This window comes from Nicotiana sylvestris, chromosome 10 (genome assembly GCF_000393655.2).
Source record: "Nicotiana sylvestris chromosome 10, ASM39365v2, whole genome shotgun sequence".
In the NCBI taxonomy this organism is placed as follows: domain Eukaryota; kingdom Viridiplantae; phylum Streptophyta; class Magnoliopsida; order Solanales; family Solanaceae; genus Nicotiana; species Nicotiana sylvestris.
Window position 1 is genome coordinate 114,347,409 of NC_091066.1, and position 72,089 is coordinate 114,419,497.

At 37.6% G+C, this 72,089-nt stretch overlaps 4 protein-coding genes and 1 pseudogene across 5 annotated transcripts in view; 1 reads left to right on the forward strand and 4 right to left on the reverse strand.

Moving 5' to 3' along the window:
- The first annotated feature begins 23,170 nt into the window (after positions 1 to 23,170).
- On the forward strand, positions 23,171 to 25,155 carry LOC104228867 (GDSL esterase/lipase At3g26430-like). Its single transcript, XM_009781415.2, is given in 6 exon segments — positions 23,171 to 23,431; positions 23,704 to 23,913; positions 24,013 to 24,182; positions 24,303 to 24,371; positions 24,373 to 24,574; positions 24,763 to 25,155. Coding segments are annotated over 6 exon segments (1,143 nt in total). The 5' UTR covers positions 23,171 to 23,205; the 3' UTR covers positions 25,029 to 25,155.
- Positions 25,156 to 29,025: 3,870 nt separating this feature from the next.
- On the reverse strand, positions 29,026 to 30,147 carry LOC104228868 (transcription factor MYBC1-like; annotated as a pseudogene).
- A 1,081-nt stretch (positions 30,148 to 31,228) lies between these two features.
- On the reverse strand, positions 31,229 to 37,614 carry LOC104228869 (bifunctional protein FolD 2-like). 2 transcript variants are annotated; one of them, XM_009781417.2, is made up of 6 exons: positions 37,396 to 37,614; positions 33,692 to 33,849; positions 33,277 to 33,460; positions 32,241 to 32,398; positions 31,848 to 32,060; positions 31,229 to 31,635 (listed from the first exon to the last, which is right to left on the reverse strand). In XM_009781417.2, exons 2-6 carry the CDS (start codon positions 33,803 to 33,805, stop codon positions 31,405 to 31,407), a joined length of 900 nt encoding a protein of 299 aa, XP_009779719.1. In that variant the 5' UTR covers positions 33,806 to 33,849; positions 37,396 to 37,614; the 3' UTR covers positions 31,229 to 31,404. The 2 variants fall into 2 exon arrangements, with proteins under 2 accessions (XP_009779719.1, XP_009779718.1); XM_009781416.2 differs by having other exon boundaries at positions 33,692 to 33,846; positions 37,396 to 37,612.
- A 21,995-nt stretch (positions 37,615 to 59,609) lies between these two features.
- On the reverse strand, positions 59,610 to 62,632 carry LOC138879832 (uncharacterized). The gene is made up of 6 exons (XM_070159470.1): positions 62,524 to 62,632; positions 61,668 to 61,944; positions 61,032 to 61,105; positions 60,555 to 60,939; positions 60,222 to 60,401; positions 59,610 to 59,841 (listed from the first exon to the last, which is right to left on the reverse strand). Exons 1-6 carry the CDS (start codon positions 62,630 to 62,632, stop codon positions 59,610 to 59,612), a joined length of 1,257 nt encoding a protein of 418 aa, XP_070015571.1.
- Positions 62,633 to 71,647: 9,015 nt separating this feature from the next.
- The window catches only part of LOC138879833 (uncharacterized), a 2,992-nt gene continuing 2,550 nt past the window's right edge, over positions 71,648 to 72,089 (reverse strand). Inside the window, exon 3 of the mRNA XM_070159471.1 lies at positions 71,648 to 71,701. Within this exon, the coding sequence (XP_070015572.1) occupies positions 71,648 to 71,701 (54 nt within the window). The remainder of the gene's footprint in view (positions 71,702 to 72,089) is intronic.

Below are 72,089 nucleotides of genomic sequence, written 5' to 3' on the forward strand. Positions count from 1 at the left end.
CTGGTGCCGGTCACCTAGCCTATCTCTATTCCTCCGTATCGTATGGCACCAGCGGAGTTAAAGGAGCAGCTTCAGGAACTCATTGATAAGGGGTTCATTCGGCCTAGTGTGTCGCCTTTGGGTGTGCCCGTTCTATTTGTGAAGAAGAATGATGGCACTATAAGGATGTGCATTGATTATAGGCAATTGAACAAAGTAACATTTAAGAACAAGTATCATTTGCCTCGCATTGATGATTTATTTGACCAGCTTCAGGGAGCGAGAGTATTCTCCAAGATTGATCTTCGTTCAGGTTATCACCAGTTGAAGATCAGGGACTTGAATATTCTTAAGACAGCTTTCAGGACCCGATATGGTCATTATGAGTTCTTGGTGATGTCTTTTGGGCTAACCAATGCCCCAGCAGCATTCATGCATTTGATGAACAACGTGTTCCAACCTTATCTCGACTCGTTTGTCATAGTCTTCATTGATGATATTCTGGTGTATTCGCATAGTCACGAAGAGCACGCGGAGCATTTGAGAGTTGTGTTGCAGAGATTGAGGGAGGAGAAGCTTTATGCAAAATTCTCCAAGTGTGAGTTTTGGCTCAGTTCAGTGGCTTTCTTGGGGCACATGGTGTCCAGCGAGGGTATTCAGGTTGATCCGAAGAAGATAGAGGCGGTTCAGAGTTGGCCCAGACCATCCTCAGACATAGAAATTCGTAGCTTTTTTGGCTTGGTAGGTTATTATCGCCGGTTTGTTCAGGGTTTCTCATCTATCGCATCGCCCTTGACCAAGTTGACTCAGAAGGGTGCTTCATTTGTGTGGTCGGATGAATGTGAAGAGAGCTTTCAGAAGCTCAAGACAACCTTGACCACAGCTCTAGTGTTAGTTTTTCCATCAGCTTCAGATTCATATACCATGTATTGTGATGCTTCGAGAGTTGGTATTGGTTGTGTATTGATGCAGGAGGGTAGAGTTATTGCTTATGCTTCTCATCAGTTGAAACCCCATGAGAAGAACTACCCCGTTCATGATTTGGAGTTGGCTTCCATAGTTCATGCGTTGAAGATTTGGAGGAATTACTTGTATGGTGTGTCTTGTGAGGTGTTTACTGATCATTGTAGCCTCCAGCACTTGTTCAAGCAGAAGGATCTTAATTTGAGGCAGCGGAGATGGTTGGAGTTGCTAAAAGGATTATGATATTACTATATTGTACCATCCGGGAAAAGCCAATGTGGTGGCCGATGCTTTGAGCCGAAAGGCGGTGAGTATGGGGAGTTTGGCATATATTCCAGTTGGGGAGATACCTCTTGTAGTTGATGTTCAGGCCTTGGCCAATCAGTTCATGAGGTTAGATATTTCGGAGCACAGTCGGGTATTGGCTTGTGTGGTTTCTCGGTCTTCCTTAAATGATCGCATCAGAGAGCGCCAGTATGATGATCCGCATTTGCATGTCCTTAAGGACAGAGTTCAGCATGATGATACCAAAGATGTGACTATTAGTGATGATGGGGTGTTGAGGATGCAGGGCCGAATATGTGTTCCCAATGTAGATGGGCTTCGGGAGTTGATTCTGGAGGAGGCCCATAGCTCGCGGTATTCCATTCATTCGGGTGCCGTGAAGATGTATCAGGATTTGAGGCACCATTATTGATGGAGAAAAATGAAGAGGGATATTGTGGGATTTGTAGCTCGGTGCCTCAATTGTCAGCAGGTGAAATACGAGCATCAGAGACCGGGTGGCTTGCTTCAGCGGATAGATATTCCAGAGTGAAAGTGGGAGAGGATCACTATGGACTTTGTAGTTGGACTTCCATGGACTTTAAAGAAGTTTGATTCTATTTGCGTGATTGTGGATTGGCTGACCAAGTCCGTGCACTTCATTCCTGTGTGCACTACCTATTCTTCAGAGCGGTTGGCAGAGATCTATATCCAGGAGATTGTTCGTTTGCATGGTGTCCTAGTTTCCATCATTTCAGATAGGGGCACTCAGTTTACTTCGCAGTTTTGGAGGTTTGTGCAGCGAGAGTTGGGTACTCAGGTGGAGTTGAGCACAACTTTTCACCCTCAGACGGACGGGCAGTTCGAGTGCACTATTCAGATATTGGAGGACATGTTGCGCGCTTGTGTCATTGATTTTGGAGGGTCATGGGATCAGTTTCTACAGCTTGTAGAGTTTACTTACAACAACAGCTACCAATCGAGTATTCAGATGGCTCCATATGAGGCTTTGTATGGGAGGCGGTGTAGATATCGAGTTGGTTGGTTTAAGCCAGGTGAGGCGAGGCTACTGGGGACAGACATGGTACAGGATGCTTTAGACAAAGTGAAGTGATTCAGGAGAGACTTCGTACAGCGCAGTCGAGACAAAAGAGTTATGCTGATAGAAAGGTTAGGGGTGTGTCGTACATGGTTGGTGAGAAGGTTATGTTGAAGGTTTCACCCATGAAGGGTGTTATGAGATTTGGGAAGAAAGGTAAATTGAGTCATCGGTTCATTGGGCCTTTTGAGGTGTTTCAGAGGATTGGGGAGGTGGCTTATAAGCTTGCTTTGCCACCCAGTTTGTCGAGTGTGCATCTGGTATTTCATGTTTCTATGCTCCGTAAGTATATTGGGGATCCGTCTCATGTTCTGGATTTCAGCACGATTCAGTTGGATGGTGATTTGACTTATGATGTGGAGCCAGCAGTTATTTTGGAGCGTCAGGTTCGAAAGTTGAGAGCAAAGGATATAACTTCGCTAAAAGTGCAGTGGAGAGGTCGGCCCGTAGAGGAGGCTACCTGGGAGACCGAGCGGGAGATGAGGAGCAGATATCCTCACATGTTTGAGGATTTAGGTATGTTTCTTGACTCGTTCAAGGACAAACGTTTGCTTAAGTTGGGGAGGATGTGACGACCCGGCTAGTCATCTCATGAGTTACTGCTCTATTTCTCCCATTTCTGCTTCTTATTACTTTGTCTATCGGTTCTATATGTGATCGGGTTAGTTGGCAAGGGTTCGGAAAGGATTTGGTAAGGTTTGAGACACTTAGTCTCTTTTGAGGAAGCTTAAGTTAGAAAAGTCAACCGGATGTTGACTTATGTGTTAGAGGGCTCAGCTGTGAATTCTGATGGTTCGGATAGCTTTGGGAGGTGATTTGGGACTTAGGAGCGTGATCGGAATGTATTTTGGAGGTTCGGAGTAGATTTAGGATTGAATTGGCGAAGTTGGTATTCTGGCGATTTCCGGTTGATAGGCGAGATTTTGATACAGGGGTTGGAATGGAATTCTGAGAGTTGCAGTAGTTCCGTTATGTCATTTGGGAAGTGTGTGCAAAATTTCAGGTCATTCGGACGTGGTTTGGTTAGGTTTTTTATCAAAAGCGGAATTCGGAAGATTTTTGAAAACTTAGGCTTGAATCCGATGTGTTTTTTGGTTGATTCGATATTATTTGAGGTGTTTTGAAGGTTGGTATAAGTTTGAATAAGGTTATGGGGTATGTTTATATTTTTGGTTGAGGTCCCGAGGGCCTCGGGGTGATTTTGGATGGTTGATGGAGAAGTTTGGAATTTTGGTGAAGCTGCAGATTTGCTGCTTCTGTTGTTTCCGCACCTGCAGATTGGGGACCGCAAGCGCGACACTACATATGCGGACGATTAGTCGCAGAAGCGGAAATAGGCTGAAAAGGCTGTGATCGCAGAAGCGGTTGGTGAACCGTACCTGCGATGGCGCAGGTGCGGCTGGTGCATCGCAGATGCGATATTGGTAACTTAAGTGAAAACTGCAGAAGCGGTTCGTTGACCGCAAATACGGTACCGCAGAAGCGGGAAATTGGGCCGCAGATGCGAAATCCCTAAGCCAGAACATATAAATTGTTTCCTTCGCGATTTTTGAGCTATTCCACCATTTCCAAGTCGGCTTTGGAGCTTTTTGGACGATTTTGAAGAAGGATTTCAAGGGAACTTTATTGAGGTAAGGATTTTGGACCTAAAACTCGTTCCTGTTGTATTATTTCACGGATTAGAGCTATAATTAATGGAATTAAAGGGTTAAAATTGGGGAAACTAGGGCTTGGTATTGGAGACCTAGACTTGAGGATTTAAGGGACCTTTTGTGGTCGGATTTTGGTACTTTTGATATGTACGAACTCGTGGGGAGATGAGGAATCTATTGATGTGAATTTTATTGAATTCCGAGACGTGGTCCTGGGGGTTGGGTTTTGGTAATTTCGGGTTTTAAGTTGTAAATTGATTATTTTTTCTTGGGTTTCGTTCCCTTAGCATATTTTGACGTCGTGATTCTGATTTTGGATAGATTCGACGTGAATGGAGGCCGATTCGAGGGGCAAAGGCATCGCGGGCTAGAGTTTGGAACGGATTGAGGTGAGTAATGATTGTAAATGATATTCTGAGGGTATGAAACCCCGGATTGTGCATCGTTGTGCTATTTGAGGTGACGCACACGCTAGATGACGAGCGTGGGGTCGTGCATTGTTGGGGATTGTGACTTAGTCCATCCCGAATGACTATTTTACCGCGTATTTGACTGAAAACTATTTGCTATCATCATGTTTAGGGTTGAACGCCATATTTGGGCCTCGTGCCAACTATTTGAACCCTTAGGGGATTTTTATTGATATTTTCTCACTGTTTTGATTTTGTACTTGAACTCAGTCATGCTATATTCTACTGTTTTCAAAACTCAACCATGTTTACTCTATTTTAACACTTAAAATGATATTCCAAATGATATTTTGGGTTGAGCATCATGTGTGTTGCCCGAGTGGCTTTTTGAGATTCTGACTGAGTAAGGCTGAGGGCCTATGTTGTGAGGAACATCTGATTATTATTATGAGGCTGAGGGCTTGAAATTTGTACACCACGAGGTGGCTTGTTGATATGAGGCCGAGAGCCTAGTGATGATGCCACGAGATGGCTTGATATTGCGCTTGGACCGTAAGGGGCCCCTCCAGGAGTCTGCACACCCCTAGTGAGCGCAGGTACCTAGTGTGATGTGAGAGATAGCCCGAGGGGCTGGTGTTGTTCGATGATCTTGCCCGAAGGACGATCCTTTATGTGTTTATCTTTCCTATTTGCTTGTCATGTGCTTGCTTAACTGTTAAAAAGGCATTTTATGAAGTTTTAAACTGAACTCAGTAATTTTACACATCTTTACTGCTTCCTTATAGTCTATAATGTGTCTTACGTGATTTCTTGCTTTCAATCTTTATTTATGATTATTATTCACTAAGTTGGAGTACTCACTTTACTCTCTGCACCCCGTGTGCAGATTCAGGAGCTGCTGATCCTGCTTGCGAGGGTTGAGAGCTCCCGACAGATTTCGAAGTTCACGATGTAGCTGATTGGCATCCGCAGTCCCGTGTTTCTCCTCCCTTTATCTCAGTTCTTTCTCTGTCAATGATTATGTAATAGTTTAGTAGACACTTCAGACTTGTAGTACATTGATAGATGTTCATGACTGGTGACACCCCGGTATCGGGCTGTGTTGGATTTTATTTCCGCAAACTGTAATGTTCATTACTTACTTTTGGATTATCTATTGTGTTTTAGACTTAATTCTTAATGTTTAACTGCTTAAAACTGAAATGGAAAAGTGTCGCCTGGCCTTGTCTTCATGAGAGGCGTCATCACGACCGGATCCGGATTTAGGGTCGTGACAGTTTTCCACATACTTTTAATTAATAATATAAATATAAAAAATATCTAATATCTTGTTATTCTCAGTTAAGTTCTAAACTGAAACGTCATTTAGATTTCTTTTAAAAAATAAAATATTATGGTACTTTCTTCATACTGTGTGTGCCAATACCACAACCCAAAGCGATCACCAGCCCGTACGATCTAAGAACAAGATTTTTTCCCCTTGTTTCTGCTGTAGTTATCAATAAACATTTCAACCTTAACCAAAAAAAAAAAAAAAAATTGCCTTTATATATTCTGGTGTAACACATCTAAATATTAATACTTATAAAAAAAATCTTCAAAAAATTCCACGTGGCTTTGCATATTACACTTACTAATCATGAAAAAGATTATAAAAGGAAAAATACATAAGTTGTACTATCAACTTGTCCCCAAAAGTTAGTTTTCAATTCAATCTTTATGGGCGTTTTTTTATCACATTGTACTTGTCCGAATGAATTTAATATATCCCTGAGATATATACAACCAGTCGTACAGTAAAAGGTATTGCACGCTCTCCCTATGTCTTGACCCCGTATTAGCACAACAGATCCAATTTGATTTTACCCTCTCTCTCTTTTTTAAAAACTTTTTTCTTAATTTTTACTCCTTTTCCTTATTTCTCTTTTCAAATTTGCATCTCCTACGCGACATTTGTTCTGAAAATCTCTTCTCTCAAGCTCCCTTCCTACAGTACAATTCTTCACCCCAATTAATTTTTTTTAATTTTGATAAATTATTTTTAAAGTTAATTGAGAGTTTCGGCATTGTAATACCAAGAGAAAAGGGGTTGAGAAGAGATATATGAATATGGTTGGAGGTTGATCGGAGAACATAGAAGCTCGCCGGAGGAATTTTTTCGGCCAATATTTGGTGGCATATTATAGTTTAATTTGAGTTTTTTCATGTTAATGAATTTTCATGGTTTCAATAGTCAAAGGTGAAAATACAACCAATGATTTTTGCACCCTTTAATTAATTTTCCATCTTAATTTTCTGCAGGGAAGAGGAAGGGGGATCGGCAACAATGGAGGTTTTGCGGATGGAAAAATAAAAGGAAAATGAGGAGAGAGAAGAAAGTTGGAGTAAGAAAAGAAAAAAGAAAAAAAAAAGGAAAAGGAAAATAAAAGGCAGAAGAAAGAGGGTCACGGTTAATTAAGTGTGTTGGGTACATTATGTCCAATAAATATTTGACACAGTACAATTTAATGAGTTTTTAATTTTTTTGTTTTGCTCTTCACTCGCGTTAAAGAAGATTTTTTTTCTCTTTGCCATGTCATCTTTTAGGAAGGTATTAAATTTATTTTGGACAAGCATGATGAAAAAGGAACACCAGTAAAGGTTAAGTTGGAAACTGACTTTTCAAGAAAAGTTCAAGGTGCATTATTTATTATAGAGAAAAAAGGGTAAAACTTATTTAAATTTGAGATGAGAAAATTTTTTTATATTATAATAAGAAAGGTCATAATATGGATAAGTCCACGTAACTCAAGTCAAATGGATAAAATCAAAAACTAAAAAAATATCAAAAGAATAAAAATAAATTAGAGATAATGTGAGAATAAAATCATAAGTTTAGAAAATAAAATAAAGTAAATATACAATAATTAAAAATATTATTAACAAATTTAAATAATTTAAGAGTTTTGAGCAATATTTTAAAAAAAATTAATAACTTAATTGTACAAATTATATATATATATATATATATATATATATATATATATATATATATATATATATATATATATATAGTAGATAATGATATTAAATAAAGTTACAAGTTAATGAAAAGCCACATAAAATGTAATAAGACTATATTCTAGATTTTAGAAAATAGCAAAATTAAAGAAAATTATTAAAAATCCACTATTAAATGAAAGGGAAAGAATATTTGAATTTGAGAAAGTTCTTAAAACCTATGATGAGAATGCTCAAATTATGAATAATACCACGTAATTGAAATCTTATTTATAAAAAAACAAAATTAATAAAAATAAATTTAAAAATACAAATTAAAATACTAATATAGGTATATTTACTAATAAAAATTAAAAATTAAATTTTTAACTTAAAACTAAAAACGAAAGAAAATTTACGCAAAGAAATAAAATGATAGTGAAAATATTACTATAACATTTAGAATAATGTGTTTAAACAATTAAAAAAAATATTTTTCTATGATTTATATTTGAATTGAGTGCAGTTAGTCAAATTTTGAAAGCATAACATAAATGTTTTTGAAAATGGGGTCCAACTTAGAAAATTAAATGATAAAAATTATTTGAATTTGGGATGAGATTTTTTTATTTCATAATTTTTTTATTTTTGGAGATATTACGCAAAGAAATAAAATGATAGAAAAAATAAAATAATCAAGAACTTATGTATTAATATTTTAGTCTATTCAAAGTTACAATTTAAAATAAAATGTAATATTATTTTTATTATGGGTAAAATATTAATATAAAAACTAATTAACATTTATAGTAGGTAAGAGAATGTATAAAAAAAATAGAGGTAGTGTGAGGATACTTATACTTTAAATTAATTTAAAAATAAATAAATTAAATAATTAAATTATATTTAAAAATATTACTGATAGATTTAATTGATTAAAGAATTTCGAGTAAGAGGATACAAGCATAAAATATATTAAATGTCAAAATAAAAGTTTTATAATTACTAAAGACTATTAAAAAGCTAATAAGCAAGACATTAAGTTATTTGTTAAGATAATAAAAGATTATATGATATTATAATAATATTGAATAATAATAATACAATAACTACAAAAGAACAAAAAGAAAAAAGAATTTGCGTAAAAATGATGTGATGAATAAGACTTATTTGACTTTCAGATAAAAACAAAGTGATAGTAAGAGTTTTGTTAAAATAATATGTTCTAATGTACTCAAACAAGACAGATCACAACATGACATGTTTAGTATTCTTTAATATTGACATCGAAATAAAATACAAATACTAGAATTAAGGGGTTAGGTCGCTACAAATATAATAAAAGTAGGTTGTCGACTACGATATTTGAATAATAATTTCATATCCTGTTTCTTAATTAATATCTAATGATTATGCAATTTTTTCTGAGAGGTTTATTTTGAGGTTATTTGCACATGATTCAACACAACATACATCACAATTTGATATGACTTGTGTCTGCGCATCGGACGGGTACTAGTACCATTTAAATTTATTTCAGATAAGTATGGTGAAAAAGGAACGCCAATAAAGGTTGAGTTGGAAACTGACTTTTCGAGAAAAGTTCAAGGTGCATTATTTTTCCATTATAAAATTTAAAAGAAAAAAAAATCGACGAGAAAATTTCAACTTAAGTTTTATCATGTTGTTCTTAAAGACAATAAAAGCCTTAATGCACACAACAATATGCTCCTTACTTTTAATTCAACACGCATATATATATATGTTTACAGTAGTATGAAATTAGCCAACCAGTTATATGCCAATTCCTAAACTCCCAACAATCGTAGTTTAGGAGAATGACGCAAAATGTCAAATGGAGCTAAACCAAGAAGAAGAATGCATAAAAGAAAAAGGAACATTGACGGCAACCCTAAGCTTCTGTTATGGAGTATTACTTTACTTCCTTTTTCCAAATTTTCTTATTTATTAAAATGGGACTCTTAATAGCCTTCGTTTATCTTTTATAGTTAACTTTAAGTAAGCCGAGTGTAAATATTTACCATGTTACTACTAGATGAATTGATCTCCAAATCTAAACTATGTAAGTTTGAAAATATAGCAGGGCTCGAAGATCAAAACTAAATGGATTGCATACTTTAAGGACTATTTGGAATAGAGTTATAGCTCGTTTGGCCAAGCTGTAAAAATCAGCTTATTTTGAGAAGTGCTTTTTTTCAAAAGTACTTTTGGTGAGAAGCAGTTTGTGTTTGGCTAATTAGTTTGAAAACACTTTTAAACAGCAATTAGTATTTGGCCAAGCTTTAAAAAACTGCTTCTTAGTGTATTTTTCTCAAAAGTGCTTCTCAAAAAAGTGCTTTTGGAGAGAAGCTACTTTTTTCTGCTTCTCCAAAACTGCTTCTGCTTCTCCTCAAAAGCACTTTTTTTTCCTTCCAGAAGCTTGGCCAAACACCTCAATTCTTTTGGCCCAAAAAAAAGCACTTTTGGCCAAAAATAAACTTGGCCAAACAGGCTATTAATATCCTAAGACCACCCCTTTAAACTGTCATGTTTTTGTCAGTTTCCTATTTAAACTATTTGGTGTCCCCAAAACTCCCCTGAACTATATTGTCTTTCATATTAAAACTCGCTCGTTGCATTCTTAGAGGTGCATCTAGTACACGCTCCTAATTATCTGAATACGTGCCATGTAGCACTATATGTGGCTATTTAACTCAGCCTGAAACCGCCCTGAACTATCACTTCCTTGTCAGTTACCTACTTAGCATATTTGGTGTCCCCAAAATAACCCCTTCCTCTCCCCTCCCCTCCCCTCCTCGAACTATATTCTCCTATATATTAAAATCCCTTATTGAATTATTAGAGGTGCATCTGTCTAACTATATCAACTTATGGTTTGTACAAAATTCTTTGTGTAGTTTACCCATGATGTATTACTCTCGGATGACCGATAAATTGATGTTTTATACTTCAATACCACACAAGAAGGGGGAGTGATTTGTGTGTACAGATTATAGAAGGATCTGATTCTTTTATGTGTTCCTTATACAGTTATGGAGTATTAAATACAGAAAGTAAAGAATATAAGTATTTTTATGTGAAAAACACCTGGCTCAAAAGGTGAAAACATCACGACCTGGCCAGTAGGATTTTTTCCAACACTTCGCAAAATCACTGAGCCAAAAACAACATTTACAAAACTCTTGTAAACCTAAGGATTACCTCTAACCCTTTGTGGCAACAAGCCTCACGATGTTGCGACAACTTCAAGTTAACTCTAACTTGAATACTACAACTCAAAGTACCTAGTACAAATGCTTCTAGATAAATCTAAAAGGTACAACTCAAAAGCCCTACTACATTTGAACTAGAATAAAAGACAGACACTTAGAACTGGTTCTTCTATCTGGTTCATGTAGCTTCAGGTTCGCACACCTAAAACACACAAGAATTGCTTGCAAAATGCCTTACTATTTTGCTCTCAACTATTGCTTAACTTCAACTTTTGTGCATCTCTGTAAAAGAAAACGAACTGATATATAGAGAGTTAACAGAATAAGAAATAACTAGAGTTCTAATGTTACTCTTACTTGGTGGAAGAGTTCTAGTCTTCTTCAACTTCTAACTCCTCCTTTTTATCTACGATAGAGTTCTCTTCGAGTAAGGAGTTATGCTCCTTATCAATTATGCAACCTTTTCATTCAGGATATATCATATATAACCACTTAAGCTTATATCCATCATATACATGCCTTGTTCTTGAATCTGCCCGTGTCTGTGTATACTGTATATGGACCTGGTTCATGCGTGTGTTTCTTTATCAATCATCAAAATAAACTTACTCAGGCTAACAAATTCCCCCCTTTATTTATGATGACAAACTCAGTGCTTTTCATAAGCATGAAATCGGTTTCAACTCAGCTTCAATATCAATACAATGTTATAACACTTTCTATTTTAAAGTCACAAATCATCAAGGACCAGGTTCATTAGGCTATAATCATCACAGTCCAAAGTAAAAGCACAACCTATCTTCCCCCTTTTGGCATCATTAAAAGGTTGATAATTACATTAGATAACCAGATTTTAGCAGATCTTACTCATGGTCATTTAGGCTACTTCAAATGCAATCATGGAGTCAAGTATCACTTATCAGTCTATGGATATTAGCCATCTAAGAAGCATCAACAAACAATTAGAGCAAAAGCGGTTAATTATCATTAATAAGAGTCATCCACAAAGCATGGAGGGAAATAAAGATACTGCATCATAAGCAAAAAGACAAAAAAACGTCCCATCTAGGTCACTGATTTTCTAACTAGGCTAGGAAGGTTTCAAGGTTAGGAAGGACCAGGTTTAACATGTCATGAAAAATACCTTCATTCTTCTCCTTTTCCTTTGCAAGCTTAGTTATGAGAGCATCCCTCTCACATTCTACTTCAGTCAGCCTTTTCTTCAGCCTCTCAATCTCAGCGTCTTTAGCCTCAATCTCCTGCACCAGGGCTCGCACTTTGCTGTTCACAGGAACCCACTTGGAAGAACCAGGTTCTTTGGCAGCAGCATGGACTTCATTGTTACAAGCATTCAAGGTATTGGCCCCAAAGTGATCTTTGCTTGTGCTAACATCCAATTTCTATAGGGGAACCTTGAAGTGAACCAGCACAGTAGTGAGAATAAAATCATAGGGTATGGCATGAGTTTTAGTACTAGTGAGTACCTTATCAAGGAGCTGGATGATAAACCCCGGGCAATTTATCGAACTCCCACTATCTAGGGATTCAATAAAGGCAAGGTCCATAAAAGTTGCAATATGCCTTCGTTCCTGCCTGGGCAGAGCAACCTTGTTGACAAATTCAAATAGCAGCTTGTGGGCAGGCTTCGTCTCACTTTTGTACACAGCCTTGGGCTGTAACTCTAAGTCATTGTCAGCAAATTTTCTTTTAATGGCAAGGGAGATGGGTAGGTTTTCTAGGCTTGGCCATTTTAGTTTCTTGTAGTCATTTTACCCTTCAGTAGGTAACCCTAGAATTTCTCACAGTTTCTTAGCATCAAAACTCACAGTCACTCCTTTCACTACACCAGGGACCCTGCCATTCTAGATATCACAGTTAGCCATAAACTCCACAATTTTTGCTCGTTCTAGTCTTCCTTCCATTTGAAGGACTATGTCCTTCTATCTCTGAAGTTATAGCTTTTCCCGCAACATCACTATTCCTTTCTCCTCCAAGTCCCTGAGGAGTCTTCTCTTCAAGATTGTTCTCTTCCTAAACTTCACCATTTTGTCCTGATCCTTATCAGTTTCCTCTTCTTCTTCACTTTCTTCTTCTTCCACTACTTGAACTTTCCTAGATTTTCTGGAAGACCTAGTTCTTTTTTCCAAGACATAAGGCTATGTATCAGTATGCTTTGAAGGGGACTTCTTTTTGGAAGTCTTTCTTTTCTTTGCTTTTGGAGTAACAACCTCTATTTCCTCTGCCTCGTCTTCATCGTGAAGGACCAGTTCCATCTCCTCAATCTCAATCTCCTCAACAAGTTTACTCACTTTCTTCTTTCCCTTTGCAGCAGCTTTTCTTTACTCTCTTCTAAGGCTCTTTCAAGTTCAGCCTCACTCTGCTTCTTCTGACTCCTTGTTGCTCTTCCTCTTGTAGGAGGAGTTTCTACAGGAATAGAAGAGGCAACCTTTCTCTTCTTGTGTGCCCTAGTAGTTCTAGGAATTTAACTCCTCAACTTTTCTTCCTCTTTGGATTGTAACTATCAAACAACTTTTTTAATAACTCTTTGAGGGGTTCCTTCACAGATGGAATAGGTTCTTGGAATCTCTTCCTCAACCTAACCAATCCCTCAACTGCACTAGCATCACCAGATCCATTACCTCCTTCTTCTCTCCAACATTCTTCCTCCTCAACAGCTTCCTCACTTCATACCACCATTGCCCATGTTTCCTCAGTCAGCCCAACAAGAGCAGGTGAAGAGTCAACCACTCCTTCTTTTCCATTTTCCCTTACATCTCCTTGAACAGCCTCACTCTCTTTTTCTTTTCTTTTTTTATTTTTACCACCAACTATCCTAGACTCAGTAGTCTCTACCCCAGCAATTGTTCCAACAAGAACAAACCCGTTCTCCAAACTTTTAGCCACTTCAAAAATGACCTCAGATAGACCAGAGGTTACCTATTCTGTTTCAGATTAAATAGTTTTTCCCCCTTAGTTGCAGACTTAAAAGATTCTTCTAATTTTTGGGGTTCTTCTTCTTGGCTTACTTTCAATTGCTCATTTATTTTCTTGATTTGTTCACTGCCAGCAACTGTCTTATGAGAAAGCATCTTGAACCTTACTTTTGTAGAGATAGGTGTGGTTGAAGGTGTGGTCGAAGTGTTGGTGATGATTCTTTGGGTGGTGAAGAGGGGTTTTTCAGATGGGTTTGCCATTGATGTGTGTAGAGGAGATGTGTGTGTAGAAGAGACTAGAGAAGATAGAGAGAATGTTGGCGGCTGAAAAATTAGAAGTGAAGAAATAGTTAAGGCCTAGTCAATTTAAAGTGGAAGAGGTTGCGTGAGTAACAGTTGCTTTTTGAAGTTCAGAAGTCTAATCACAATGGGAAAGTCTGTTTGAAAAGATGTTGGACTCTTTCCTAGAATATAGGCAATTATGGTGTGTGGGACTCCTATTTGGTAAAACTGGTTCATTTGTAATGGATAAACTTGAAGGAGATTTGGATTGAATGGGACTCTCTTTTTTATCATGATCCAAATACAAATATTTTAAAATATGCGGAGTGGAGAGTACATACTGATAACTAGGGATCTTAATACATTTTATACTCCTTCTTGCTTAAGTTTTGATTAGAAATTTGTACAAAATAGTCCCAAAAGGCTCACAAGTTGTGCTTGATTGCAGGTTTGATCAACAAAGTGACAAGATGTCAAAGATCAACTCAGAAAGAGTGAACCTTGCACAAGTGCCAAAGACAAGACAAGGTCAGGCAAAGCAGGCCCAGTGCGGCCGCACACCATTCTGTGCGGTCCGCACTAGGAGATACAGAGAGGTTGATTTCCAGGCAAAGATGCAATGCGGCCGCACTAGGTTTTGTGCGGTCCGCACTGAAGGCGATGCGGCCACATTAGGTTTTGTGCGGTCCGCAAAACCCAAGATCAGAGAGGTGCCAGATTTGAGGATTGAAGCCTATGCGGTCCATTTTATGCAGACCGCACTAGAAGCCTATGCGGCCGCAGTCCATTATGTGCGATCCACATTGCCCAAGTTCAGAAAGCTATATTTTCAAGTTCAGAGCCTTAGTGCGGCCGCACACCATTTTGTGCGGTCCGCACTAACCCCGTAGGGGCATTTTTGTCCAGAATTTTTAGCTTAGTATAAATAGCTTCTTTTCCCATTTTTAGGGTATCAGATAGTTTTGTAACGTAGTTGTGCTCGTGGGTTCTACTTTCTTAGCCATTTTGGGCAATTTTATCTACTTTTCATCATTGAATCTTGTTATTTACCTTAGTGATTAATTAATATGAGTTGTTTTTCATCTATTTCTTGCTTTTCTTCTTTAATTATGAGTAGCTAGACCCATAAGCTAGGGTTATGGCTCAACCCTAGTGTAGGTAATTGATGGGTCTTGTATTTTAGGGCTAAATTGACTATGGGTGTTTGATATTAGGGCCAATTTTAGCTTAGTTTCATCATTGAATCTTCAAGTTTTATCTAGTAATTAGTTATTATGGGCTTTTCTTCATCTATTTCTTTGTTTTCTTCTATAATCATGAGTAGCTAGACCCATTAGCTAGGGTTGTGGCTCAACCCTAGTGTGGGTAATTGATAGGTCTTGTGTTTTAATGTTTGATTGTCTATGGGTGTTTGATATTTGGACTAATTTAGGGTTTTAATGTTGAATTAGTGGTTGCAAACATTAGTTTGTGTTTAGTTGACTAGGGCTCTTCTTGAGAAAGAGAGCCTAAGTTTCCGAAATTGGTCCAACAAGGAATTGGGTGTACTCAATAGATTGATAGCCTCAATTAAAGGGTTAAACCTCGAGAGAGTAATACCTGACTTGAACCCTAGTTGTACAAATTTGCATATCTAATTGGTCTTGAGAAAGTCAATTCGGGCAAAATCACTCGAACCACCGAGAGGTGTAGAGTGGGTAATATCGTGCAATGGTTATGTCATACTCCCCAATTATGTAAATCGTGTCTTAGATTCAATTACCCGCCAATTAACCACCTAGGTGAAAGTCATTACCCTAGTACATTTTAAACTATTTGAACAACCCTTTCTAGATTAACTCTTAGCATAATCTAGTTACATTTACCATTTGTAGTTGATAATAGTAGAAGTAAAACAATAAACCCAAAAATGATTAGAAGTGTAATTTGGAACACATACGCAATCATATACTAGATAGATACTCGATTCCAAATTCTAGCTCTCTGTGGAAATTGATCCCAACCCTAAATCGGGTAAAAGCTATTCCGACCCTCTCTCGCTACTCAATAGTAGTGTGGAGTAGGCCGCGATCACATACCATGTAATCTTGATGAACCAGGTTCTTCATTGAGAATTCTCTTGTGTAAGTCTGAATATTCCAAGAAAATAAAGATAATATCATTAGAGATTAATGAGACATTTTAGCACATGGCACAATAGTATACTAGTGAAAGTATGAGACTGAGCAACATCTAATCTAGTTATTTACAAAATTCACAAATTATCTAACCAATTATTGAAGGTTCATTTTAGGTGATCTTAATCATCCATAATTCTAATATGTTCCTTTCAAAGCGATCTCTATTTAGAGATTTTATGAAGATGTCAACTATTTGCTTGTTAGTAGCAAAAAGTTCCATAGTGATCAAATCTTTCTCATAGTTGTCCCTTAAAAAGTGATGCCTAACATCTATGTGCTTAGTTATTTTGTGATGAACCGGGTTATTGGTCATACTAATTTCACTGGTGTAATCACAAAAGATGGGGATACAACCTACATCAATTCTAAAGTCCATTAACTGCTATTTGATGCATAACAATTGAGCAAAATATGAGACAACAGCCACATACTCAGGTTCAATAGTAGACAAGGCCACAGAATTTGCTTTTTGGTGGCCCAAGACACAAGACATGAGCCAAGAAAGTGTGTCATACCTGAAGTGCTCTTTCTATCCACAAGAAACCATGCATAATCAGCATCAGCATATCCTACTAAGTTGAAATTACTACCTTTTGGATACCATAGACATATATCAGTGGTGCATTTTAGGTATCTCAAGATCCTCTTGACAGTTGTCAAGTGAGATTCCTTTGGATTTGCCTGAAATCTAGCACAAAGGCCTACATTGAAAACAATGGCAGGTCTACTAACAGTGAGATATAACAAAGAGCCAATCATACCCCTATACATTTTCTGATCAACCGATGAACCAAGTTCATCTAGTTTTGTGGTTATTGCTATAGGAGTGTCAATTTCTTTGGACTCTTCCATTTTAAACCTTTTAAGCAGCTCTTTCACAGACTTTTGCTGATGAATCATAGTTCCATTTGAATTTTGTTTAATTTGTAAGCCTAAAAAGAAATTAAGCTCACCCATCATACTCATTTCAAACTCACTCCCCATTAGCTTAGCAAAAACTTTATAACTTATCTGTAGTTTCTCCAAAGATTATATCATCAACATATATCTAATCTACCAAGAGATCTTTACCTTTTTCTTTCAAGAACATAGTATTGTCAATTTTACCTATCTTGTGGCCATGCTCAAGCAAGAATTTAGACAGTCTTTCATACCATGCTCTTGGAGCTTGTTTGAGCCCATAAAGTGCCTTGTCAAACTTGTATACATGATCATGACATTCCTTGCTCTCAAGGCCAGGAGGTTGCTTGATGAACAATTCTTCTTTTAGATAGCCATTGAGGAAGGCACTTTTGACATCCATCTGATGGAGAGCAAATTCCATGTAAGCAGCAAAGGCTATAAGAAGTTTGATTGCCTCCACTGGAGAAAAAGTCTCATCATAGTCTATGCCATCCTCTTGACTATAATCTTGAACCACCAATCTTGTCTTGTTCCTTGTAACTATTCCATCTTTAACAAGTTTTTTCTTAAGACCCATTTTGTATCAATTACTGATATGTCATTGGGTCTTGGTACCATATGACAAACTTGACTTCTCTTAAATTGGTTGAGTTCATCTTGCATTGTATTCACCTAGTTTGCATCCTGCAAAGCCCCAGAAACATTTCTAGGTTCAATAAGAGATAAAAAAGCATCAACAGCACAGAGGTTCTTTAGAGAAGATCTGGTTTTGATTCTAGAGGTTGGATCAGTGATTATGTTCCCAATGGGATGAGAACTTTGATACTTGTAAGATTTCACAACCATATGGTTTCGCCTAGATGTTCCTTCAATGTTCTGTTGCTGAGAAACAGGTTTATGGACAGGTTCCCTCAAGGATTAAGGATCAGTTCCTATCTATTCAATTCCCCTTGCCAGGTTGCCCTGGGTGGAAGGACCTGTTCCGTTACTTGTTCCTTCCTATGGTGCAGCTTCAATCTGGGCTGTGGTTTCATTTGAGTTTCTTACCAGCCCAATTGCTTCATCATCATATTTCTACCTCTCAAAAAGAATGTTAGTTTCATCAAAAACCACATGTACACTTTCTTCTACACACATAGTTCTTCTGTTATAAATCTTATAAGCATTTTTATGTGAAGAATATCCCAATAATACTTCCTCATCACTTCTGGGATCAAACGTACTTAGGGAGTCCTTTCCATTATTATGCACAAAGCATTTGCATCCAAATACCTTAAGGTAGGATATATTTGGCTTTATTCCTTTAAGTAACTCATAAGGAGTCTTCTCAACAAGAGATCTAGTCATACACCTATTTATGATGTAGCATGTAGTGTTCACAAATTCTACCCAGAATTTGTGGAGTGATTTACTAGCAAGTAGCATAGTCCTAGCCATTTCCTCCAATGTCGTATTCTTTCTTTCAACTACTCTATTTTGTTGTGGAGTCCTAGGAGAAGAAAAATTATGGTCTATGCCATGCTCATCACAAAATTCAGCAAATTTAGCAATTTCAAATTCAGTACCATGATCAGACCTAATTGATGCAAGTTGATTACCTTGTTGTTTTTGAGTTTTTCTAACAAATGTAGTGAACATATCAAATGCTTCATCTTTAAATGTTAAAATAATGTCCAAGTAAATCTAGTATAATCATCAACAAGCACCATAACATATCTTTTACCACCACTACTTAATGTTCTCACTGGTCCACAAAGATCCATATGGACTAGTTCCATCGTCCTAGTAGTGCTTACCATTTTCTTACTTTTAAAAGAGGATCTTACTTGCTTCTCTCTTGAACAAGCCTCTCAAACTTTATCTTTCTTGAACTTAATGTTAGGCAACCCTACTACCAATTCCTTGGAGACTAGTTTGTTGAGTTGGCTTATACTGGCATGTCCAATTCTCTTGTGCCAAAGGAGGGAATCATTTTCCAACACACTTAAGCAAGTGAGTTCATTATCTGAAAGTGTGGACAAATCCACCACATATACGTTATTCACTCTTTTCCCCAGCAAAACTATCTTGTCAGTGGTAAGATTAATCACAAAGCATTTTGTAGAAGTGAATGCTACCATGTTACCTTTATCACACAATTGCAATACACTTATTAGACTATACTTCACTCCATCTATCAATTAGACATTCTCAATAGAGTGATAATCATTCTTACCCACCTTTCCAACCCCAATGATCTCACCTTTCTTTCCATTTCCAAATAAGGCATTACCTCCTTTAAGGTCCTCAAGTGAAAGAAACTAGTTCTTGCTTCCAGTCATGTGCTTTGAACAACCACTATCCATGTATCATATTTGGATGTTCCCCTTCACTTGGACCTACAAAAAGACATCAGGGATTAGTCTTAGGAACCCAAACTAGTTTGGGCCCCTTTCTATAGGCAAAAGGATGAATCAAATTCTTTTTAGCCCAACTTGACAGCCTATTTTTCCCTAGAGGAAAATTTTTGTTCTTTTGACTTGCTTTCTTTTTTGTAGTGCCATTCACTCTTATAGTGACCAGTGTCACCACAGTGTGTACAAATCTTATTCTCAGGGAGTGTGAGGTATTTGCTTTTGGGATTCCACTTAGGTGCAGAGTTCCTAAAGCCAATTCCTCTTCTGTTGCTACTATGATGTTCTTGTAGCCATAAAAGTGCATCAGGGGACTTGTTTCATTTACAACTTCTGTCTAGCTCATGCTTGACCTTGTTCAAATCCTCCTTTAAGACTCTTACCAGTTCATCCCTCTAATACAACTCATCTTTCATTTTTCCTATATTTTCTTCTAAAGTGAGTTATGCGTGATCAATTTTCTTTTTGCCTATTCCTAACTTTAATTTTAGATTTTCAAATCTAAGTTCTAGGACATTTATATATCAAGTGCATGAACTTGGTTCTTCAACACAGTATTTTTACTTTCAGTTTCACAAGCCCTAAGTTTCAGATTTTTACACTTAGCTTTTAAAATCACACATTCTTTTGACAGATATTCCTTTTCATTATTCACATGATCATATTCATCAATTAGTTCCAATAATAAATCAGATAATCTTTCTTTAGACAAAATTGATTTTATCTTTGATATGAAGGACACTTACCTCAGTTTCTTCATCAGATTCTCCAATGGCCATTGGTGCTCGTTCATTATCATCATCTGAGCTTTCTCCCCAAGCAGCGACCATAGCCTTGGTTGATCCTTTGTTGTTTCCTTTCTTAGGTTGAATATGTTCCTTCTTTCTATTTCTTCGTTCAGCTCTTTCTTTCTTCCATTCAATTTTCCATAAAGGACAGTTTTTGATCATGTGATCAGTCTTTCCACACTTATAGTAGCCACCATTGGTTTGATTTTCGGGAGCTCTTGCTTTGTTGTAGATTCCACTCCTTGAAGTTCTCTTTCCTCTCCTTAGGTACTTCTTGGAGTCTCTGGTGATCATTGTCATTTCATCATCTTCCAGATCAGAACCTTTAATGATTTTGAGTGCCAAACTCATTTCCTTCTTAGGTACATCCATTTTTATAGTTTTTCTCTTAAGTTCCTAGGTAGTGAGGTTTTCAATCAATTCATCTAGTGGGAGAGTGGCAATTTTTTTATTCCTGGATTGCAGTGATCTTGATTTCCTAAGTAATTGGCAAAACCCTAGTGAGTATCTTCTCAACTCTTTCTTCTTCAGGGATAATCCGTCCAAGAGATTTTCGTTTATTTGTTAATGTAGTGAACCTTGTGTACATCTCCTGAATGGTTTCTCCATCCCTCATAGCAAAGTTCTCAGACTGAGAGTACAGTAGAGTTCATCTAGATCTTTTCACCTGAGTTGTTCCTTCATGGGCCACTTGTAGTGTGTCCCAAATTTGCTTAGCATTGGAACAACCTTGGATTCTGATGTACTCATATGGACCAAGTCCACAAACAAGCCATTTCTTGGCTTTGGCATTCTTTTCCCACTTCTTCAGGTCATCAGCATTGCAATCAGCTCTTGTCTTTGACACATCTACTCCTTCAGCATTTTTCTTGAAGGTAGCCAATGGACCATCAATGACAATGTCTCACAACTCATATTCCTCTCCCTGAATTTGATATCTCATTCTTGACTTCCACCAAGAGTAGTACTGGCCATCAAAGAGCGGTGGCCTAGCAATGGATTACCCTTCCCAATTTCTGGGTGGTGCACTCATCTTGATCTTCTCCTAAGGTATTAACCTCTTCAAGGATAACCTGCTCTAATATCAATTGATCTTTTATACTTCAACACCACACAAGAGGGGGATGATTTGTATGGTGTCCAATTTTTCGCATGCACTAATTATAGAAGGATCTGGTTCTTTTATGTGTTCCTTATACTATAGTTGCGAAATAATAAATACAAAAATTAAAGAACACAAGTATTTTTACATTGAAAACATCTGGATTAAAAGATGAAAAAATCACGACCTATTGCCCAGTAGGATTTTTTCCAGCACTTCACTAAATCACTGAGCCAAAAATAGTGTTTACAAAACTCTTGTAAACCTAAGGATAACCTCTAACACTTTGTGGCAACCAGCCTCAAGCTATTGTGACAACTTCAAGTTAACTCTAGCTTGAATACTACAACTCAAAGTACCTAGTACAAATGCTTCTAGATAAACTGAGAGGTACAACTCAAAAGTCCTACTACAATTGAACTAGAATAAAAGACAGGCACTTGGAACTGGTTCTTCTATCTGGTTCATGTAGCTTCAGGTTCGCACATTTGAAACACACAGGAATTGCTTGCAAAATGCCTTGCTATTTTGCTCTCAACTCTTGCTTAACTTTAGCGTTTGTGCGTCCCTATAAAAGAGTGTGTGTGTGTGTGTATATATATATTGTTAGTAGAATAAAAAATAACTAGAGTTTTAATGTTATACTCTTCCTTGGTGGAAGAGTTATAGTTATCTTCAACGTCTAACTCCTCCTTTGTCTAAGATAGAGTTCTCTTCGAGTAAGGATCCTGCTCCTTATCAATTATGCAATATTTTCGTTCAGGAGATATTTATATATAACCACTTAAGCCTATCTCCTCACGTGCATGCCTTGTGCTTGAATCTGCCTGTGTATGTGTACACTACGTATGGACCTGGTTCATGCATGTGTTTCTTTGTCATTCATCAAAACAAACTTACTCAGGCCAACATAAATTCTAGGAGTTTTGGCCAAAATATTACCTAATGTAATGTATTAATTTTAAGTTAAATTCTAGTCGTGCTTTATGCCAGACTCCAATTAAATAAGTCCTTGTTTACTTCACTTTGCAGCAAAATTAAAAAAATGAAGGAATATATGGTTGCATTTATGAAAATTTATCTTATATTACATAAGCAAGATTACACAAAAGAAAAATTCGTAATAAGAAACCAATCCGCCTGCAACAATATTCTCTGATTCTAGATTACACAAACAAGATTCAAGAGATTCAACTTTATTCTCTGTAAGGTATTGGGTTTAATAAGAAGATTTAAATGAGTACTTTTTCAACAATATGTGTAAGACATGAAAGAAAACTAAAACAAGAAAGAGAATAAATTATTTCAGAGGAAATAAGAAAGGGTTAAATTATTTCAGATGGAACCCACATGGAGAACTAAAGAAAAAAGGTGAAAAATGAAGAAGAGTGGAAAAAATAGAGAAGAAAGGTAAAAAAAAAAAAAAAAGTGGTAAAAAACAAGGAAGAAATGTCGATATAAAGGAATTAAGGAGAATATTAAATAAATGAAAAATAATTTCAAGAGAAGGTTAGGCATTAGTCATTACATTCTGTCAAGTGGGCCATGTTGATGGGTTTTTTAGTTGCCGCGCGCTCCCAAGCGAGTTATTACACATGTTATGCCAGGTAAACAACAAGTGGATTTAAATATGAAGGAAAATATAGTTTAAAGGGTTTTGGACATCGAAAAATTTAAGTAGAAATTGACAAAAACATACTAATAATTTAAGGGGGTTTTAGATATTAACTCTTTGGACAATTCGAGTAGATTACTAGGTTAGTACAGGTCGAATACCATTGTACTTGTGCTTTCATATGACAGATAGATCATGCCAGTCTGATTTATTTTCTAACTTGAATAGAAAAGCAATTAACCATTTCCTTAAATTTAGCAACTGAATCAGATCTATGGTCTTTGAGCAATAGTAATAATTAAAAAAAAGACTAACGAATAAAGTAGTATTGACTATGACTACAAATTGTAGTAGTAGTAACATTTGTCACAAACTCTTTAGCCAATACCCTTATATTTGGCATATATCAGTAGTTGAAAGAAAAGTTGAGATGATGGACTTAACACAGATTTTTATACTATTGTCTTTAATGCCAACTCAAATACTATGTGTTAAGAGTTGCCATTTTCCAGCCATTTTTAACTTTGGTGACTCGAACTCAGATACTGGTGGTCTTTCAGCAGCATTTGGACAAGCACCTTATCCCCATGGTGAAACTTTTTTTCATGCCCCTGCTGGTCGCTTCTCAGATGGCCGTCTCCTCATTGATTTCATTGGTAAAATTTCCTTTTTTTTTATTGAAAAACTTGTGTATGGAACACGAAATTCCATAGATGTTACAGAGGTTTTGTTTTAAACTCAAATGGTCCCTTAAGCTTAAGGGTAGCCCGTTGGTCTAACTTAGTTTTAAACTTAAAGGATCAAATCTGCTCAAGGTAATATAGGGACGAAGGGGATCATAACTCTTCTTGAGATAAAGGGCATGTTTTTCTTTTCTTGTTTGTTCAGCTTCTGATCCTTTTTTGGTTCTTGATTTACGAATGGTCAGCTGAAGGCTTAGATTTGCCTTATCTTAGCGCGTTCCTCGATTCGATTGGTTCCAACTTCAGCCATGGAGCTAATTTTGCCACAGCAGGATCAACAATTAGACCTCAAAACACAACCATGGCTCAGAGTGGATATAGTCCAATTTCACTGGATGTACAGGGTGTTCAATTCTCAGATTTTCATACAAGATCCCAGACAATTCGCCTAAAAGGTATTACTAGTAGTATTCTTAAGCAAAACAATATAGAGTGTAGACAAAACAAGTATGATTCATTTTGTGATAGGCTAAAGGTTTTGTTTTTGTGAACAGGAAATATCTTTGGCCAATTGTTGCCAAAGGAGGAAGACTTTTCTCAAGCATTATATACCTTCAATATCGGCCAAAATGATCTCACTGCTGGCTACAGACTTAATATGTCCACTGAGCAAGTAAAGGCTTATGTTCCTGATTTACTCTCTCAGTTATCCAATGTTATAAAGGTCAGTGAAAGTGAACCAAACTATAACAGTTGACTTCTCAAGTTCCAATAGCTTTTACCTATCTACATTAGTTGTTTACTTATTTTATTTACTGGTTTTATTCATTTGCTATAAATGCAGAAAATATATGCACAAGGTGGAAGATCATTTTGGATTCACAACACTGGACCAGTAGGTTGCTTACCATACGATTATGGACCGCTTTTTGATCACAGCGGCACAAATTGATAAGTATGGATGTGCTGATCCTTTCAATGAAGTGGCAAACTACTTCAACCTTCAGTTGAAGAAAACTGTTGTTAAGCTCAGGAAAGAACTTCCTTTAGCTGCAATCACTTATATTGATGTTTATTCGGTGAAATACTCACTCATCGGTCATGCAGAGAAGCTAGGTAATTTTATGATCTAACTTACCAAGAACCTTGAACTTGAGTCCTTTTAATTTCTTTCATGGCATAAACTTCTAGAATTTGAGTCTTATGTAAAGAAATCCCTTGCAGTAGTTATTCTTATACCAAGATTTATATGTTACGGATATATAACTAGATATGCATATTATAGATTCTATATGAAATGACAGGATTTGAGGACCCATTTTTAGCTTGTTGTGGTCATGGTGGGAAGTACAACTATAACAGATTCATCAAATGTGGAAGTAAGAAGGTGTTGAATGGAAAAGAGATCGTGATCGCCCCATCTTGCAAAGATCCATCAGTTCGGGTTAGTTGGGATGGAACTCACTTCACTGAAGCAGCTAATAAGTGGATATTTGATCAAATTGTTAACGGCTCGTTCTCAGATCCTCCAGTTCCTTTGAGTTTGGCCTGTAACAGAGTTAACCATTGAATTTTGTACTCTTTAACATACTGTCTTATGTTTCCTTTCTATTTGACCTTTATAGATGGAATAATCTCCTGTGTTTCATGAATGTCATTTGACTGAAACAAAAGCTTATTGATTCACAATGTTGGGGGTACCACTGTTCCACTTTGCACCTTGAGAGTTTTTGCTTTCAATAGTTTGGGGATTCATGACAAAGAGAAATTTCCATGAGAGATATACAACAGCTTCTTGTTTTTCTTTTTTCTCTTTTATTCTTAACGGCACCTTAGAATTAGAATTCTAAGGCTCTGGTTTTAAAGGACCCAATAAGGAGGTATAGAGATGAGGCTTGGCGTAACTGGTAAAGTTGCTGCCATGTGACCAAGAGGTCATACGATAGACCCTTGTGGTCCGGCCCTTCCCCGGACCCCGCGCATAGCGGGATCTTAGCGCACCGGGCTGCCCTTTAGAGATGGGGCTTGAAATCACCTTTGGAGCTTGTGACAGTCTAATTTGAACAGATGAACCAATATTATTCTGCTACTTTCATTGCCTCAACTTGCATATGAGCAAATTCCTGTGTCAAATTGTTGTACATTAGAATAACTAAAGCTCTTTAAATACTTGGCATTCTCAAGAAAGTCATGTGTAATTATCAATCTCATAGAATCACCATGGGAACAAATTGTTATTGCCATCTCTGCCTATGTAATCTACAAGGAGTCTTAGAATGACCTATTTTCTATTTTCTATTATCAATCTCATCTATTCACCTACTACATAGCATACACTCTCCTAAAGTCAAAATTTATATAAATCTACTTCATCTCAATCAAATTTAACTTCTTAGTCAATACATAAAAAGGTTGGGCATGAATATATCAGTCAATACGATTTTCCACAAGTTCTTCCATGTCCATTGTTTAACCCCAAAAACACTAGAATAATTGCTACTAACAAGCCTTATGTGTGCTGTATTTGAGATACATATTTGTTAATTGCATTCTCGATATTATTGGTGCATCACATACTTTATTCTTTTCAGTCCTGGAAGTGATTGTTTTACAAGCAAGAGAAAACAATAAATGTCAGCTATGGATATTATTGAAAATTAGTTAGTTAGTTGCTAGGGTCAACGTGTAAATACTAGAAGTTAGTGGTGCTTATTATTATTTTAGTGTTTTCTAGTAATTACTTTGTATATATGTAGCTGTTTACAATTGTTAATATCATTTGAGCAATTCCCCAAACAATCATCTTCTGCATTTAGTCGTCTTCGGCATGCTTCCAATTGCACATCTATGGCTAATTCTAACATGGTATCAGAGCAATGGAGACCGATTCATGTGGATACCTAGTCTAGTTCAACTAGTTTCTTACTCAATTCAAGTGCTTGTCTTCGATTCAGTGAAGTTTTTTTTTTTTCAATTGTGAAGCTCAATGCGACAGTGATTCTTTTCATGAGGAATGGGAAACTTGCAATGCAATTGTCCACTCCTGGTTTATGAACTTAGTTTCGAAGGATCTGCGTAGCGGGATAATATATGCATCAGATGCTAATGCGGTCTGGGAGGACCTCGAGGAGCTTTTTGATAAGGTGAATCGAGTGCGCATTTTCCAATTGCACAGAGCAATTTCGCGATTATCACAAGGATTAGATTCAGTGGCCGTGTATTTCACCAAATTGAAGGAACTCTGGGTAGAGTATGATGTGTTTAGTGTCATCTCCTAAATGTGGATATGCAAAGTCAAAAGAGCGTGTGACACCGATGACCACAGTACAAAGGACAAAGCAAAAGACTCCAAGAAAGCAGACTAAATCATAAATACGAAAATTTCCCTACAAAGGGGCTGGCTTCAACAACCCATAAGGGACAGCTGGCCTGAATGACACCGATGACGAAGCTCAAATCTTACTAGACCAGACCTGTATGTATCGCAAATCGCAATAAATATTTAAGCTCCTGCCTCTTTGTTTTTTTTTTCTTCAAAAAATGGTTAAGCTTTTCTTCTTTTTATTTTGTCTAATAATCTCTACTAATGATTGAAATTTACTAAATTTTCTCATGCAGCTATGTTTGAATTCTTTTCTCCGACACAAACTTTTTGGCATATAGTTTAGGTTTTGATAAGGTATATTTTAGGTCTAGAAGTATAAAAGCAAAATTATTGGAAATGATTCTCTTTTTACTTTTTTTTCTGGGGGGGGGGGGGGGGTTAACGTAGTACAAACATGGCCAGTAAGAAAAAGTTTTAAAATGTGAAATAGAAGTAATTGATCCTACTATTTTGCTAATTGCTACTACAAGCTTTCATGATCCAAGCGAAATATACATAACTGAAATTCAACATCGACAAATATATAGAAATCCATTTCCATGGGATAAGAACAACTCCAGACATCATTTTAAAAATAAATCAGTGTTGATCAGGCTTGTCAAAAAGAATAGAAGCTGCATTGTGTAAGTTTACAAACAAAATGGAAGATAAACAGGCGGATCCAAGATTGTAACTTGACGGGTTCGACCTTTAAAGTTCAAGAGTTCACAAGGCTCATGCACTAGAAGTAGTTAAACAACTATTGCAAACCAGAGAATTGAGGACACAGGTTCCAAAAACAGGTGGCCTCAATTTCTTTTGGGATCTGCAACAGGAATATCCATTCTATCCAAACAGAATAAAACATGGCCAAACTACCCTTGAGAAATGATCTTCTAGTACATAAAATTTGTTATCTACAATCTTAATTTGGTGGATACAACTTCCACCTACCTTGTAACAACATACAAGCTCAGAAGATACTCTTAAGTAGTTCACGTAATCGCATTTTAACTGACAAGATTCAGAACGCTTACAAAAATAAAAAGCTTCATATCTTGAAGTAGAGATTTACCTCGTGCTTTTTCTCATACTTAGCTGAAGAAGCAACAGGAGTAGACATACTATGTCTCCAGTTATTTTATGTGGCAACTACTATTCCGCCAAGCACTAATAGGACAAAGCAATAAGCATCGGGAAGGAGTAATCAAAGTTAAAAGAAAAGGCAGCTACGAGCAGCTACGAATTATCAATTCTGGTCTCGAGCATAAACAATGGAGTAACATTAGCACCAGAATGATTACTCTCCAGAGAGATTTTCAACAAAGTGTTTAATCCGCTATGAGATCATTCAATTTACAACAAGCGGGACTCACCTCTACATGACACTAAACCACGAGACAGCAGAAATAAATTCTTATCAGAAGATTAGGGAAAATAGCCAAAGATAGCTGTGTCATGCTGTCCAATGCTGTTAGCCTGTTGTTACCAACAGCTATTTAATATTTCATATTCATCCGAACAATCTTGCTTTATATGCGACTGCTGCCATCATGTCTTCACAGACAACAGCTTACCTCAATAAGAAATACAGAACTGAGGAAAGTCGAGCTCTTATGCAACCACGGAGTAGAGCAGCTTTTTTAGAGAACCACATTGATCAATATACTTAGAGAATGTTGTTACCACCGACTCCGAGGCCCATTGTGACATTAATGCTCCCAAATTGATATTTCCTTCATTATTCATCACTAGTAGCCGACAGGGGTTAAATTAGACAGCAACATGGAGGCTGACAAGAGAAACACAGTGCTAACCACAACATAATTACACCTGTAGAAGTTCGTCTAAGTGAACAATTTCAGCACTGACACTATGCACCAAATCAACAACAACCACCACCCAGTATAATCCCACTTAGTGGGGTCTGGGGAGGGTAGTGTGTACGCAGACCTTACCCCTACCCTGGGTAGAGAGGCTGTTTCCAAATAGACCCCCAGCATCCTTCCCTCCAAGAACTTCCCACCTTGCTCTTGGGGAGACTCGAACTCACAACCTCTTGGTTGGAAGTGGAGGTTGCTTACCAAATCCAAATTCATAAAAACACAGATGACTTTGACCTGAAGACAGTAATAGGCTGGAAAGTGGATTCATAGTCTTATAAGGACCAATACTAAAGAGATACTAAAAACTGAAACACCACTTATCCAATAAAAGGTTCTAAATCAAAGACTCAGGAATTATACAGAAGACAGTTTCCAGATATATCCATAAGCCAAATTAACAGGATAATTGCATAATGACAAATCAACAGTTACCCTGAATATTAATCATCCCCAGTTGGAAACAAAGTAATAACCTTTCTCCCATTAGCAGCTGTAGCTGATTCCAAATCCTCAACATAAGATGGCACCATAGGACTACTACTACGCACTGATGTCCCATTCTCTGAACCTGTTGCTGCGACTGCCACGACAAGAATGGAACCTCAAACTGCCCGTTTGGTGGCGACCCGAAATGCCTATAATGTTGCTGAAGCTGTGGAGGTGTCCAACAACTGCAGCCATCTGATGATGATGCTGCATTGCTGCCACTGGCACGAACGGCATATACTAGTCAGAATTCCCCTCCCCGGATGCAAAAAATGTGGAGGCACTGGTGAACTAGCAAACAGTTGATCTGTTGCTGTATCCACCATCCCTCCCCCGGATAAACCCGGTATACTGCCATTCCCATTGCCACTGCCACCATTAGAAAGTCCCTGCATACGTTTCAAATATAGCCTATACTTTTGCAAATGACTAGCCACATTCTCATGAGTTAAGCCATCTACACTCATCAACTGCATTATAGTTTTGGGGACAGCATTCTTGATCCCCAAATGAGCAACTGCATCCACAAATCTCTTGTGGAGCTGTGGGGTCCACACAAGCCTAGGCCTTTTAAAGGTGCGAGCAGGTTCATCAACGCCCCTTGAACCTGCAGTGCCACCCAACTCGGCGGAGTCAAACTCGGCTGATGAGTTAGGGTGAGATGAAGGTGTATGAACTCCTACTGGTAGAGTACTCTGCTGGTGTTGTTGGTGGTGGGTTTTGGGAAGTGGACTATTGGAGTTTTTAATATCAAAAGCTAATGCTAAATCAGGAGTGATTAGGGTTTGGGATAAAGGGATTAGCTCCTCAGGAGAAGGAAGTTCTTCCCATTTCGCAAACCAATTAGAATCTTCTTCCCTCATTTCACTAAATCTTCAAGAATATTCTAAATTACAAGATTTTGGAGCAATTGACAATTGAACTGAAAAAATGAGTCTTTTTAACAGATGGGGTTGGAGATAGAGAGTATAAAAGTTGAAAAAAATCAGATTTTTCTTCTCCTTTTTGAAATTCAGATTGGAGGACTTAATTGATAAATGAACTTGAAACACAAGGTAGGAGCAGGAGAAGGAATTTCTTTTTAGAGAGTGGAATTGTGATATACAGTATAAAACTTGAAAAGATTAGATTTTTCTGAGATGGAGTTGAAATTATTTCTGGGGTCAATGATCTCTACTTCTTGGAAATTCAGATTGATGGACTAATTCTAACAAATGAACTGAAGACTAAGGTAGAAGAAAAAAAAAAAAGGGAGTGTATTTGAGAATTATTGTCTTAACACTTCAGCTACCTAATGACAATTATTGTACCCCACATCCCCAATACTAGCTCCCATTTTCTTGTGAATTACATGATACAAACCTAAAAATTGAAAAAACAGAAAAGGGCAGCTCGGTATCGAAATTCCTGCGTTCACGTAGGATTCAGGAAAGGGTCACATCCAAAGTGACTGATTCCACAACTCGAACCCGTAACTTATAAGTCACACGAAAATAATTTTATTATTGATGCAAAGCTTCCCTTCGCTAATTGGAAAAAGAAACGTTATCCTACTAATAGTTAAAATGTAATACTAATAGAGAGCCAGAGACACACACCAAAATCCTAACATAAAACAAGAATAGCTTTCTAGACTCTAATGAAACGTTAAATACATTCCCAATATATATATATTTGACCAACTCCATATTAAGCAAGTGGTTATAGAAGTTTGCTTATGAAGATGAAGCTTTATCGAGAAAAGAAATAGCACTTAAATGCCATGAGGATGGTTGGTTTCAAAGGACAATTGTATTATTATTACGAGTTCATATCCGATAAGTTTGTGGAAAAGAATAACGAAAGAAAAAAGAACTATTATAAAAACATTTTGGCTTTGAAGTTGGTAATAGAAGAAGGATCCTTTTTTGTTAGATGTAGTGCATTTTCAAAGTGACATTGCAAAAAGAACTGCTAAAATCTTGTAGTTCAAGACCTTAGGCTAGCGTAGCAATAAAGTGTCTTAACTTCACCAGTTCTAGTGAAAACTTTAGATTTCGCAAAGCTCTTTGAATTCCCAACATGAATTCCACATCACAGTAAAAGTCTCATTGCTATTTCTCGATTGAAAGTGCCACCTCTAAATGTATGGTTTTCTTTAAATATAAGAAAAATCAGCAGCTTAGCAGCCTTGACATCTTATTGTAGGAGTAAAGAGCTAAAGAAAGTGTTTACTTCTCGATAACTCGTTTAGCTCCATCCAAGGTATTCTTGAGGAGCATTGCAACAGTCATCGGTCCTACACCTCCCGGAACTGGAGTTATCCATCCAGCTACATTACATGCTTCCTGAAAATCGACATCTCCAACAAGCCTATATCCTGACTTCCTAGTAGGATCATCAACAGCATTTGTCCCTACGTCAATCACTGCAGCACCAGGTTTGATCCAGCTGCCTTTGATCTGAAAAATAAGACAGCAACTTGGTTCAGAGGCCAGTCATCTATGGAATAAAAATCAGCACTTGCTGAATGGTTTTCTTACTGCCATTAGCAGGGTTATATTTCATTGAGAAAGCTCTATTGCAAGGGATTAGTAAACAAAGAATTAATGAATAGAAGCAAAATGATTACAAAAAGGAGGGTGAGAAGGGAGAAATGAATGCTCCTTGTTACCATCATAGCTTGCCCCGCGGCAGCAATAATAATGTCTGCTTCACGAACGATTTTTTCTGGTTCCTCGGTGCGCGAGTGAACTATGGTAACAGTGGCATTTTCCTTCAGAAGGAGCAGAGACACTGGTAATCCAACAATGTTACTTCGACCAACCACAACTGCATTCTTCCCCTTTATGCTAATCCCACTCCGATGTAAAAGCTCGATGCATCCCTGTTTAGCAGAGACCAGATAGGGTGCTTTTAGAAGACAACAGATGGTTGTATATAGATAGTATAGATTTGAACATTAATTCCTAAATAAGGCAGGAGAATTAGAGAACTAGATGTTTCGATCTTCCATAACAAAAATATTAGTTGTTCTCAGAATTAATGAAGTGTCTCACTTTATTACCTTGGGCGTGCAAGGGAGGAACAGGGGTTGTCTGCCTTTCATTGCAAGCTTGCCAATATTCAGAGGATGAAAGCCATCTACATCCTTTTCCAGACTGATTTCACCTAGAACTCTCTCTTCATTAATATGTTTTGGTAACGGAAGCTGTACCAGTATACCTGTAGCAATGCATAGAGTGCCTTTAGTTCACTTGTCTTTGTTATGCGTCATTTGATTATCTACCCCACACATTTGCTTCTCAACAGTATACTTGTGGAGCATTACCAATAAACCAAGAGTGAAAATGCTAACTCAAGGAAAAATAGAAAAAGAAAAGATAAGAAACATCTCAGCGGCAGACAGGAAAAACTCGAAAAAACCCCACCTGCTGAGTGAGAATATAAGAGATTCTACAAGGTGAAACCTACTTTAAAAAAGTCATGGTAAGAAGCGGTGTAAATAGAGTAGCAGCAGACACCTATATGTATAGGAGTGTCTAGCAGGTAAGCTCTAGCCAAGTTGAAGTCAGAACTACAGAAGTCAAAGTGTAGGAATGAGATATTAGATAGGTGGTACCTTTCAGACACAGTATATTAGATGTGCGATCTGATCTGAGGATTTTCACAATGTGTCAAATACACTTAATATACTAACTGATTATGTAGTACCCACTTAGTACCAACATCATAAAAGCAATATGCAGGTTGCATAAATGGCTGGTTACTATAGTCTATAGATGCCACTATGTTGCCAACAATTAACACGATTGAGTTTGTCCAACAGAGCAATTTCATTCAGAATATTTTGCATTGAGCCTACAATAGCTAGGACCTTAAAATTTTCTTCTTGACTAACTACCCAGGCATGGACAATGTTGGCTAAAAATAACCTGGTTGTGTACAAAAATAAAAGTAGGAGCATGGATGACAAATTAACATCTGCAATATGTGCAAACCAAGTACAGACAAACAAGGCTAAATTTACCCATTCAAACAACATAAGTATAACAAAGCAAAAGGCCAGAAAGATTAACTTCCTACTATCGCCAATGACTGACCATGTACATCAGGATTAGCATTCAGCTCGTGGACCTTGCTAATCAATTCATCTTCAGCTACGTCCTCTGGGAGATCTATGTCAAAAGATTGAATCCCAAGCTCAGCACAAGATTTTCTCTTCATATTCACATAACTTTGAGAATCCTTCCTATTTCCTACAATGACTACTGCCAACCCAGGGACCTGAAAATAACAATAAACTTGGATATTTGAATTCCGCATGAGCCATGAAAAAAATACAATTTCTGATTAAGGACATTGCTTCACCAGCTTCAAAATTCAAATACATCATATACACATTAAAGCATGCACATAGTCTGTGAATTATCTTCATAATATCCACGATGTAATTACCAGATTAATAGGAAAATTTGTGTACATGCATTCGCTTAAGCATGCAGTCAGGGAACTAACCTTGCCATACTTTTCTGAAAGGAGTCGGACTTCAGAAGCAATCTCAGAACGAATAGTTTGAGCAATTGCTTTACCATCAATGATGGTAGCCTTGTGATCTGACGGCAATGCCATTGTTTCTTCAAACGAGAGATAACTTCCCTATAATTTCAGGACTGCTAGTTTCATACCAGAAAAGAGATGTTAAACCAAAGGGTTGGACTAGGATAAAAGTAGGCATATTCAAGGTCAATATTCTACTCAGGGGCAGTCCGACAAATTTTGTGGCTTAAAGCCAAACTTTATGAGGGCCTTAACTTTTTAATTTTTTTTTTAATTATTTATTTGAAGTCTATTTTTTTTAGCTTTCTTAGATACAAAATTATTAATAATTTTCTTATAATTAATAACTCCTAATAAGTATTTCTCAATTGACAATATAGCAAATCCATTTAACGTTTCTTTTGACATTGTTGCTCTTAGGTAAGATTTTATCAATTTTAATTTTGAAAACTTCTTTCCGTTGAAGCAACAGTAACATGAGTTATGAACATTATTCCATAAGCAATTTAGACATTTGGAAAAGAATTAAATCTTTTTATTTGATTAAATGTATCAATTAAACTGTTATTTTCTAATTGTACTATTTTCTTAATACTTTTAATTCAGCAAATAAATCTGGACCATCAATATCGAATTGATTATTATGCTTTAAGGAACATTCAAGATTAAGGCAATATATTTTTCAAATTTCCAACATCTAGTGATCTTAGTTTTTACTGCCAAATAGAAAACCAAAAATATTTTCATATGTTTCGAATTGTTCAAATCTATTGTGAAATGAAAAAATAGTCTTGTCTATTATGTATAAAAGTAATCAACTCTAAAGGACTCTTCGAAAGATTTTGAGATTTCATTATCAACATTCGCATCAAATTGTTACTTGCTATATATCACACGTTTCTTACGAAATTCGGGTTCGATATTCATTTCAAGTGCAATTTCTTTGGTAGAAATCATAGCAGTTGCAAATTCTTCTTCTCTATATTTGTTTAAGAAAGAAATCAAAGCTTTTCACTTTACATAACTTTTTTTTAAAACTTATACATAGTCTATTAGGTGTAACAAAAAAATGGGACCCCCATAAATATGGGGCTAAAGCGATTGCTTTACTTGCTTTATGGAAGGGCCGCCCCTGATTCTACTCATAATTCAGAATCAATCCAAAACATATTAAGCATCTATCGATTTAGTTCAGCTATAGTGATTGTGAGAATGCACAGGAGAAAAATCTATTTATTAACAATGATATAATAAGCCCTATATATAATACATATTCTACTCCTACTACATATAGGACTAGGATATATTCTACTCCTACTACATATAGGACTAGGATATATTCTACTCCTACTACTAGGACTATTTACACATAACTATCTAACACTCTCCCTCAAGCCGGTGCATACAAATCATATATACCGAGCTTGTTCCATATGTAACTAATACGAGGACCAGTGAGGGACTTGGTGAAAATATTTGCAAGCTGATCATTCAACAAAACCAGTTGGTTGCTAATAAACAGGAGTTGGCTGAAAGGTCGCCGGAAAAATCTTAAAATAGTGAGACTAAGCCGAATTCCAAATTACAAAATAGGTTTTAAAACACCACGAGAAAACAGAAACTTTTTCTGGAAATTACTGTTCACGCCGGTAAATGTGCATTGTTCACGCCATAAAAAATAAAAGTTGTCAAAATTTGATATTATTTATATGGGTAGGATCGGAATCACGGAACAAGTAAGTTGTCCTGAAGAAGTTTTGTTAAAAAATGGCCGAAATGACTCACACGGGCCGGAAAAGTTATTGTAGCTCGTCGGGACCCTAGTTTTGGCGGCGCGTGAGGGACTTTCTGCCGGAGTGATTGACTGGAATTTTGTTGCCAGACTTTTTCGAACAAGATGGTAGTGTTGGTTTTCGCACAATAGTCACCGATGAGGAGATAACGCAAATCAATCTTCAGACGTCAACCGGAAAGACGCACGGTGACTGACTTTTCTATTCCGATGGGACTGAAATTTCTGGGGTTTGGTCGCATAAGGGTTTCAGAACTGATGGTGGTAATGGTATATGCACAGTACCACTTAGCAATGATGAACCCTGGGAACAAGACGAAGTTGCCAAAAAATTGCACGACGATGAGATCTTTCTTCCCAGGTGTCGCTGGAATGACGCATAACGATAATTTTCTCGCTGAAGCTCTGATATCATGTGAGAATGCACGGGAGAAAAATCTATTTATTAACAATGATAAAATAAGTCCTGCATATAATACATATTCTACTCCTACTACATATAGGACTAGGACATATTCTACTCCTACTACATACGGGACTAGGACATACTCTACTCCTACTACATATGGGACTAGGACTATTTACACATAACTATCTTAAAGTGATATTTCAAAGTGTAGTGTGATTAGCGGGTGCCTAACAAGAGTGTGGCTTTCACAAGACTAATATGTCTGACTAAAGTGTATTTGTGGACTGATGAGTGCATTTCCCTACTTCAGAGGAATAAGTGCACTACTTTTCCTAAAGTTCCATTAGGAAGAAAAAATCATTTAGAGATGGGGCTTTAAAAGGAGTGGAAAAACCTAATAGATTTGATTGACTGTTTGTTTGCAAACTTAATGTTGAATAACAGGTTTTTTCAATTTTGAAGCCAAATTAAAGATGATTAAATTCGGTTTTGATTTGGACATGAATATAATCTTGTTCAACCAAATTTAACATTGAAACTTTCATTACCTCAGTATAGCAGTAGCTCGTAGAAATGCAAGGTGCAGATAAGCACAACTTAATATGACAGGCACAATTTTAAGAAAAGCACAACCTTGCTCCTTCTCAAAAAAAAAAAAAAAAAAAAAACCCTTGCACCACAGTGCTCTATAACTGTAGGTTGAATTAGAAAATTCAACAATTAAGGTTCATTTTCAAGTAGTAAAGTGTTCAGATAACAATGCTGGTAGTTGGTTCTGCTACAGAAGCCAATGAGGTTTTTAAAGTAAACTTAAAGGTCCTCAATTGGGAGGAAAAAACTTTTGTAGCCTCCTTATTTGAATTTTTCATATAAACAAATTGGAGATAACCCCAATTCAAAGTGACTTCCTCTAGCATTGATAGCTCGAAATATCTCAGCTTTTCTCAATTATTTAGCCAGCTTTGGGTTACATGCTTAAGTTTAGCACCTTCAACCAGTAAATAATCAACTACGTCTCAATCCCATACTAGTTGGGATCAACTAACTATATGACCCTCTATATCCATTTTGCTGCTCTCTTGCCCTTTTCATTCCAATACTTGCAAATAATTACTGTTAGAATCACACTATATAATGCTGAAAAGAATAGTCAAGCAAACCCACTTAATTTCAGATAAAAATCCAGTTTTCCTTCAGGCAGCAGCAAATAATTCAGCTCCGTATATGCAATTTCATCCTAAATCTCAGTACATACAATTTTAATTCAGTAGCAGATTGTCAATTTCACAATACCGTTTAATACACATATCCCCACAGAGCAAAATAGCTATGGGGGATTCATATAGCCAATCCCAATTTGATTGATTGATTGATTGATTGATTGATTGATTGATACCTTCAATAAATGTGATTCGCATAGCATACAGCTTAATTTTATCAACAACATTCTGAAATACTTACAGCAAAGAAAATCTTGAAATTGTAGCAGAGAAATTGGGTTGTCGGATCTGTAAGAAAAATTAGAAAAATTGGCACCCTTTTTAGATAAAATCTTTCTTTTTGCAGGAAGAGGAGCTGACAATCGGGGGTAGGAGCTGACAGAAGCGAACTGTAGAGATGTGAAAAATACTGTTTCTAGATGAGGATGAAAGATAATTTGAGATTTTTGGGTACCAATGTGAAAAAATTGAAATTTTGAGAATTAGATTTGAAAGTAAAAGCCAAAATGAAAAAGCACTTGTTAGCAGTAAAAACTATAAATTTTAGCTTCTTTCAAGAAGATAAAGTTAATTTGTTTAAGATAAAAATAATATTATAATAAATTTATATTTTTCAACTTATCCTTGATTAATTTAATATTTCTTTTTTTTCCTTTTCTATTTTCTTTTTTTTTCTACTATACGTTTATTCTCTTTTTTATTTTAATCAAATTTCTATTCTCTTTCTCCTATTCTTAAGAGTTGATTTTAAATTTATATTGAATGATGTATTTTGACATATTTAAATTATCATATGAATAATAAGTAATACCAAGCACTCAATATTGTTGCTTTGGAATAACTATATTTTATATTAATTAAAAATTTTAATTTATATTTTTACTTACATTTTATATTTTAATTGAATTCTTTTCTAATAAATGTTTAAATTTATTTTTCTTTTCTAAATAATACTAATCGCAAATTGAACCTTTACTGTTCTTTTTCGTAATTTGATATTTAAAAGTGCTTTTTAAAAGATTGGCCAAGCACGATGAGCTTGCAAAAAGCACTACTCAAACGAATCGGCCAAACACAAACTACTTATTTTGCAAAAGTACTTTTGAATAAAAACACTTTTCAAAATAAGTAGTTTTTGGCGGCTTGGCCAAACGGACTCTAAATATTAGTAATATCTTTTGTTTGATTTCTTTCACTTAATTCAAACCTAATAATTTATGAGGTATTTTAATTTCATTATTTTTGATTAGTTAGTAATTGATATAAAGTATAAATTTTATTTATTGTGTGCTTAGTATGTGGAAGTCTTTTCCATGAAAAATGTGTATTCCTAGAAAATATTTTATAAAAAATAATTCTAAATATTTGGTTGGTGAGTAAAAAATACATATAAATATAATAAATATTAATAATAATAGTAAATTAGAGAACATTGAAATGAAACTTTTGAGCCGTCGAGATTAATAATATGTTCAAAGTTAAATGTTGTAAAAAAATCCTCCAATAAGTGAAGAAAGTTATTTTTCTAATTTTTGTCAAAAATAACTTCCATACAAAAAAAAAAAACGTTTCGTAAAAGAAAATTAATAACCATTGTCATGCCAAACACAACCTTGGCTAAAAGTAGGAGTGTTCATAGGTCGGTACGGTACGGTTTTTAGTTATTTCGGTTCGGTATTGTCGGAATTCGGTTTCTTAAAATGCTATACCAATACCATACCTAATTACATTCGGTATAGTTCGGCTTTTCTCCTTCCGGTTTCAATTTATTCCGTTCGGTAATTTTGGTTTATTTGGCTTGCATATTAACTAGTTCATAGAGTCATAGACTATAATATTCTTAATTAAAGTACTCAATGAAAATGTTCTAAACTCACCTGACTGTTGACAAATTTTTTGTCCAAAACCATGACTAAGAGAAAAAGGGTAAATAAAATAATACATTTAATCATTGGAAATATAATGTTACTTGCTTAGTATTAATTGTTGAAATTAGAGAATACAACAAAGACTAATCCAACATATGCAACAACAATACAAAAGTAACGGGGTAAGAAACCCCTCAAAACCGTTGAAATATTACGTTAAACTGCTTGGCAACCTAGAGACTAAGAATTAAAATTTGCATCCTACCTTATTCCTCCATTTTCCTAAAGAAGTACACGGGCTTTACTGTCAATCTCAACATGAATGCAAAGAAAAGCATTGTGTAACTTAGTATATTAATCAAATATCTGTAATGTGTAATTTAGTATATAGTTCGGTACGGTATCGGTATTTCGATATTTTTTTAAATACCAAATATCATACCTAATATCAAATTATTTTTAAAAACTTAAACCAAATACCAAAATACCGAATACCATATACCAAAATTTTTGACTTCAATATAATAATTCGGTATTGACCATATTATACACCCCTAGCTAAAAGTCATTTCCCTTGGTCAACTTAAACATTAGAGATTCAAAGCTTAAGTTAGCGTTTGGCCATAGATTCCCAAATTTGTTTTGAAAAATCTGATTTGGATGAAGTTTGGTTTGGAGATGAAAATATGTTTGGACATATGTTTTCAAAACATATTTCCCAACTTTATTTTGGAAAAATATGTATATTATTATACTTGTTTTCGAATTTTGGCCCAAAACCAGCTATTTAGCTGGTTTTGGGATTTGGGAATTGTGATTTTGCCAAAATATAGGCAAAATCTATGGCCAAACATGTGTTTGCCAAATAAAACCCAAATTTATTTTGGGAAAATCTATGGTCAAACGGGTCCTAAAGAGCTTTAAATCGAATCTTGAAGGAACTACGTCACATGGGTCATGAGCTAATAATTGGCTGTGCATAGAGAATAGGGATGGATTCGGCCTTTCAGCTATGAGTTCAACTGAATTCGTAATTTTTGATACAGAATATGGATTTTATTTTTAAACCTTATTAAAATCTCAATAAGTACTGGATTTGAACCCATAATTGTAACTATATAATGAGTTTAAGGCTAAAAATCTTCAAAGCTAAACCCATTAAATTTGAATCCTGGATCTATCTATGATTGAGAATCCAATAATGCAACATGAACAATTTAAATCTACCTTTGGTATTTGGTATTTAAAATGTACATCAGTTTTGTTTATTTATCTATCAAGTTGCACGTTAGTCTCTTGGATTTGTAAACCAAGGAGGGAAACAAATCCTTTTAATTCATGTCCGCTCCTTGATTTTTCTGATTTTTTAAATGATTTCATAAATCAAAGAGATTGCATAAATGGATGGATGAACTGTCCTATAATATAATATAATGCAAATGTTGATTTTGAAAATCATATGAATCATGATGGTTGGTTTCCTTATAGAAAATCAGATCTTACATGTATGTATCGCAAATCGCAATAAATATTTAAACTCCTGCCTCCTGTGGCACATCTTCAATTAATGCATCATTTGACTATTAAAAAAATGGTTAAGATTTTCTCTTTTTTATTTTGTCTAATAATCTCTGGTAATAATTGAAATTTTTTAAGAAACTTAGCTTAAAGTAATAATATAAAACAAGAAAATAGATAAGAATGTAGAGAGAAAGAGAGGAGAGATTCTTATTTCTTCCATGTATTCAAAGTGTGTATAATGTGATGCCCAAACCCTATATTTATAGGATGATATAGATAATACAAAGGGATGTCATGAACATGGTATTAACTATTGAGAATATGGGGGAAGATCATGGAGATGTGGGAGTTACATCCATAATGGTAAGAAGTAGTGGGAGGTTAATGGAGAAGAGTAGTGGGTGTTACTCCCTTAGCAGTTATGTACATCCACCATAATCAAGTATTTCATAACACTCCCTCTTGGATGTCCAAAGATAATGTGCCTCGTTAAAACCTTACTAAAAAAAACCTTGTGGGAAAAAATCTTAATGAAGGAAAAAGAGTACACATATCTTGTAATACGCATTACTTGATGCCTCATTAAAAACCTTGCCAGGAAAACCCAGTGGGACAAAATCTGTGTGAAGGGAAAAAGAGTGCAGCACGTGCTATACTCCCCCTGAAAAAAATATCACTTAATATCTCAAAGACGATAAATTCCAATCATGTATAACAACTTCTCAATTGTTGAGGTTGGCAATGCCTTGTGAAGAAGTTTGCCAAATTATCACTTGAACAAATTTGTTGAACATCAATCATATCTAAAATAGAACTTTAGTGAAATACGTTTTATTTTGTCTCCTTCGATAGTCCTTCTTTCAATTGAGCTATGCATGCAGTATCATCTTCAATGTAATTGAAATCTTGTTGAATATCATAATTTGGCATTACGCTCACAGCCAAATAGATTATCTAAACAACGAACCATGCCCTGCATTTGTATAACCAACATAACCTTGACAATATTTGTTATAATAAACAAATCTATATCAAGGACTTCTTTTGCAATATAATTTTAATAGTATTCCAGTATCTTTATATGGGAATTAAAGTATATCTCGCTAGCATATTGTTATACTTGTGGTTCTAGCAAGATACACAGTGCACCAATAAATCATGTACGCCATGATTGCTTTAATCCACATAAAGATTTGCTGAAGCTTTAATTAATGAATTTCTTGGGAACCTTAATATGCTTTAGAACAGTTTAAATCCTTCAATGATGTTTATATACGCATATCAAATTTATCAGGTATTCCCAGACTAAAATCTGAAAGAAATTGTACCCACCACAAGGGAACATGTTTCCATATAATCAATGCTAGGACATTTACGTAAAATCTTGTGTCACCCTGACTTTATACTTTCAGGTATTGGGACTATCAGTCCAAAACTTCATGTTTTCCAAGTGAAGTCAATCTTAATTGTGTATTTTTCATTGACCAATAATTTATCTATCCAAATTCCATGATAGATTTGAGCTCAAGATCCTTGTCAATATTAAAAATATTGAGCGCTACATTATATCAACAATATCATCGATGATCATTTTACATCGGTTCCATCATCACACAATAAAGACATAACTTATCGAGATCTCATTATTTTCAGGTACCTGATCCTCTTCCATGAGGTCTTATAAAAACTTTATGTCATGGTGCTCTTACAGAGCGCTTGCCTCCTTATTATGACCATCTTTATCATTTGCTCCTCTCCTTCTTCAAGGAGTTTTATCTTTGGAACCGATTAGTCAATTACGTTTCATGCATTCCATAGACTATGTCCATCATGAAGTTTATTTTATTTGGAGCATTAGCATCTGAAATATAACATTTAGCTTTTGGGTCAGCAGATGTGCATGGCAATATTTTGCAAATGAATTATCACTTGAACTTCAAGTTCATATTTTCTTGTACGAGGATCTAAGTGTACTTATAATAATTCATTTCATGTATCACTTTTTCAGCTGCCCATTTTCTCCCCCTAATATTGGAATCACCAACACATTTTCCAACCTTTTTTGGGAAACCATCTTTGTGCATTGTGGTAGCATAATTAAATCATATAGCACAATCATATTTCTAGATGAAAATTATTTGGTTCCTGACCTTGAACCAATTATGATAGGGAGAATTTATCATAACTTGCTGGCTAGATGCATACAAATGCTATTGTATATTAGATAATACACTTCATACCAAATTTCTATTTGGGAGTTTTGTTCTCATAACCAATGGTTTAGCTATAACTGGAGGCATACAATTTCTGCTAAACCAAGTTGGATTTAAACCAGTATTATCAAGATAAATTATCATAATATTTATTCTGGAACTGTGCTCTAATAATTTGAGTAATCGACCTTGCAAAATCCAAATTGCAAGTTGATAACAAACGTACATGTGACCATAAAATATATGCATCTATTAAAATTATGTAATAGTAAATGGTCCACCTGACAGGTGACTGAGCCCATATATATATCACCCTATATTCGTTCCAGATTTTAAGGGATTCAATCCCAACCTTAACGGGTATATCATGAGAATAAGCAGCACAAGAGAATTCTTGAAGAATCTTCTATTTCTTTAATATATGCCAATGTGAATTCTCAATTAATTTTCGCACCATAATTGAACCGGGATGGCCAACCGGTCATGCCAACTGATATTTATTTCAGTAAACATCTAATTTACTATTACATGTGATTCTATCACCATGCTTATACTTGTGTGGTACAAATAGAAGAAAAATCGGATAACTTTTTATATTTACTTGGTATGATTATAGTAATATGAAGATATTCAATCTTCTTTTCATTTATAGGCTCAATATGCCAACCACTTTGGCTAATATATTTGAAACTCAAAAAGTTTCTTTTGAGACTTACTACAATATCAATGTCATGCACAATTTCATTCATCTGGGTAGTAACAAATTAATTCTTTCGGAACTCTTGATTTTGTACTACAAGATCTTTTGTCACACCATCCATATGGTGAATGTCTCCTTCGCGGAGAAAATTATATCTTAATAATTGTCATGGTCAAAATTATCATAAGCAAAATTATTTCTTGCTTTAATTTTGCCTTTAATAACTTTTTGTAAGGCATGGCAAAATATTTTTGGTGTACCATATGTATGCGACCAATGACATATTCATGTAACCACACAGTAATGTTCATTATCGTTTTTTCTCTCAAACCTCTCGTAGATGTGAGTTGTAATATTTATCCAACCATGCAGAAGCATATTCTTATGCAGAATTTCTTCATATATATATATATATATATATATATATATATATATATATATATATATATATATATATATATATATATATGTATATATATATATATGTATATGTATATATATATATTCACATTCACATTCACTTTTAGGAATGAGTCTGAATTTATAATGCTTATCACAAGTCGCAATCATTTCAAAAATGGATTATAATCGTCCGAACGTGCCATATTTACATACCATATTGATACACATTTCCTTCACCTTTGAAGGATTATTTTGAGAATTGATCGGTGCCAATCTTACACCACTACAAAGTGGTGAGAGCGGTCGAAGCAATTTTTATCCGAGATGGTCGGGATCGAATCCACAGGGAGCTAGAATTGAGAATTGGATTCCTATCTAAACTAGTAGTGCGTAGTGCTCTTAATTACACTTCCAATCAGATTCATTTGTTTTGTTACTTTTAATTTTTATGCTAATATTATGCTAATTAAACTAAGAGTGATTGCTTATAAGGTTTTCTAAATAGTTAAAGAGGCACTAGGGAAGTGACTTTCTCCTAGGTAAATACTTGACGAGATCTAAAGCCTAAGGTAAAGTTGTTACGTTGGGGATTGCGATATAACCAATGCACGATACTACTCACTCTATACCTCTCGGTAGCTTGAGTGACTTTTCCCTAATTGACTTTTTCAAGACCAATTGGGTGTCAAAATTATGCAAGCAATATAGGCTCAAATCAGGTATTACTATCTCTAGGTTTAACCCTTTAATTGGGGCTATCAATCTCTTGATTACGCCTCAATTCCTTGTTGGACTGATTTTCCTAGACTCAAGATCTCTTTCTTAAGAAGATCCCAAGTCAAATAGGCACAAATTAGTGTTTGGAACCACTAATTCAACATGGAAAACACAAATCAGTCTAAATATCAACTACCCATAAATATTTAAGCCTTAGAACAAAAGACCCGTCAAATACCCACACTAGGGTTGAGCCACAACCCTAACTAATTGGTCTAGCTACTCATAATAATGGAAGAAAACATAGGATTAGATGAAGAATAACCCGTAAATTATGATTACAAACTAAGAAATAAAGATTCAATGTTGAACTAGCCACAAAATTACTCAAAATAGGTCCAAAACGGCCTTCACGTGCTCTGGGATCTAACAGATTACAAAAGATGCCCTAAAATTGTGAAAAGAAAGTATTTATACTAGGCTGAATTTTTTGGACAAAAATACCCCTGTAGAGGTATAGCGGACCGCGAAAAATGTACTGCGGCCGCGGTGAGGCTTTTTGGCTTGAATATTTACCGCAGACCGTACTGGCTTCAATTATCCCAACTTCCAACTCTCTGAAACCCCCTCTTCGTGGACCGCATAAAATGGATTGCGGCCGCAAGAAAACCTCCGCGGACCGCACTGCTTTAAGCTTTAAATTTGCACCTCTCTGGATCTCCTCACCGCGGATCGCACTAAATGGATTGCGGCCGCGGTGGGTCTGTTGCAACTGTACTTTGACTTGTTCTTGGTACTTGTGCATGTTTCACTCCTTTTTGAGCTAGTTTTGACTACTTGTCACCTTTTTGACCAAACTCTGCAAACAAGCACAACATGTAAGCCTTTGGGACTATTTTTATACATTTTTAAACAAAACTCAAGTAAAACGAAGTGTGAAATGAACTAGAATACCTAGTTATCAACTCCCCCAAACTTAAGCTTTTGCTTGTCCTCAAGCAAACAAAATAAGTCCTACCTCCTTAAGAGTTTACAAGAAAATTCAGCTGACCTAAAGTGACCTCATCTAGCTTCAATTGGGACTAACAATTGCCCTCAATTCAAATGAATCATTAACAACATTCAACCTTTTAAGCACCATGGTTTGAGTGCGACACAAGAGCATCAAGAGTTGACTCAACCCATCAAGGAAACTCTTTCTACTGCTTTGGTCATTGTGGAACCCAAACTCATACTCCTCACTCTCCTTTAAGCAAACCTCACTTTTAGATTGTAGCACTTAGAACGAGGATTGTGGAAACACACTCATCTCTCTCAAAGAAAGGTCACAAGTCCGGCTCTAAGTACCATAAGCTTGCCCCTTATGTGAGTCACCACTAATGTAAGCTTCATTCAACTCAAGATCATATAGGGCTTTTTGTGGAGATGTAGTGAAGGCTTTTGATTCAGGATAGGAAATATTTGGTCTAAGTAGGTTCCATCTTTCCTTAAGCACTCAATTTCTTCATTTTGGCATGCATTCTCTTGACTATTTGAGTCATTTACTCCTTTCTTAGGGGTTAGAGAGACACACTTTCACTCTTTCTTGTTCTTTTTAAACCTTTTTCTCCTTTCAAAACTTTCCACACCTTTCATCTCTTTTCTTTTATTGAATCCCTTCATTTCTTTTTACATTGTTCATTCTTTTTGACTTTTTGATTTTTTATTGCTTTTCCTTTTCTTCATTTTGTACCTTTTACCATTTTGTTGCATTTCTCGTTCCTCCCCCCCAAACTTATGCTTTTGTCTTGTGCTAAGGAAAGATCGAGTGCCAAGAGAGGGTATTTTTAGAATGGGTAGAGGCTTGTATCATGGTTTTTACAAGAAAAAGGGCTATGGCTCAAAAGGGTTGACTAGGGATAGTATCATTGGTAGGCTATGGAAGTTTTCAAGATAACATTCGGATCAAGGAGAGCCTATAATCACTTCTCAAGTCAAACTACAATTAGGATTTCGCCTAAACAAACATTCAGGGCAAGTTCTAGACTAATGGCATGGGACTTGGACTTGCAATTCAAATTCTCACCACACAAGCTATAGGATTGCTAAAGAGACAGAGTCGGGGGCTCACAAAAACCTTAGCTAAGATTTGAGCAACACGAATGGTCCCGAAAAATTACTTGATGATTATCGGCCAACACAAAAGTCTCAAGGTCACAACTTTCACCATCTTATACACAACAATTTATTTTTGACCATAAGATCAAAGGCAAATGTGCTAGGCCCAAGTGAAGCTTTGCTTGAGGCACCATTACTCACTAACTACTATTTACACAAACAAAAGGCAAAATACATAGTTTACCCATCGATCTTGTACTCAAATCCCTCTTACACACATGTTAAATATGGGAATAGTATTACACACCAAAACTTTTAAAAGTATGTCAATTAAACACCTCTTTTGCCATGTGTCACACGTGTGTATTACACATAAAAGAGGCGCGTGAAAACTACAAAATTCATCTGAAATTATTATTTTTTTCCATTTTTAACTATTTTCTTTCCAAATTAAAGAAAAAATAACCCATGTCTTCTTCCCCAACCCACACCCCAACGTATCTCCCCCCCCCCCCCCCGCGTCTTCTTCCCTAACCTCTATCCTACCCCTCATATTTCATCTTTCCAACCAACCCCCATGAATAAGAAGAAAAAGAAAAAGAAGAAGAAAAGAGGAGCTATTGGGTTTTGTAAAAATTACCATTATTGACCTTTTGAAAAAGCTTGAAAATTTAATTGGGTCTTGTTGATTTTGGTATTCCATGACCTGGAAAATTCGTTTGAATTCGTAATTATTTTGAATAAAAATGTACTTAGGTGATTAATTTTGATAAAATTCAAAAAACACCATTAACAAGATTGAAGCTTTGGGTTTGAGCTTGAATTTGAAATTTATAAAAGGATTTGTGATGGATGTTGTTAAAACCTGTTAAAAATCGGGCAAAGAGTTGAATCTATAGTTAGGGAAGAAGGTGATTGCAGTGGAAGGGTTGGTGGTACTATGGTGGTGGCGGAGAAGATTGGGGTTGGGGAGATGAGGAGCGGGTGGGTTTTTTCTTTTCTGTATTTTTTTCTTTGGGAAGATGAGGAGAGGTGGTGGAGTGGGGGGGGGGGCAGAGGTTTTTTTTTTCTAGTTTTTTTCTTTTTTCGATTTATGACACGTGTTAGATGCTGATTGGTGTGTGTAATATCAATCTTTAAGCAGATGTGGTCAAACACCGAAGTGGTGTGTAATTGACATACCTTTAAAAGTTTTGGTATGTAATATGATTCCCGTCTTTAATTATGTGTAAGCGGGATTTGAGGACAAGGTCGATGGGTAAAGTATGTATTTTGCCAAAACAAAAAGAAAACAGATTCAAACCCTTAAGAAGGTTGTCATGCCATCTATCATCGGGAAAAGCCACCTGGTTCACACAAATTCCACCTTTGGAAAGAACCGTGACATTAAGAAAACTAAAGACTTATTTAACACAAAACTCAAAATAAGAAGCTACCAAAATGAAATAAGAAGCTATGAAAGAAAAATGCAGAAAGTAGAATGAATATGTACAAGAGGGGATTTAGATGAATATACATAAGGGGGAATAAATATATACATCAGAAAGTAACTTTATATACAGACCAAAGTTGCAAAATACGAAAAGTGAAATAAAATGGTAAAATTATGTACATACCAAAAGTAAAAATCAAAGCATAATAAAAAGAAAATAGTATCATATTTACAACACCAAATCATCCAAATAAGGATACCCCCTCAAATGAAAGCTAGCATTGTCCTCAATGCTAACTAACCAAAAATAGCTCAAAATAAAATAGAGAGTAAAGAAAACTCACTATTGGACCTCCCTCTTCATAGGATCATGAGTCTGGGTCCCTGGGTACTCGGACTGCTCGGGAACCTGTGACTGGATCCCTGTAACATGTGTCTACACTGGGGTCTGGGCCTGTACTGTGTCCTGGGCCTGCACTGGGTCCTAAGGCTGGCTATAGAAACCTCCCTGCAGGTCCTCCAACTCTATCACAACATCATCAATACGAGGAATCACCCTCTTCCTCTTTGTTGGCCTCTCCACCTCCTGCTCCGGCTCAGGCTGGGCTGCTGGAGCTAGGTCATGCAATAATTGCTCTAAGGGCAAGTGATCAACCTTCAATTTCTCTACCTCCACCCTCAACTTTTTCACTGACTCCTTTGATGCCCGAGTCTTTATCAACTTCTTTGTTTCCTTTGTCAGCTATTTCAATGCTTTGCCATGAGAACCTACAAATTCCAAAATTAATTGTTGGTTCTCCAGGAGCTTCTTTTGGTTGTCCAGAATCTCCTTGAGAGTATCCTCTACTAAGTGTGAAACCTGTGGCTGAGGGGGTACAAACTAGGCTGCTACCGAGCTAAAAAGCACAGACAGCTTAGAAGTAGCTGTCTGCATCCAGTTGTTGATGCTGGCAAGGGTTTGGCTCAAATGGTGGACAGTCAATGGGTAATCTAAGAATGAGGGAATATCTGGAATTGTGGAAGTAGAGGGTCCTGGGGCAATGTCTGGTGTAGCTGAGGGAGGCTGAGAAAAGGCTACTACTGCTACTGGCTGTTCAGACTTGCCAGTAGAAGCAGTGGCTTTATCTTTCGGATCTTTAGGTTTGTCATCACCCTTGAGGCTGTACCAGGAGAAGGGTGCCTTTGGTTTCACCTTTACATCAAACTTTCTTTTCTCCACATCTTGATCCTCAAAATACAGGGTCAGGAAATGTGGGAAGGGGTAGGATCTATCACCTTCATTCACCACCCGTGTATCACCCTGGACATAATATTCCCAATGTTGATCGGATACCCCACCATGATAGATACCACCAATATAGCCCGGGAGATAGTAAGAGAGTTCTCGTGAGTGGTGGGGTCTATCCTGCTGCACACAAAGGTCTCCCACCCTTTCGCCTCGAAGCTCAGGGTTCTCCTCAAAATTTGGACTCCTGCTGTCAACCATGCTGGGGTGGTACTTGGGATTGGCAAATACTCTGCTAAACACGGACGGGCATCTTCCCCCAATGCTACCTTTTCTAAGTATAAAGTTTCATCCTCCTCCGGAAAATCCAGGTAGTCATTGATTGTTTTCCCATCAAACTTTACTTTCAAATTTCGCACCTTAGTCACTGTAGTGCCCTTTTTGATGTGGGCAACATTCGTGTAAAACTCCTTCACCAAATGCTCATTTGCATCCTCAACGTTGCCTATGCAATAATCCCAGCCTGGCCTCTTTCTGAATTTCCTCTGCACATTTGGGTTGTGAGGGAGAAGATCCTTATCAATGAATCGCCGTTCAAGTATCAACTTCCTCTCGGGCCACCATTCTCGGAATTTGTGGTAAGAAAGCTCGCTGACAAATCTATCCTGCCAAGCCTCCGGATTTCTAGTACTCTCCACCCCTTACTTGAGGCACACCCCTCCTTCTTCTTCTTCTATGGTATCCTCACTGGGTGTTGAAGTTGTAGGTGAGGTAGAAGAAATATCATCACCGCTATCAGCTGAGCCCTCAGACGACTCAGAAGAAATTGCTACTGAAGCTTGAGTAGTAGGAGTGCCCAGAGGTGTATCTCTCAATCTTCGCCTTTCCGACCAGTCGGAACATACTCCGGCACTGACACGGAGTCGGATGCCTCCCGAAAGGGCAAATACTCATTTCGCGAATGGGAAGCAGCTCTATCCGCAGCCCTTATAGACTTTCTGGTGTCCTTAATTGCTTGCCGAACTTGTAGGGTCAATCTGATCATGCCTTGACCCCTACTCCGAAAGGACTCTCCTTTTCCCTTTTGTTTTCCACCACCGCCTCGTAATTTAATCATTTTCTGCAAGTGGAATTCAGTTGAAACTTGTTAATATCACAGTATCAGAAAAGAAAATAATTGCAAACACAAAAGAAAATAGTTAAAGCCTGCAGACTGCAGACCGCATAAAATGCAGTGCGGCTGCAAAGGGACCATTGCGGACCACACAAAATGGCACCGTGGTCCGCATTGAGGTGGGGGTCAGAATACCTACTCTCTGATTCCAGGCACCGCGAACCGCAAGAAATGATCTGCGGTCGCGGTAAGGCACCGTTGACCGCAAAAAATCGACCGCGGACGCGATCCTCAAACCTTCACTCTCTGAAGTTTTACCACTGCGGTCCGCATAAAATGCCATCGCAGACCGCAAAGAGACACCGCAGACCGCAAAAAATCCATCGTGGACCGCGGTGAACCTCATTCAACAACACCAACCTAGGGTTTCAGATTTTTCTCTTTTTTTTAAGCCTAAATGCACATATTATGAACCCACTAGGTAGTTAATCATTGTATTTAACTAATTAATCCTAATCTAAACATATTATGCAACCCTAAGCTAAAAATTTAAAGGAAAACGGAAGAAGAAGACATAGAACTAATCAATTAAAAGAAAATAAAATATAATTAAAGACTAAGGAAAGATTAAAAGTACTAGTAATGAAATGCAACAAAGATGAATGAGAATCAGTCATTGAATTCGTGCAATTAGGGTTAGGGATGAACAGTACTTTTTACTATTTGGAAATCAAATGAGCGAAAAGTTTTAAATGAAGGCCTTAGGTCCTATTTATAGAAAAAGGACCTGGGGCCCACTTCACCTACCCACCTCGGACCGCAAAAAATGCACTACGGTTCGCGGTACTCGAACACATGAAGCACTGACAATGATGGCACCGCAGACCGCACAAAATGCTCTGCGGTCGCGGTGGGGCACCATGGACCGCAAGTAATGCTTTGCGGCTGCGGTGACAATCTTCAGAGAACCTTCACTTTTACCAATCAACACTGCAGACCGCAATGAAAATTTTCCCCCGCAACAAGGCCATTACGGCCGCGAAGAATGCATTGTGGTAGCAGTCCAAACTTCAGAGAGTGCATCATTTTTCTAGTTTTAGTCCTACACTACATCAAATCAGTCCTACACACATCTCACAACTAGTTAGATCAAAAACAAATCCTATACTAAAAAGAAAATCAAAGAAAAGAAAACGAAAGACACATGGGTTGCCTCCCAAGAAGCGCCTGATTTAACGTCGCGGTACGATGCAGGTTACCATCAAATCACTTTAGATGGAGCAGTGCCACCATGTGGCTATCATCAATCTTGCCCAGGTAGTGCTTGACCCTGTGACCATTAACTCTGAAGACTTCTTCATTTTTGTTTTTCAAGTCAAGTGTGTCGCCCCCCCTTTTCAACTCTGAAAACCCGGGTTTCGACATTTATGAGGGTAATAACTCCTTTCCTTTTGGGAATTGGGTATTTGAAGAGTCGCCACCTAACGGGTTATGGTGCGTTAGGGCACCTAGAGTGATTAACTCTTGGATTGGTTTGCATTACTAGAGATTAGGATAAGGGCTCGAGATGACCTCGAGGGAAAGGTGTTAGGCACCCCTCTTGGTCCACAACTATGGGTCCCGGCTGACTATTTATATATTTATGATCAACATATCAGCATTTATTTCTCCAAAATAATGCACAGAACATTGTTGTGTCCGTTGGGATTATGGAAAACCCGATGGACTTTGGATAAGGATTATTTTAAAGGATTAATTATGTGGACAACATAACTGATCCGACTAGGTTTGACCATGATGCATGCATAATTTAACCAGAGTAAGGTTTCTATAGGGTTTTAGACTGGTACCCTCAACCGGACAACTCGAGGGGAAAGACACAGCACCGTCGACTGTACCACTGATCGACTGGTTTTACCGCAAATAAGCCTTTCCAAATTTAAAGGTAGTAAATAGAAAGAGTGAAACCACTCATTAAAGCGTTGCTATAGGATTTGTTACGCACGAGTGAAATATGATGCGGAGCATGATTTATGCAGCAATTAATAACATGTAGTCAAGTATTTTCACGTAGGAAAAATAAATACAACATTTAAATAATTGAAAGACAGTTACAGGAAAAAGAAAACAAAGAGGTAAGTTAGTTTCAGAGATAAAGAACCTTATATGCTTAACAAATGGATAGTTAAAATCAAATAAGGGAGAATAGCACGGGATAAAACATGCTTGGACTAATTTGTAAAAAGATAAATTTGTTATGGTAAGAGCCTAAAGATATCCCTAGCAGAGTCGCCATGCTGTCGCACCCCCCTTTTCCCTCTGCGGATAGAGAGAAGTCCGGGTTTCGACATTCATGAGGGTAATAACTCCTTTCCTTTTGGGAATTGGGTATTTAAAGAGTCGACACCTAATGGGTTATGGTGCATTAGGGCACCTAGAGTGATTATCTCTTGGATTGGTTTGCATTATCATAGATTAGGGTAAGGGCTCGAGGGGAAGGTGTTAGGCACCCTTCTTGGTCCACAACTGTGGGTCCTGACCGAACTTATATTCACAAATTAGTCCAAACAAATAATTACAGATAAGGCATGTTTGTATAACTCAAATAATAAGACAAAGGTTTTGGACAAGTTGTATTATAAAACAAAGTTTAAACAAAAGGAATTGTGAAAAAGAGGAGTCCTAGGTTGGTTAGCCTATAGGATCACCCCATACAATATCCGGTAAACACTCCTCAATGAGGGGATACATGTGACATTAGCGCGTAGTCATCATATCCCATATCTACCCTTCCCATCCCCTTAGTGGTCATTTAAAGCGAGTGGTAGTCAGCGATCTCTATTGCGAGCTGTTACCCATCCCTTCTTAATGGTCCTGGAGGGATTTAGGACCTCTACTATAGGTGGTTCTAGACAGATCCCTAAGGTTTTAAAGGTGAAAATACTAAGGCGACAGGCAAGAACAATTAGGACTTTAGCACATAAGATAACGGAGAGCAATTAGAGGTTCAGGTTTACCTCCTCAAACAATACACATAAACAGCACGACTCAAGCACAAATAAGGGCCTTTTATTTAATAGTATCCTAAGGCATGATGTCTAAGTGAATATCAAAACACAGAAGACATGCAGTTGATTTTATAAACTCAGAAGTAATGGCCCTATCAGTTTGCCTACTGATTTATTAATCCTGTTTTAAAAGATCAGAACGACGTTAAATTACAGAAACAGTTTCAGAGTTGCAAGATTTTGAAAATGTCTTATAGGCTTGCCTACGTGGAATACTGATAACTGCATTTTATAGTAAACATGGTAGATTTTAAAAGAAACAGACTTTTAAATCCCTATAGGCATGTTGTCTAATGATAGGTTAGGGCAGTTTTTGAAAGAACTTGTTTTAGGGAAATATAAACCACTTAATTAAACTGGTTTCGAAGTGAACAAATTGTTGTTATTTAAACTAAACTAGTTTAGATCAACAAGCATAATTTCTGGTGTTGTTCCCTATAGGCATGATATCTAGTTGTTTAATACTAATTTTAAAAACTTTTCAGGCATGATGACAAATGAAAAAACATGTAAACACTTGTTATAACAGAGGCTGGATTGAATTATATCCTATAGGCATGGCATCTACTTGTGAAATTGATTTTAAGACCTATAAACATGATTTCTATTATGGAATCACTTGAGACCTATAGGCATGATTTCTAAAATGGTAAGGCAAACATAGCAAAAAATGTAAAGTCTTATAGGCATGGTTTCTACCCGCATTACCCCACAGATACGTAACTACCCACCCTTTTCACTAGTTATCCCAATATTCGTTTACAAGTTATTACAGACCATATGAATGGATTACATAAGTAGATAAGAAAACTAAGAAGTTATTATATAGGGAGCCTACAAATAGGCCTAGATATACAAAGCCTCAAATGCCCAAATTTCATAGACAGTGTCAGAGTCTAGGTGCATCAAAGTTCCCTAAGGATCTCAAGGATCTCGGACAGTGCTTACACATAGATTTGGTAACCAAAATTGAATAAGTGCAGTGTGGAAGGGCCAACCTCAGCATGCCAGAGTTTAGAGGGTTCTCAAGAGGATCCAAGGCAGTACAAATACTGGAGGGGGCAGAACCTATTGACGTAGGAGTAGAGTGAGAGTGCTTGACATAGTTTGAAAGGTTTCAGTAGGAAAACAGTATTAAAAGCGATTTGCTGGAAATAGTTTGTGGAGTAAAAGAGGGAGTCATGCAGTAAAACAACTTTGAAAAGAGAGAGTTACATGATTAGACAATAGTAAAGCAAACATGGATTCCAAAACCACATCAGCAATACTTACATGACCAAACAGAAGGAACAAACCTACACACAGGGGTGATGGGGATTGGGGATACATAGAACACATGATTGTAAACACATAACAGGCAAAGATCTTAGGAATTGGTACAGACATGCTCAGACACAACTGATTAGACATAGTCACAGAACCAACAATGCTTAAGGGGGTTTTGTATAGGATCCACATGATTTCAGGTCAATCCCAGAACCATACAAGTTTAGGAGTGCAGACTACTTCACAAGGAGACTCATACTAGAAACCAGATAGAGCAAAATCACATGGAGACAGACTACATAGAGGGGGTAGCATGTTCATACTGATCCTAAGGAAGGGGAGTACATAACATGCTAATCATACAATCATATTAACTGCAAGTTTCACAACAAAACCATAAGTAAAAGCAAACTAGAAACATGATGAACTGAAGCCATAAAAGAACAATATTGTTTTTTGGAACTTGAATTGAAATTAGAACATACCAGTAAAGAAGACAGTAAACAAAAGTGAAGGAACATGAGAGCACAATAGTTAGCCTTGGCTTGTGGCCGGCTAACTCAGAGTAATAGCAAGTAGCATAAAAGAGAGAGCAGAAGAGAGTTTTTTTGTGTAAGAGAGAGTTTTTAAATTAAAAGGTTCGTGTTTGTGTTAATGATAAAGTGTCTATATATAGTAGTTCGAAAATTAGGTAAAATAAGGCAAGAATCATAGTAACATAGTAATTATGGAACTCAGAACTAATTAGAGCAAAATCAGGACAAGTACTCCCTTAGGTTAAGGGAATCAATTCAAACAGTAAGAACAAATAGCATATAAGGAAAGAAATCAGTGTATGACTAATAAGGAAAAAATCAAATTTAGTAAGTATAGGGTAAACAATTAGGGCTAAGTTCAGAAAACACTAATTAAGGAAATAGTCAGTAAGAATAAAGTACCACAACAGACAAGGTAGGCGAATAAGTTAATTTGAATAGAAGAGGTAGAAATTGAGGGTTTAAAGGAAGGTCTTTCAATTAAACAATAAAATAGGGAATCCAGAATCAACCAAAAAGGAAGTCATGACTTAGTATTCAACATATAAATAGAGTAAGATAAGAATAACCAGTCATAGCAAACATGTAGGTTAAATGGTATCGAAAAAAGAGGCAAGTCTGAACAATCAAGATGAACACACGCATACATAGGTGATATAGGTTAGGCATAAGAAACTCAGTAGAAACACATTCGAGGCACGGTAGTCACAGAAACTCAAACAAGAACAGGCTAGTCATAAAACCAAACGCAGAAACCAAGAAAAAATTAGGGCTTTCAACATAGGAAAGTTGAAGAGGTAGTAAACTCACAGAATCAGTCAAAGTATGCGAAAAATAGAAGTTCAAACATAAGAATAAGCTTAAACAAGGTTTTAAAAGGAGTTCCGAAACCCTAATTTTAGAAGAAGGTGAAAACACTTTGAAATCGATGATTCTTGTAAAAGAGTTCCAAGAACAGCGTAAAACACTAAAGAAACAAACTCAAATTGTTTTAAAATTGTACATATCTAAGAGATGTAGGCAGAAATTAGGTTTAAGAAGAAACCCAAATGGAGATTAAAGAACCTATCTAGAATCCCAAAATTCGTAACAAATATAGCGTAATTTTGCTCGAAATCACACCGGAGCAGCCAAGAATAGACAAGTGACGAACCCTAGATGCAAGTCGACGTGGCCCTGGGCCCTTGAAGGCCTTAGAGAAGGCAAGCATATCATTAGAGGAGCCATTGAAGGCTTAGGAGTTGATGAGAGATCACCGGAGAAGACCGGAGAAGGAGAGGTTAGTGGTTGAAGGGGATAGGGTTAGGTCAAGTTGTTGAGAGAGAGGATATATGAGAGAATACAGAGGCGGCGGATTTAGAAAATGAGATAGGGTTAGGGGGTCATTTGGAATAAAAAAGGAAGGAACAGACAAGGGCCGTTGATCTTTCAGATCAAGGGCCAGGATTTGACGGGTCTTGGATTGGGTAATTTCATTTAGGCCCTGGGTCGGGTAATTCAGCCTAAAATTGGGATGGGTATTGGGTTTAATTTAGGCTAAAATTTAAATGCAAATCTGGCTATATTTTAAATAGTCAATTTTCCCCTATATAATTTATAATAAATAACAGATAATTTTGGAAAATAATTTTGTATACTAAAATGATTTAAAATATATATTTAACATTTTAAAAATATAGAAGGTCAATTGTATGCATATAAATTTAATTATACATTAACAGGGCTATTATTGCAATTATATGCAATTTTAGCTTTAAAAATACAAAATGCAATTATAAAAATGCATAAAAAATATTTTAACCATATTTTGTCATAAATATAGAAATTAAATAAATAAATCACCACAACAAATTATTGGGGATTTTATGAGTAAAAGGGAAGGAAATAAATCAATTTAAATCTTTAAAAATTATGAAAAAATTATAAAAACTTTATGCATGCTTATATATGCATATATATGCTATTTTGAAAGTATTTATGCATATTAAAATATATAGGGAAAAATTGAGTATCAACAACTGCTCTTCTTTACCCGGGAAGGATGAAAGAGTTTCCGGGTAAAGAAATGATGGCCAATTTTGATCGAGTGGGATGTTTTGAAAGACAGAGGTCGGACTCTGGTCCTAGATCTGCCTACATATCCCTAGTTTTATAGGAATCGGGCCATGTGTAGTTCTGGGTTCACCTGCGGAATATGCCGATGAAATTATTGCAAGAACCGACACACGATGTCGAAGCGACTACGGTGAGCGGTTAAAGCTCGGGATAGTTGAAGGAACTGGATCGAGATTTCTCCTGCTAGGATAGAAGTTGCTTACTGGTTACCTGCAGATAAAAGATGCTACAAACGTATTTGCAAAAATTTAAACATGATGCAGATTCCCTTTGGACCATGAAGGTTGTCTTTGGACGGTTAAAGATGACGTCCTTGGACCATGACATCCTGGGCCATAGATTGTTTAGTGAGGGACTTGCAGGTCATGAAATGATGTTCTCGGGCCATGGCAATGGTGCCTTCGAACCATGACGCCTTTGAATAATGATATGCAGATTTGAGAGATCCTTAGGCCATGGCATGGTGTCTTCTAGCTATGAAAATGATGCCTTTAGACTATGATGCCTTTGGATAGATTGGCGATATTTTAGCCCATGATATGCAATAATATTATGGTGACAAGACAAGGCTTAGTCTTGTGAAATGGAGGGCAGAGCTTAGCCCGATTGAAAAGCAAATGGATAGTATTAGAAATAGAGCAACATTTGTGCAAAGAGGGACAATGCTTAGTCCCATGCAGATGGGGAGGCAAGGATTAGCCTCATGCAAATAAGGAGGCAAGGATTGGCCTCATGCATATATGGAGGCAGGGATTAGACTCATGCAAGTGGGGAGGAAAGGATTAGCCTCATGGAGTCAAGGATTAGACTCACGCAAATGTGGAGGTAAGGATCAGCCTCATGCAAGTAGGGAGGCAGAGATTAGCCTCATGCAAGTATAGAGAGGCAGGGATTAGCCTCATGGAGTCAATGATTAGACTCATATAGGTGGGGAGGCAAGGATTAGCCTCATGCAAGTAGGGAGGCAAGGATTAGCCTCATGCAAATAGGGAGGCAGAGATTAGCCTCATGCAAGTATGGAGGCATGGATTAGCCTCATGCAAGTATGGAGGCATGTATTAGCCTCATGCAAGTATGAAGGCATGGATTAGCCTCATGCAAGTATGGGGAGGCATGGAATAGCCTCATGGAGTCAAGGATTATACTCATGCAGGTGGGAAGGCAAGGATTAGCCTCATGCAAGTAGGGAGGCAGGGATTAGCCTCATGCAGGATGGAGTCAAAGATTAGACTCATGCAAGTAGGGAGGCAGGAATTAGCCTCATGCAGGATGGGAGGCAAGGATTAGCCTCATGCAACTATGGAGTCAAGGATTAGACTCATGCAAGTAGGGAGGCAAAGATTAGCCTCATACAAGTATGGAGTCAAGGATTAGACTCATGCAAGTAGGGAGGCAAGGATTAGCCTCATGCAAGTATGGAGTCAAGGATAAGACTCATGCAAGTAGGGAGGCAGGGATTAGCCTCATGTAGGTATGGAGGCAGGGATTAGCCTCATGCAGGTATGGAGGCAAGGATTAGCCTTATGCAAATATGGGGGACAGGGATTAGTCCTATGCAAAGAGCGAGTAGCAGATAAGAGTAGTGTATTTCTTAGCTGGAGATATATTTGGTGTCTGATGGCCGTATGGATAGTGAGTTTGCTTTTGCGAGCGTTGTCGTTAAGTCAAATGTGCCTGCGTTCAAAGAAAAATTGTAAGTTTTGTGGGGGGGGGGAGGTTGGTTCTTGCTCCGGTCAGCTGGCTTTGCTTTGCTCCGTTCTGAAAGCCTTTCGAGTTCCCCTAGGCGACACCTAACTGTTATGGAAATAGATTTTTCGAAAATATGCAATTATTGATAAAAATAGAGTTATATTAGAAACATATCGAGTAATTTTGATGGACTAGTGACTGCAACATGTCTCGAAGGCATTGCGGCTCTCTCATATTGGAATTTTGAGGGTCCTCCTCAAAATTCTACCCTAGTCTGGTAGATGATCTTTGACCGTTTGCGGATAATGGATCTTGCTGAACCTTTTCCGGATTTTTGAGAATCCTTCTCAAAATTCTGCCCAAGTTTCTGGTCTTGGAGGAAATGAAAATTTAATTATGATATGACTGAACCCATAAGGCTGCCTACGTATCCCCTCTTAAACAGGAATCAGGTCAACCATAGTTTAATTACATCAAATGAGGAAAAAGTATCTAAGCATAGTATCTCTTGACTGCGTCTGAATTGATCGGTTTTGGCCAGACTTCTCCATCCATTTCTGCAAGTATGAGTACCCCCCCTGTCAGCACCCTGTGAACCATGTATGGACCTTTCCAGTTGGGAGAGAATTTCCCTTTGGCTTCATCTTGATGTGGGAAGATTTTCTTCAATACCAGCTGCCCTGGTGTGAACTGTCGTGGTTTGATATTAAAGGCTATGGACATTCTGTTATGATAAAGTTGGTTGTGACATACTGCGTTCATCCTCTTTCCATCGATAAGGGCCAATTGTTCATAGCGACTCCTTATCCACTCTGCATCGCTGAGTTCGGCTTCCTGTATGACTCTTAAAGAAGGAATCTCCACCTCGACTGGGATGACATCCTCGGTACCATAAACCAACATGTAGGGAGTTTCCCCGGTTGATGTGCGAACCGTGGTGCGGTACCCTAATAGAGCAAAGGGTAACTTCTCATGCCTTTCTTTGTGGTTCTCTACCATTTCCTTAGTATCTTCTTAATGTTTTTGTTGGCAGCTTCTACGACTCCATTCATCTGAGGTCTATAGGCTGTGGAATTCTTGTGCTTGATTTTGAAAGTTTCACACATGGCTTTCATCAGATCACTATTGAGGTTGGCAGCATTATCAGTGACAATGGATTCGGGAACACCGAATCGGCAAACAATTCGATCCTTGACAAAGTCCGCGACGACTTTCTTGGTCACAGCTTTGTAAGATGCAACCTCTACCCATTTTGTAAAGTAATCAATGGCTACTAGAATAAACCTGTGTCCGTTTGAATCAGTGAGCTCAATCGGACCAATTACATCCATTCCCCAAGTGGCGAATGGCTAAGGTGAGCTTGTTGCATTGAGCTCATTCGGCGACACTTTTATCATATCGGCATGCACTTGACATTGAAAGCATTTGCAGACATACTGGATGCAATCTGTCTCCATGGTCATCCAAAAATAACTGGCTTTGAGTATCTTCTTTGCCAAGACGAAACCATTGATGTGTAGGCCACAGGTTCCCGTATGTACATCTTCAAGTAGCTTAGAAGCTTCCCTTGCATCAATACATCTTAGTAAACCCAAATCGGGAGTTCTCCTGTACAAATTTCCTCCGCTGTGGAAGAAGTGATTTGACAATCTCCGGAGTGTGCATTTCTGAGTGTGATTTGCATGCTCCAGGTATTCTCTTTTTGATAAGTATTCTTTGATGTCATTGAACCAAGGTTTTCTGTCCGCTTCTTCTTCGACATGAGCACAGTATGCCGGCTGATTATGGATTCTCACAGGAATGGGATTAATGTAGCTCTTATCTGGATGTTGTATCAAAGATGACAAGGTGGCTAATGCGTCAGCAAACTCATTCTGAATTCTGGGCACATGCTGAAATTCTGTCTTTGTAAACCTCTTTCACAATTCCTGCACATGATGCAGATATGGCAATATCTTGGAATTCTTGGCGGCCCACTCTTCTTGTACCTGGTGCACAAGCAAATCTGAATCACCGATTATCAACAGCTCCTGAATGTTCATGTCGACTGCCATGTTGAACCCTAGTATGCAGGCTTCATATTTTGCCATGTTGTTGGTGCAAGGAAATCTGAGTTTAGCAGATACCGGATGATGCTGACCCATTTCTGATACCAAAACTGCTCCAATTCCCACTCCTTTGAAATTTACGGCTCCATTAAAGAACATCCTCCAATTGTCATATGCTTTGGTAATGTCTTCTTCTACAAATGATACTTCTTCATCAGGAAAATACGTTTTCAAGGGTTCGTATTCTCCTCCCACTGGATTTTCAGCAAGGTGATCTGCCAATGCTTGTCCCTAGACCGCCTTCTGAGTTACATAGATGATATCAAACTCACTTAGCAGTATCTGCCATTTGGCCAACTTTCCAGTCGACATGGGTTTCTGGAATATGTACTTTAGGGGGTCCATCCTGGATATGAGGTATGTAGTGTAGGCACAGAAGTAATGCCTCAATTTTTGGGCTGTCCAGGTCAAAGCACAGCAAGTGCGTTCAAGCAAAGAATACCATGCTTCGTAAGGTGTGAACTTCTTACTCAAGTAATATATGACTTGCTCCTTCCTTCCTGTCTCGTCATGTTGTCCCAAAGTACATCCGAAGGCTCCATCTAATACAAATAGATAGAGTAGCGAAGGTCGTCCTAGTTCTGGCAGGACCAGAACTGGTGGTGTGGACAGATATTCCTTGATCTTGTCAAAAGTTTTCTGACAATTCTCTGTCCAGCTTGTTTCAGCATCTTTCCTCAGCATCTTGAAGATGGGTTCACATATGACTGTGGACTGTGCTATAAAGCGCTAATATAGTTGAGTTGTCTTAGGAAGCTCATTATGTCTTTTTTGCTCTTAGGTGGTGGTAACTTCTGAATAGCTTTGACTTTAGATGGATCTAGTTCGATCCCTCGATGACTGACGATGAATCCTAATAACTTTCCTGCGGGAACCTCGAATGCACATTTTGCGGGGTTCAATTTCAAATTGTACCTCCTTAGCCTGTTGAAGAACTTTTTTAGGTCTGCTATATGATCTGTGGCCCTTTTGGATTTGGTAATGACATCGTCCACATAAACCTCTATTTCTTTATAGATCATGTCATGGAAGATAGTTGTCATGGCTCTCATGTAAGTGGCCCCAACGTTCTTCAAACCGAATGGCATCATCTTGTAACAATATACACCCCATAGTGTAATAAAAGTTGTCTTCTCTGCATCTTCTTCATCCATCCAAATCTAGTGATAACCCGCGAAGTAATCTACAAAGGATTGGAGTTCATTCTTGGTGCAATTATCGATCAGGATGTGTATATTTGGCAGTGGAAAATCATCCTTGGGACTTTCTCTATTTAAGTCCCGATAATCAACACATACCCTGACCTTTCCGTCTTTCTTTAGTAGCTAACCAAGTTGGATATTCAACCACCCTGAGAACTTTGGATTTGATCTGCTTGGTAACTTCCTCCTTGATTTTCAGGCTCATGTCTGATTTGAACTTTCTGAGTTTCTATTTTACTAGCGGACACATGGGATTAGTAGGAAACTTGTGAGCCATTATGGACGTGCTCAAACTGGTCATGTCATCATATGATCATGCAAAAATTTCCTCTATTCTTTTAGGAAACGAATGTACTCTTCCTTCTCTATTGGTGATAAGTGACTGCTGATGCAAGTCTCCTTGACGATTTCGGCGTCTCTCAAATTTACTGCTTCTATTTCATCCAGGTTGGACTTAGGCTTATTCTCAAAATTTTCAACCTCCCTAACAATTTCCTCGGGTATCTCATCTTCTTCCTCTAATCACTATTCTCATGTTGCGTTGCCTCATTACATGTCACAGTCACTAGTTCATCAGGAAAAGTATTAATAACGCTATGGAAAGAAAATGTGTAAAGATAGTAGCGAATAATAAAGAGCAAATGTATTTGATTAAAACTTGAAAAATTGTCCAGACAAAGCACGGCTCGATAAATCGAGCATTTATTTTGAAACAAGTAAAACTTAAAACAAAATTACGTGAAATCTTAAATGCCTAGAATGGCTTATAAAAGTAAATTCTGCTAGGCTACCCAGGGACTCGGCGAGCTCGGGATGGTGTAGCAGTCCAGTTTATGAGAATAGCTCCCTTCGCCACAGTCTGAATAGTGAGGCCTTCTTCCTCCTCCTCCTCAATTGTGGCACCGCAGTCCATGTCCTCATCCTCCAAGAACAAATTCTTCAACCCAGCGAGTGCTTCTTCCTCTGCAGTTCCCCATATTGTGTCAGCCTGATGAAAAGCCTATTCCAAATGTGGCACCAGTTGCTCAAGATGGTAATATGGTCCATGCCATGGAGGCGACCAATCATTGTACTCTTGCCATGTATATCGGTATCCGAGCCCAAAAGTGGTACGATGATTTTTTAGCTGTATTGGTTTGGTGATACCTTGGAGGTTATTTCTCAACCCTTTGCCGGGTTCATATCCAGACCATGCTAGTATGCTTTCTATTTTGTTACTCCACCACTTATCCTTCTCGATGACATTGACCTATTCGATGTGATGATAGGTTTGCCCTCCTAGCCTTCTTCTATGTCCAATGGCTGGGATGGTTTGACTAGTGTAGATGGGCTTACTTCCATCTCCGTGAATGATTATTCCCTAATGGTTCTATTCAAACTTCACGGCTTGATGTAGTGTGGAAGGCATGACTCCAGCAGCATGGATCCAGGGTCGGCCCAACAGAAGATTATATGAGGCCGGTATGTCAAGTACTTAGAATTCAACGTCGAACCAAGTTAGCCCATCTGCAAGCAAATGTTGATTTCCCTGATCATGGCCCTCTAGTACCCCTCGAAAGCCTTCACATTTATGCTTCCTACCCGTATCTCGTGGAAACCTTTGTTTAACCTTTTCAAAGTGTCCAATGGACAAATATTTAGGCTCGAACCCCCATAAACCAGGACCCTGGCAATGAACTTGTCTTCAAATTGCACTGTGATATGCAATACTCGATTGTGATTCAAACCCTTGGGCGGTAGCTCATCTTTGTGGAAGATAATCTTATGGCTTTCCAGCACTTGCCCAACCATGTTGGCCATTTCCCCACGAGTGATGTTATTGGGTACATAAGCCTCGCTCAGTACTTTCATCAAAGCATTCGTGTTTGCCTCTGAATTCTGCAATAGTGACAGGATAGATATCTGAGTAGGGACTTTGTTCAGATAGTCAACGACAGAGTATTATTTTGCCTGCACTTTCCTCCACAGGTCATTTGGCCCTGTCTCAATGATAGGCTGCTTAGTAGTGGCCTCCTTACTCGAACCTCCAAGGTGTTCAGGTGTATAGACTCTTCCGGTTCTAGTCATTCCTTGTGCAATGTCAGATTCCTCTACCTTGGCCTTCCCTTTCCGCCGAGTCTCGGCAACGTAATCCCAAGGTATTGCTTTTGAGTTGAATGAGGGTGTGGTTGATATTGTCACAATGAAAGGTGTGACCACTTCTACTTCAAATGGAGCGGGGGTGGCTGCGGGCAGAGCCACTTCCACCTCAAATGGAACTGATGTAGTCACCTTAACCTCGATTGGTGCCTAAGTCTGAACCACAATAGGAGGAAGTGTGACTGCAACCTTAAAAGTCATCGCCTTCTCGAATAAGGCCGATCGACCCCTCAGGGTCCCATTCTTCATTTGTCTCTATCACATGTATACCATCACCTCTGTGATCAGGGATGGGATTGTTGCAGATATTAGGTGCGACTTCCTTTGCTTGTATGACTTTGTTGTTAATCAGCGTCTGGATCTTATCCTTCAACGTTCGGCACTCAATAGTGGTGTGCCCTTTCATACCAGAATGTTATGCACAAGTTTTGTTCGGATTGACCTATTGTGATGGACTTTCTAATGCCATAGCGGGAACAGGAGTGACGTAACCTGTGGTTTTCAACCTTTCATACAATTGGTTGATAGGCTCAGGAATGTTGATATATTATCTGGGTGGCTTGCAGTCGAAGTTGGGTCTTGGTCTTGGATAGTTTTGGCGAGCTGGTGGTGATTGGAAGTGGGATGGTTGGGAGTTATATGTGTGATGGACAGTGGCTGGTTGGGAATATCTAGGAGATGAAGGCTAATATGTGGGTGGAGGTGTTTGATAGGTAAGTGGAGATTTTGGGCCCTGTGCCACCATTACTGCCCCAACATCTCTCTTCTTCGATATGCCACCTGATTATAGTGCCTTATTCGTGGCTTGTAGTGTCTCGAAGTTCTTTACCATCCCGCTCTTAATTCCTTCTTCAATTATTTCTCCGAGTTTGATGATGTCAGAGAACTTGTGATTTTCGATAACCATCAACCTCTCATAATATTGGGGATCCTCTGCCCTGATTTATTCATTTGTTCTTCATCCAAAGAGGGCCTGACCTTGGCCGCTTCCGATCTCCAATGAGTAGCATACTCACAGAAAGTCTCAGTAGATTTCTTCTTGAGATTCTGAATATAGAAAACATCTGGTGCGTTTTCTGTGTTGAACCTGAACCCATCCATGAAATCCAATGCCATGCTTACCCAATTTGACCATTTCTTGGGATTTTGGCTGATATACCAAGACAAAGAGTCCCCAGTACAGCTCCTTATAAAGAGCTTCATCCGGATCTTTTCATCTTTTCCGACCCCGACAAGCTTGTCACAATAGGTCCTTAGATAAACCCTGGGATTACCTGTACCATTGAACATTTCGAACTTGGGAGGTTTGTACCCCTCTGGCAGTTCGACATTCGGCTGTATGCACATATCTTCATAGTTCAAACCTTTTATCCCTCTGTCGCCTTCAACACCTTGAACTCGGCTTGTTAATTTCTTGAGTTCTTCGACCATGTTTTTAATGAGCAGGTCTTTCTCGGAGGATTTTGGTGTATAGGAGATTTGTTGGGTAGAATGAGGTATAGTTTTCACATATATGGGGTTGCTTTGATGGGTTCCAGGAACTTAGGTGTAGTGATGGTCATTGGTGGAGTTTTGTAGATCGGGAATGGGTTGTGCTGTGTTTTGGGGAGTGTGGTAAGTGGTGGTTGGTGGGTACTGAATTGGTTGTTGATGATGTTGTGGTGGAGTTGGTATTGGCAGCGGATTGATATATGGGGTGGAGTTGCGTATTAATTTGGTGCGGTAGGATTTTGTGGCTGTTGGTTTTGTGTGTTTTGAGGAGGTGTTGGGTTCTTCGTGTTTTGTTGGTGGATATCGGGGACATTGAGGGTGAGTGACAAGTTTGCCAAGTTTCGAACTTGCTCAAGTTCTCCTTGCAATTCCAGTATCTTTTGTTCCAGTCTCAAAACCAGATCATTTGGGGCCGGAGTACTACGACCATCTGAAGTCTCTGCATTCTCAATATTTTCCTTTCGGATTCCACTTAAGTCGTCCATCTTTGATTTTCCTCTGCCTTTTGTTGCTTGGAGGAGGAGAAGGTGGAGGGCCTCTAGATCTGGTATGATATGCTGACGAGGCCAGTATGAGCGAACCAACCTAAGGGGATGTGAATAATCAAAAATAAAGAAAAAACAAAAAGTTAACAAGTCAGTGAGGACTCTAAAACGTTTGTAGTATTTAAACACATATTGGGGAAATGAAAATTCGTATCCTATTTTGGAAACCTCGTTGTGCCTGAGGTAGGCCTAGCGACAAATAAACTTAGAGAACTTTTAATGCCAATAAATGCTTTATTTCATAATATAAAAATAGACAAATCCCAAAATGACATTAAGATAATAATAAACTAAGTCACTATTGGCACTTGGCCATAATACATTTTAGAAAAAGCAAGTAAATCTAGCCTATTTGGTCCCATAAGGACCTTCCCCAGATTCGATCTTCCGGACTCCATCATATAGATCTCCCAACTCGCGCAACCCCAACAGCAAGTAGGCTCTGGCCAAATGTCCTTCTTCAGCTCCTTTAACGTTCTAGCAATTTTCAATTCTCTTTATGACTTTGCCTTCCTGCTCCACTATTCCTCGCTCCAGATATTCTAGTTTCCTGTTGTAAGTGATTGCCATCTCTTTCCACTCCTCAATCAACCTTACATTCCTCTTATATATTTCCTGGTACTCATTCTCAGAGTCGTGGACCCTCTTGCGCAGCCTGTTGTATTTGACTTGAGCTAAGCTTATGTTCCCTCGACCGATCCCTGGTGTCACCATTCCTTTCAGATTGCCTTCCAACCATGCCGAATAGAGAGGCTCGCACCCTGCATGATACCTGTCTGGCTCAACGGTGCTTTTCTCCACAATGATTTTGCAGTGCCACATATGCTGAGCTTGGCACTTGTAAGGGACGTCATCATCTTGAAAGTCTGCCCTGAAATGACTCATCTTGACAACCCTTGGTACAACCTATTTTCTGCCTGCTTGCCTCATAACTCGCACAGGGACATATGGGTATATCCCCCTTAACCCGATCAACACCAAGTGCGGAGCATCCCTGGATCTGATAATAACTCGTCTGTTGGGAACCATTCAAACATCCACTACACCTGTTCCTCGGTCAGATTGTTGAAGAATTCTGCCCATTCTTTGGCACTTTTCGGCTGAGCAAATTTGTCTGGAATGTAGGTCATCTGCTTAGGGTGATGGAAGGCAATATGGTCATTCCATGCCCTCCAAGGAAATTCTTGGCGATAGCGACCCTTTTGGAAATGCTCCAGCAACCATAACTGCAGAAACAAATTACAACCCTCGAAATGCTTGACCCCTCTTTGACAGTGCTCCAAAGCCCTGTAGATATTGGCTATGATCATGGGGACTATGGTATATGTCTGTCTATTAATCCCTTCCATCAGAGTCTTGGCGACTATGGCCAACCTAGTGTGGATTATTCCCTTTTTCATTGGGAACACTATCAGGTCTAGAAAGCACACAATGAATACAAATACTCTGCGGTGGATGTGACCCAAAGAAGTGAGAGAGATATCATCATGGTAAGTGCGAAAAGACTTGATATGGCCATACCTCTCGTACATGTATTCGAAAGGTATGTAGGATTCCTTCAAGCACACTAGGTCAACATTCTTCTTCAGTCCCATCATCTTCAAAAATCCCCTGCCCGTACGATTTTCTGGTACCAATAGCCTGGGATTGTCCCAAGTCAATCCCGCAAGCCCTCCAATTTCCTCTAGAAGCGGTGTCATTTCTATGTCACCGAAACGAAACACAGTTCTTTCACTATCCCAGAATAAAGTGGCAGCTTCAATCAATTTGTTGTTTGGCTCAATATCTAGCAAGGAAGGCAGGTTACCCAGGTACTTTTCACATATTTCTTGTCGCTTGACGAAAGGTCCTCCCATCAATCTAGCAGCAATGGTGGGATATTGCTAACCATACCGAATCTGGGGACCTCGTGCCTCATTTTCTGCAAAAGAAAAGGGTTAGAACTTACTCCCACCGGACTCGACTATTTATACATTTATGATCAACAAATCAACATTTATTTCTCCAAAATAATGCACAGAACATTGTTGTGTCCGTTGGGATTATGAAAAACCCGATGGACTTTGGATAAGGATTATTTTAAAGGATTAATTATGTGGACAACATAACTGATCCAACTAGGTTTGACCATGATGCATGCATAATTTAACCAGAGTAAGGTTTCTATAGGGTTTTAGACTGGTACCCTCAACCGGACAACTCGAGGGGAAAGACACAGAACCGTCGACTGTACCACTGATCGACTGGTTTTACCGCAAATAAGCCTTTCCAAATTTAAAGGTAGTAAATAGAAAGAGCGCAACCACTCATTAAAGCGTTGCTATAGGATTTGATACGCACGAGTGGAATATGATACGGAGCATGATTTATGCAGCAATTAATAACATGTAGTCAAGTATTTTCACGTAGGAAAAATAAATACAACATTTAAATAATTGAAAGACAGTTACAGGAAAAAGAAAACAAAGAGGTAAGTTAGTTTCAGAGATAAAGAACCTTAAATGCTTAACAAATGGATAGTTAAAATCAAATAAGGGAGAATAGCACGGGATAAAGCATGCTTGGACTAATTTGTAAAAAGATAAATTTGTTATGGTAAGAGCCTAAAGATATCCCCAGCAGAGTCGCCATGCTGTCGCGCCCCCTTTTTTCCCTCTATAGAGAGAGAGAAGTCCGGGTTTCGACATTCATGGGGGTAATAACTCCTTTCCTTTTAGGAATTGGGTATTTGAAGAGTCGCCACCTAACGGGTTATGGTGCGTTAAGGCACCTAGAGTAATTAACTCTTGGATTGGTTTGCATTACCAGAGATTAGGGTAAGGGCTCGAGATGACCTCAAGGGGAAGGTGTTAGGCACCCCTCTTGGTCCACAACTGTGGGTCCTGGCCGAACTTATATTCACGAATTAGTCCAAACAAATAATTACAGATAAGGTATGTTTGTATAACTCAAATAATAAGACAAAGGTTTTGGATAAGTTGTATTATAAAAAAAAGTTTAAACAAAAGGAATTGTGAAAAAGAGGAGTCCTAGGTTGGTTAGCCTATAGGATCACCCCATACAATGTCCGGTAAACACTCCTCAATGAGGGGCTACACGTGAAATTAGCGTGTAGTCATCATATCCGATATCTACCCTTCTCGTCCCTTTAGTGGTCATTTAAAGCGAGTGTTGGTCAGCGATCTCTATTGTGTGCTGTTACCTGTCCCTTCTTAATGGCCCTGGAGGGATTTAGGACCTCTATTATAGGTGGTTCTAGACAGACCCCTAAGGTTTTAAAGGTGAAAATACTAAGGCGACATGCAAGAACAATTAGGACTTTAGTACATAAGATAACAGAGAGCAATTAGAGGTTCAGGTTTACCTTCTCAAACAATACACATAAACATCATGACTCAAGCACAAATAAGGGCCTTTTGTTTAATAGTATCCTAAGGCATGATGTCTAAGTGAATATCAAAACACAGAAGACATGCAGTTGATTTTATAAACTCAGAAGTAATGGCCCTATCAGTTTGCCTACTGATTTATTAAGCTTGTTTTAAAAGATCAGAATGACGTTAAATTAAAAAAAAATAGTTTCAGAGTTGCAAAATTTTGAAAACGCCTTATAGGCTTGCCTACACGGAATACTGATAACTGCGTTTTATAGTAAAACATGGTAGATTTTAAAAGAAAGACTCTTGAATCCCTATAGGCATGATGTCTAATGATAGGTTAGGGCAGTTTTTGAAAGAACTTGTTTTAGGGAAATATAAACCACTTAATTAAACCAGTTTCGAAGTGAACTAATCGTTGATTTATTTAAACTAAATTATTTTAGATCAACAAGTAAAATTTCTGGTGTTTTTCCTTATAGGCATGATATCTAGTTGTTTAATACCGATTTCAGAAACTTTGCAGGCATGATGACAAATGAAAAAACATGTAAACACTTATTATAACAAAGGCTGGATTGAATTATATCCTATAGGCATGACATCTACTTGTGAAATTGATTTTAAGACCTATAAACATGATTTCTATTATGGAATCACTTGAGACCTATAGGCATGATTTCTAATATGGTAAGGCAAACATATCAAATAATTTAAAGTCCTATAGGCATGGTTTCTACCCTTATTACCCCCCACACGTAACTACCCATCCTTTTCACTAGTTACCCCAATATTCGTTTACAAGTTATTACAGACCATATGAATGAATTACATAAGTAGATAAGAAAAATAAGAAGTTATTCTATAGGGAGCCTACAAATAGGCCCAGATATACAAAGCCTCAAATGCCCAAATTCCATAGACAATATCATAGTCTAGGTGCATCAAAGTTCCCTAAGGATCTCAAGGATCCCGGGCAGCGCTTACACCTAGATTTGGTAACCAAAATTGAATAAGTGCAATGTGGAAGGGTCAGCCTCAGTATGCCAGAGTTCAGAGGGTTATCAAGAGGATCCCAAGGCAGTACATATACTGGAGGTGGCAGAACCTATTGACTTAGGAGTAGAGTGAGAGTGCTTGACATAGTTGAAAGGTTTCAGTAGGAAAACAGTATTAAAAGAGATTTGCTGGGAATAGTTTGTGGAGTAAAAAAGGGAGTCATGCAGTAAAACAACTTTGAAAAGAGAGAGTTACATGATTAGACAACAGTAAATCAAACATGGAGTCCAAAACCACATCAGCAATACTCACAAGACCAAACAGAAGGAACAAACCTACACACAAGGGTGATGGGGATTGGGGATATATAGAACACATGATTGTAAACACATAACAAGTAAAGATCTTAGGAATTGGTACAGACATGCTCAGACACAACTGATCGGGCATAGTCACAGAACTAGCAATGCTTAAGGGGGTTTAGTATAGGATCCACATGATTTCAGGTCAATCCCATAACCATACAAGTTTAGGAGTGCAGACTACTTCACAAGGAGACTCATACCAGAAACCAGATAGAGCAAAATCACATGGAGACAGACTACATAGAGGGGGAGGGGGTAATATGTTCATACTGATCCTAAGGAAGGGGAGTACATAATATGCTAATCATGCAATCATATTAACTACAAGTTTCACAGCAAAACCATAAGTAAAAGCAAACTAGAAACAGGATGAACTGAAGCCATAAAAGAACCATATTGTTTTTTGGAACTTGAATTGAAATTAGAACATACTAGTAAAGAAGACAGTAAACAAAAGTGAAGGAATAGGAGAGCACAATACTTAGCCTCGGCTTGCAGCCGGCTAACTCAGAATAATAGCAAGTAGCACAAAAGCGAGAGCAGAAGAAAGTTTTTTGTGTGAGAGAGAGTTTTTGAATTAAAAGGTTCATGTTTGTGTTAATGAGAGAGTGTGTATATATAGTAGTTCGAGAATTAGGTAAAATAAGGCAAAAATCATAGTAATATAGTAATTATGGAGCTCAGAAGCAATTAGAGCAAAATCATGACAAGTCTCCCTTAAGTTAAGGAAATCAATTCAAACGGTA

Excerpts from the sequence above, each read along its gene's own strand:
- LOC138879832 (XM_070159470.1), bottom strand. The coding sequence starts at position 62,632 with ATGAGCCTGAAAATCAAGGAGGAAGTTACCAAGCAGATCAAATCCAAA. Across the intron at positions 61,945-62,523 it reads AGAAAGACGGAAAGGTCAGG|CACAGTCCACAGTCATATGT; the intron begins GTATGTGTTGAT and ends AGCGCTTTATAG. Across the intron at positions 60,402-60,554 it reads ATGGAGACAGATTGCATCCA|GTTTATTCTAGTAGCCATTG; the intron begins GTATGTCTGCAA and ends AAACGGACACAG.
- LOC104228869 (XM_009781417.2), bottom strand. The coding sequence starts at position 33,805 with ATGGCATTGCCGTCAGATCACAAGGCTACCATCATTGATGGTAAAGCA. Across the intron at positions 32,399-33,276 it reads TGCTAATCCTGATGTACATG|GTATACTGGTACAGCTTCCG; the intron begins GTCAGTCATTGG and ends GCATTGCTACAG. Across the intron at positions 32,061-32,240 it reads TCCTCCCTTGCACGCCCAAG|GGATGCATCGAGCTTTTACA; the intron begins GTAATAAAGTGA and ends TCTGCTAAACAG.